Consider the following 72,089-nt stretch of genomic DNA (forward strand, 5'->3'; position numbering starts at 1 on the left):
ACCGAAGGCTGAGGAGCACAAGAAGGAACCGAAGGTGGATGGCGATTCCGGAGTAAGCTGTTTCTACTGTGGTGGGAAAAACCACTATGCTAAGGACTGCGTCCTTAAGAAGATGGCTGAAAAAGATGATGGGAATGATGAGGAAGCTGTGTTGCAGAAAAGACTGGACGAGTTGAGAAAGAAAAAGTCTACCGCTAACCCTTCTATTAATGCTCTTATTGTGCAGGGCTCGGTTAAAGGTGATGAGTTCGGTAGCACGGAAGTTTGGTCTACCGACTCAGAAGACGAGGAAGTGAGGAAGCCTACCCATGGAAAAGCTTATGTGGCTAAGGAGGAAAGAAGTGGTGGAAGATGCTTCATGGTAACTGACGTATCTCAAATGAGGGGATACAACACCGATGGAGGAAGTGATGGACCGAAGGTACAGGAGGATATGTGTTTTGCGGCCAAACCACTTAGCCAACAGTTCAGTGAGCTCGATGAACTGATAAAGAAGGTACAATCTGTTTTTATTTCATGCAAAGTACCCTCATCCTCATATGAGAAAGAACTAAAAAACGTTAATACAAGAATTTCTCATCTAGATAGTAGCTTAACTCAAACTCGAGTCACCAATTCTAACCTAACTGATCAATTGAGCAGGGCGGCGTCGAAGAGTGAGGAGCGGAGAATGTGGATTGAGTTAAAAGAGTTGGAATTAGTTAAAGTTAAAGATGAAAACATTTATTTGCAAAGAGACAATTTAAAATTGTTAAAACAGCGAAAGGTTTTTTGTTTAATTGCTAAACGTCTGTATTCTAATATTACTCAGCTTCACTTGGATTGTGAAATAGGCCAAAAGATCCACCGCATGATTTTGCCCTTCCTAGAGTTTAAGGAAGATGAAATCGATGCCGAAGCCTACAATTGTGAGAGTGTGATATCGTCTGATGATGTCAATCTGACCTACATGTATGGACTGGACAAAATTGAGTCCTTCATTAAATCCAAAGACCACAAGGACATGCTTAAAAATCTTTTGGATGAAAATGACAGACTTAAACTGAGAACCGAAACCATGCAAAAATTTGACTCTTTAAACGCCAACGTAAGCTCAGAAAACAAAATTAATGTTGAAAATGCATCTGAGCTTAACGAGGACGAAAACATGAGCGAAATTTATGTAGAGGACACGGTTGACTGCTCAGATTTTATTAAAACCGAACCTGAAAACCACAAGAATCTTATTTCTGAAAATTCAGTGGAGTTCGCTCGGTTGTCCCATCAAAAGTCCCCAAAATTAGTTGAGAAAGCTGTTGTGTATCAAAAGGTCAGGACCACTCCGAATCAAGTATACAAGGTAACAGGAGTTACCGAACATCAAACAGCTGAACTTGTAGCCATTGTAAACGAAGACAATGCTGATGGCTGTGATGAGTACTTCTGGGAAGCTCCAATTGATAATGCAGACGAAACCATTGGTTTATCTGAAAGAACTTCCTGGAAGAGCAAAGGAAGATACATACCTGAACCCTTGAATAAGCCGAACAACTTCGATGAGCCAAGCACCAGTGGTACAAAAGATATTCCTCAGAAGAATGATCACTCGGCAAAAGAAGACATTCCCTCGGCTCCTTCGGCTCAAAGTAAAACTCCTGTAGTTCAAAAGGAACCGGCCAAGGAGACACCGAAAACGAAAGCAAATGTTCATCATCAACCTGCACAGATGAGGAATAGGAAGAGAGAAAGGAACAATAAATACAGAAAGAACCTTTCTGAAAGGAAACAATTCTGGCATTCCCAGAATGCATATTTCTCTCATCAAGACAAGAATCTGAAGTATGATAACAATCCTGTAGGAAAGCTTGAAAGTCACAAAAACCGAAAGCCAAGGTTCGGTTCACAAGAAGATATCAACCGAAAGCCAAGGTTCGGTTCACAAGGAGATATCAACCGAAAGCCAAGGTTCGGTTCTGAAAAAGATATCAACCGAAAGCCAAGGTTCGGTTCTGAAAAAGACTTCAACCGAAACCAAAGGTTTGGTTCCAAAAACAGCTCCAACCGAACGCAAAGGTTCGGTTCCGAAGTCAAAAGAGAACAAAACTCTAAGGCCAGTCCCTTCAACGATCAAAAGCAAAAGGGTCACCTAGAGTCTCCAGCCACAAAATCCTCTCAATCCAAACCCTGTCGTTCAAATTCTTCTCGTTCTTCTAATTCTTCTTCTCGTTCTTCTAATTCTTCTACTCCCACTGATTCGTCTCCGTCTTACTCTGAAGCTGATTCCTCTTGCTTTCAAAAATCTCATTCGTCAGTTGAGCAAAAGGGGAAGCAGAAGGTCAATGAATCCAAACCAGAGTCCAAACCTAACTCACCCAATCCTAACAAAATAAAAGTTTTTACCATTAAAAGGAAAGATGAAACAACTCTTATAAAACGAACTTATCTTGTTGATGTCTCTCTTATTGTTCCCGTTCCTATGCAAAGCTCACGTGGACCCAAGAAACTTTGGGTTCCTAAATCTGTCTAATATTTGCAGGTTATAAGTGACGAGCAGTTCGACGAAGAATGGTACATCGATAGTGGCTGCTCACGTCACATGACAGGGAGGAAAGCTTAGGGAATATAGATCTCTTGCAAATGGTGGCAACGTCAAGTTTGGAAATAATTCTTTCGGCACCATAAAGGGATACGGAATGATAACAAATGGGGACTTTACTATAAGGAAGGTGGCTTATGTGGAAGGACTCCAACACAACCTAATTAGTGTATCTCAGCTTGTTGGAGGTACAGGTCTCAAAGTCTCGTTCGATGATGAAGGTTCTGAAATCATAGAGAAAAAGTCAAAGAAAGTGATTCTCAAGTCAGAGCGAAAGGGTGAAATGTTTCCCTTAAACCTTAAACCCATCAAAGGAAACCCAGCTATATGCTTGTTGTCAAAAGCTCAATCCGACGAAAGCTGGTTGTGGCACCGAAGATTATCTCATCTCAATTTTAAAGATATCAACCGACTTGTCACTGGAGGTCATGTTAAGGGTCTTCCATTGCTCAAGTTCGACAGAGATCATTTGTGTGCTGCATGCGAAATGGGGAAGCAGAGTCGTCAAAGTCACCCATCTATAATCAACACAAAAGTTGTTGAACCACTCGAATTACTTCATATTGATTTGTGTGGTCCTTCATCTATCGAAAGCATCGGTGGTAGCAAGTATATTCTTGTTATCGTTGATGACTTTTCACGATTTACATGGGTGTTCTTTCTAAAGCTCAAATCTGAAGCGACTCAAAAGCTGAAAGTGTTTATCAAGCAAATTGAAGTACAGCTCAAGAAGGTTGTTCGCAACATCAGAAGCGACAATGGTCTCAAATTCAAGAACAGGGAGTTTGAAGAATTTCTTGCAGAAAAGGGAATTAGACACAATTTCTCAGCTCCCTACACACCGCAACAGAACGGAATAGTCGAAAGACGAAACCGATCTTTGTGTGAAGCTGCCCGAACTATGCTAAGTTTCGCTTCCTTACCTCTTTATTTTTGGGCTGATGCTATTTCGGCTGCTTGTTTTACACAGAACAGGTCCTATCTCAACAAGAGGTTCACACTCACTCCATATGAGATACTGAACAACAGAAAGCCAAATGTGAAATTTTTCCATGTGTTCGGCTCAAGGTGTTTCATCTTTAATTTTAAAGAACACCGCAACAAGTTTGATGTCAAAGCCGACGAGGTAATATTTCTGGGTTACTCGCTCACATCCAAGGCATACAGGGTCCTAAACAAGCGTTCGAGAAAGATTGAAGAGACATACTATGTGACCTTTGACGACAACTATGTCAAGAAGCTACAGGCTAAAGAAGACACCGCTGGGGAAATCTTTCCTCTAACTGGCCAGGTCACAGTCTCGGTCGCCAACTTATATGACACATTTCTGGAGCTCTTTGACGAACCGGAGAACACTTCACTCTCCGACAACAAAGTTGATCACATGAAGGTGCAACAGACAACAAAGTTGATCACATGAAGCAGATTGTCGAAGATGCTACAAGAAGTATGCATGAAGGAGATTCAACCACTAACAATTCTATATCCAACAACGCACAAGTCGAGGGGGAGCCAAGCGCACAAGTCGAGGGGGAGCCAAGCTCACAAGTTGAGGGGGAGCCAAGAGCACAAGTCGAGGGGGAGCCAAGCTCACAAGTTGAGGGGGAGCCAAGCTCACAGGTCCAGGGGGAGCCAAATTCTACAACTTCAACCGAAGGTCCTTCATCAACCGAAGAGGCCTCAACACCAGGAAGCTCAGAACCACAAGAAACACCTGAACCTCATGTCTTTCAAAGCTCATCAACTGAGGGGGAACATAATGACATGACACTCGGTTACGATAGCCAATATGAGCCAGACGAAATAATTAATGCTGAACTAGACCCAACCTTTGATCCGAATTACCCTCCTCTTGTCAAATGGACCAGAAATCATCCTGTCTCTCAAGTAGTTGGCGATGTTTCTGAAAAGGTTCTGACCCGATCACAACTGAAGGCAAAACAGACTTCCTTATTTTCAAAGGTTGAGTTTTGCATGTTTAACTCATTCGTATCAAAAGTTGAACCAAAGACAGTTAATACTGCCCTAGATCACTCTGATTGGGTTCAAGCAATGCAAGACGAGCTAAACGAATTTGAAAGGAACAAGGTTTGGCGCCTCATTCCAACTCCTCCAGATGCTTCGGTTGTTGGTCTCAAATGGGTTTTTAGGAAAAAAATGGACAAGGAAGGTAATGTTATACGGAACAAGGCTCGTCTGGTGGTAAAGGGATACTGTCAGGAGGAAGGGATAGACTATGAAGAGACTTTCGCTCCAGTAGCTAGGATAGAATCTGTTAGAATATTTCTGGCTTATGCTGCTCACAAGAACTTTGAGGTTTTCCAAATGGACGTCAAGTGTGCATTTCTCAATGGAGAACTCGAAGAAACTGTGTACGTGGAGCAACCTCCTGGGTTCGTGAACGAAAAGCATCCAAATCATTGCTATATTCTGGATAAAGCTGTGTACGGCCTTAAGCAAGCTCCGAGAGCCTGGTATGAAACGCTTACAAAATTTTTAAAGATGTCTAAATTCAAACAAGGTTCGGTTGACCCAACCTTCTTTCGCAAAAAGGAAGGTAACCACCTTATGATAGTTCAAATTTATGTCGATAACATCATCTTTGGCTCCACGAATCCCAGCTTAACAGCTGAATTCAGAAAGCTGATGGAGACTAAGTTTGAAATGAGCTCAATGGGTCCTATTAACTTTTTCCTTGGTTTAAACATAAGACAGGGACCCGAAGGCATCTTTATTAATCAGGAAGCTTACACGAAGACTCTCCTAGCAAAGTTTGGTATGATGGGAGACACAAAAGTCAAAATCCCAATGGCATTCGGCACCAAGCTTACCCCATCCCTAGACAAACCGGCTGTCGATATCACACTCTATCGTCAAATGATTGGATCACTGATGTATCTAACTGCTAGCAGACCTGATATCATGTTTTCTGTGTGTTATTGTGCTCGATTTCAGGCAAACCCACGCGAACCTCACATGCTTGCAGTGAAGAACATCTTACAATATCTTAAGCGAACCACCTCCTTAGGTCTATGGTATCCATCCAACTCAGGCTTCTTTGTTCAAGCCTATTCTGATGCTGACCTTGGAGGATGTGGACTCGACCGTAAAAGCACAACTGGTGGTTGTCAATTTCTTGACGGGAAGTTAGTCAGCTGGCAATCCAAGAAACAAACGTGCGTGTCGCTATCTACTGCCGAAGCGGAATACATTGCAGCTGCATCCTGCACATCACTAGTGATTTGGATCCAAAGTCAACTTCGAGACTATGGACTCAATATGAAGAAGATCCCACTATATTGTGACTCTGAAAGTGCAATTAGGATCTGTAATAACCCAGTGCAACACTGCAAAACCAAACACATAGCACTGCGGTATCACTTCATCAAAGATCACGTGGAAGATGGAAACGTCGAAGTTCACTTCGTAAGAACCACTGATCAATTGGCTGACGTCTTTACAAAAGCTCTTCCTGAAGCATCATTCAATAAAATATTGCAAGGACTAGGTATGATGGAATCAGAGTCAGTACCTCACACTATCTCTCAAACTCAAACGTAAGAACCGAAACCAACCGAACGTTCGGGTTCGGTTCAACTATCTGCCTCACTCATTACTTCAAAGGTAGTTTTTCAATGTTGTATATTTCTTGTACAATTCGGTTTTTCCTCGTGTTCAAAAAAAATAAAAAAATAAAAAAATAAAAAAAAATTCTTTTCCTTGTTTGCTTAAATTTCCAGGTTCCTCAAAATTTTATTGAACCGAAACCAACCGAAGGTTCGGGTTCGGTTTTTCAAAATTTTCTAGAACCTTCCTCAAAATTTTATTGAACCGAAACCAACCGAAGGTTCAGGTTCGGTTTTTCATAATTTTCTAGAACCGAAACCAACCAAAGGTTCGGGTTCGGTTTTTCAAAATTTTCAACAACCGAAACCAACTGAATGTTCGGGTTCGGTTTTTCATTTGTCAAATTTTCAAGTTGTTTAAAGTTTTTTTTTAATTTTTTTTTTATGTCTTATTTTTTTTCAAATCTCAAAATCTCCAAAAAAAATTTTTTTTTCATTTCTTGTGTGTTCGTGTTCGTTTATGGGGATAAATTTGATGAAATACCTAAGTGTCCCTAGAAGCATGCTGCTGTATGTGTCTCAAGCCTCATAAGATTTTGAATAATGGCCCTCATGACCTGGTATACACAAACCTTGTCTTCCCAATAAGGCCAACTCATTTATTCTAATCGTGAGCTACCTCACTCTTTTCTCACATGAGTTAAGAGTTTCCTGCTTGGTCCTTCTTTTCGCAGCAGAGGTACTTCGCTCTCTTACACCATCTCCACATTACTTCACCACTACACTCATTCCATCATAGTAACCCTTGAGACTCTCAGAAATTACCAATGAGGTTTATGGTTACACAACATCTGTGTTTATGATCTTAGTATTGTGTCACTACGAACTAAGTGAAACCCAAAATTCAACACCTAATGAATTGACGGTGAACAATTAAATTGCTCAAGTTTTTCACTACAGAATTGACGAAAGTACCCTATTAAAATCTCCAATTTTATGTGATTCCTATGAAATTGTTTAAACCCAAAACATTTATTCCCTTGGGATCGTGTTCTTATTTTTCTTTCTGAGATTTTATTTCTTTTCAAGCTACTCTTATTTAGCCTAATTAAAAGAAGCCTTTCAACATTTCTTAATAAAAGGTTGATCGTAATTTAACGGGAATCCTCCTTTAAACCTTAAGTTCTCTCTTGTCCTGTGGCATTAAATGCGCGTGTGGAAACAGTAACGGCTTGTCCCTATGAAACGGCGTTTGTTGGACGGCATGATCCTAGGAACCTGACACTCTCTCTCCTACGTGATCATCGCACGCCCCAACTGTCATCCATAAGAGATTTGAAACGATTTTTCTCTCTCCTATCACCCACTATAAATAGCCCACTACACCACCTTTTACCTCTTTACAACCTTCAAAATTTCCAGAACGCAAACACTCTCAAACAGTTTCCTGTTCATCATCTTCTTCATACCTGCATCAATGGCTGATTCCTCTTCAGTTCATGCTACCTCACAGATCCTTCCCATTTGCCCACAACAATGTCTGGTCATTGATCTTAACCCACTGGCGTACGACTCCTATATGTCACCGGTCATAGAGTGCTTGAAGTATTCCCAACTTGTTCCGGCTCTTACCAGAATCGAATCGGTGCCGATGGTGACCCTATCGCAGGTCTACGCGACTGCATATTACGACAAGGCTGTCGACCGGGTATTTTTCGAGATTGGAGAACACAAAACCTCCGTCTCTCGTCCACGTTTCTGCACCTTGCTAGGGTTTGCTGCTGACCCTTCAAGAGGTCATTCGGAGTCGATACAGATTGGTCATCTGTATAACATGTTTTACAACATGGGATACACATAAGTTCTCACCTCTGTCGCAAGATTCAAAAAGTCATGCTTGCCGCCACAATGGAACGGTCTATTTACAGTCCTTTTCAAGGGCTTGTCGGAGAGAAGTTCAGGATCAGATGGTGCAAGTCGTCTCTTCCTCACCATCATGTACGGGGTTTACAATGGGATTAACCTGGACTATGGGTTTGTCCTATGGCAACAACTTATTCAAAGCCTCTCCTCTTCATCCCGACACTCTGAGGTCTCGTTGGCCCGATTCTGGATCCTGATCACAAAATGGGCCATGGACAGATTTGATGTTCCCACTACTGAAGGTGCATCGATGTCTTCTGTTGGTACTTTCCATACCAAGAAGATCATCGTCTCAGATGCATCAAAATTCTCCTTTATTGGCTCTATCCCGGAGTCAATGTATGGTGATGTGCCTTCTGATAGCAGGTTGATTCGGAAGCTCAAGGAGCTAAGGCCATCTGGTCCAAGGGATCTGACCCCGGAAATGCTCAGGTCAATTCACGATGCAGACAAACCAGTGAGCAGGGGCAAAAAGGCAGAAAAAGGGAAGCAAACGTCCAAAGCTCCAAAGGGGCCTTCTCCTAAAAAGAGGAAACAACCGAAAGCTGCACAATCCCCACCACCGAAGAAGAGGAAGACTTAACCGAAGCGAAAGCTTGTAATACCCTCTTCTTCGAGTGACTCTGAGGGTGAGAGTTCGGGTTCTGACGACTCTCAAGGGGACGCATCTCCTCAACGAGGCAACACACCACCTCGGTCCCCTACCCCAGAGATGGAACTACCAATTTCCCCAATTCCTTCCCCTCCACCAATCTTTACAACTACAACCGAATCACCACATGTAACCGAACCTCCTCAACCCAAAACCCAAACAACCGAAACTACCCATACTCAACCTCCAACCAAAATTATACCATCACCCACTCAACCTGATCCTACCAAACCCGCAACACCCCCAACCTCTCTACCGCCTTCATCTCCTGAAAATGCATCTGAGGGCGAAAACCCTTATCTTGGGGGAGAAAACATGATCTTTGATTCGGTCTACTATAGTCCGTTTCAAGTTCAAAGTGACGAGGAGGATGATGCTCCAGTAACCAAGAAGCATCTCAAAGAGCTCAACGAGAAGATTGACCTACTTCTCGCCTCCTCTTCCAACCAACAGTCCTCTCTGTCTGAAGCTGCCCTTCAGAAGATTGTTGATGCCTTCTCCAGGGCTCAACATGATTCAGCAGCCTCAGCAACTGCTGCAATTGAAGCATCTACCAGGGCATATGAGGCAGCGACCGAAAAAGTCGATAAACTATTTTCTGATGCCTCTACCCTGCTGCAGTCCCTGCAGGAAAGTGCAGATGCCACAAAGACATCTTTGGAACCCATTGTCCAACAATTGGCCAACTTTGTCTCATTGGAGTTGCCTTCGTTCGCTACTCTACGCCAAACCATAAGCGACGGCAACTCGGCCTTTCGTGCCTCCATTGATGCTCGCCTCAACAAACTACAAGAGGATCTTGCAACCGAGCGTTCGTTAATGGACGATCTGGCAACCAAAACAACCGCACTTGAGGTCAAGACAACTCAACTCTCTCAATCCCAACAACAACTGGAAGATCTTCGATCTGAACGGGAGGTGGTCAAGACGTGTGTTTCGGATGTTCACGCTGTTATATCCAACATTCTGGAAGCACACGACCCCATCTTAAACTTTTCGGTGAGGCGTTCCCTTGCTGAAAAGCTCTCTCCAGCCATCGATCTTCTTAACAAAGTAGAAGGGCTTCCAAGTTTCGTGTCCATTCCGAAACAAGGGGGAGATGAGAAGACAGGATCAAAACCACCTCCTTCCTCCAAAGCTACTCACACGACCGAACCATCTCCGACTGGTCATGCTTTAGGCTCGGGTGTGAAGGACAAAGGCAAAAACATAGCTGAGGACGAAGATGAAGAAGGCGACAAGGATACCATTGCTGACATTTTAAAACGAAAGAACAGTCGCAAGGTTGATGAAGATGCCAGTCGTGTGGCGCGAGAGGCTGCTGAAGCCGAACGCAAACAAAAAGAAGCCCACGATCTCCTTGAGAGCCGAAAGACTCTCTTCCCTGCCTGGACCAGGGAACGTTTAATCAAAGAGGCCATTGAAACTCCCAGCATCTTATGGCTCGAGCCGGTTATATCGTTCGACTGCAACAACACTGTCGATTCGCAGTTCGATATGCCGCTGACTCGAAAGGCTTTCATCTTCCACGTCTTCTCTAACATCTTTGAAGTCCCTCACCCGAACGCTGAGCTTGACAGGGAGCTCATTGACTTCTTTCTGGCGGCTGCTCGTCCACAATTCCTTACTTGGAGCGCCCAGAAAATTGTAAACGTTCGGGTGCTGAAACCTTATACTGAGGGACGTTTTATAAATGTTCGGTTCAAGTTGATTCGGGGATCTGCAAGAACTGCTCATCTTATCTCCCTGGCAGATCTACCGAATCTAAATCCTCATGATTGGATTGTCCTGTATAATATCCTTTTGACTAATGAAGCTGAATATGGTCCTATTCTAGACCATGTCAAAAGGATGTTAGTCTTCTACATCATGGAGGTTACCCTAATGGATCAGGAGGTCGCCACAGTCTTCAAGAAGAAACCCAAAATTGCTCCTGTGGGATCGGCCAGTGATCTCAATCAAATGCTACTGGGCAGGATCGACCCGAGACGCAACACGGTTATGTTCACTAGAGCGGAAGGACAGAAATGTCTCTTCGCTTTAGCTGACAACCATCTTTACACCACAACCTGTTTGGAGCATGTGCTGTTCATTATCAAACGGTGTAAAGAGAACTCGGTTGATGACGTCAAGTACTTTGAAGATATGATTAACTGGTACATCTGGTTTAGACAGACCATTCTTTCCATCACCAAATGTCTGTTTAGTACCGTGAAGAAGAAGGTACCCGCTTCAGCTGCTGGCCCAAGTAACTAGTGAAGGTCCCGCTCCAAATTGACGCAAAGGGGGAGATTGTTGAGCTAGAGATTTCTTTTTGAAGATTGCGTCTTTTGGGCTCGTTTAGCATAAGGCTTTTTGTATTACGGTCTGGGCCTATCCAACCGTGAACCTTTTATGTTTTGTATATAAGTTTACGCTTGCATGCATATTAGGTTAAGGTTTTCAGAGATTCGAGTATAGCGGTACATCTAGACGATATCAGGTTTCTTTGATCGTTCTTGTAACCTTCCAATCCTCTACAGTTGATGCTCTTAATCGAGCTCTTCTGAGGATTTTGTTTAATCATTCGACTCGTTTGATTCCATCTTGTCTTATTCTTTTTATTGCGTTCTTATAGTTTACATTTATATACTTGTTCAAGATCTAATCAATCTTTATAGATTAAAGGTTAGTTTAATCTTAGCATAAAGCTTTAAGTGTTTTAGAACTTTTTGAATTGTGAAGAAAATAAGAAAAACAATAAATTATTAAATTGAAATGTTTTTTATCTTTTAAACTTAAGCAAATAATTTAAATAAATAAACAAAAGAAACTAATAAACTTTATTTTGGAGATTTTGAAATAAAATGGTAAGTTTCATAAGTAAATTACTGAAATAGTCTCTATGATTTCGTGAAAATTTCACGTTTGGTCCTCAACTTTTCTTTTGCACTCTAATCATCCCTGTGGTTTGATTTTGTTGTGTTTTGAGTCGCTTACATACATAAAATTAGGGATCAAACGTGCAATTTTTACCAAACCATAGGGACGAAAAACGCAACGAAATCAAACCATAGTGATGTTCCTAGTGCAAAAAAAAAAGTTAGGGACCAAACGTAAAATTTTCACCACACCATAGGCACGATTTCAGTAATTTACTCTAAGTTCATTAATGAAATTGATATCCATTTATTGCTACATTTATTGCAGTTATTATACTAAAATATTATGTGATTTTAATAAAATAGAATTAACTCATAAAATGACATGTGGAAAAAAAAGTATTTCAAATAACCATAAAATGACATTTCATAAATTTATTAAGAGTCTGGCATGTGGTGAAAAATGTTTCATTTATTAGAGTTGAAGTGATATACTAGTATTTTTAGTCGACCTTTCAGATGCATAAATGTGTATAGTTGTTTTAGAATAGTAAAATAACAAAAAGTTAAAAACAAAATCTAACAGGTTAAAGGTAGGTTGTAAAACATATATACAAATAGGAGGACCATAAATGAAAATTGCATTGAATGTGAACGTATGCAAATATATGCATGGCATAGGAAATCCATTAGTACAATAATTAGGTGATGTATTTGGAAATTCTCTACTTGAACATTTGTTGTAATTTTCGTTTCTAACAATTGTAGTATATGCAAATATTAGTTAGAATACTAACAATATTTAAAAAAAAAGTCCAAATTTTGTAAAATAAATGAAAATAAAGAATATATAAGTTTGAACTATAAAATTTATATAGTTAGAAAAAAATAAAATAATTTATCATATATACTTGGACCCAAATCCCACTAGGTGTCTGTTAGGGTGCAAAGTCATGCTTGGATGTAGTGTTTTAGGCTTTCCTCTTTGTATGTGTAAATGGGTTGAGTGTTTCCTATAAATAGGAAGTGAGTGACTCCCATTATGTAAGAGAATCCATTTTGGAGTGTTAGACTAGAGAAAGAAACTTTGTACAAACCCATTTGTATAATCTTTCTAGATCTAATAAGAGCTTACAAAGATTTATTTACTCCAGGTGTTCTTGATTTTGTATGATGAATCACTAGATCTTTTCTAATTCCGCACATGCCATCATAATCAACACTACTACAATTGGTATCAAAGCAGGTGTTCTTGATTTTGTATGATGAATCACTAGATCTTTTCTAATTCTGCACATGCCATCATAATCAACACTACTACAATTGGTATCAGAGCGGGTGTTCTTGATTCCATCAAGAATTGATCCTTGATGGCTATCTTGATTTCGTGATTCATTTTTTGATCATGGATCTTTGTGTTTAGAGAGTGTTTTGTGTTCTAGAAGTCGAATTTTTCCTTGATTTGATCCATAATTCAACTTTCTCTCTCTAGAATACTTGTTTGTGTTACTTTCTCTCTCTAGAAAACTCATTAATAATCACTTTCTATTTCTAGAAATTTTCAAGTTCTTGTAATCATGGTGGAAATGGTGTACTTGGAGTATGATTCTTGGATTGTGATCATTAAAGATGTCAAATACAAGGTCAACTTACAACAATTCATTGGATTAATATTGAAAGGTGGGATGATTTCATGGGATACTTTGATTTCTTATGGAGGTTTGAAGAATGATCATGGTGGATTGATTTTTCGACCACTTTCAAAGATTGAATGCTTGACTAAAGCTTACAATAACTTGATGATTGAGAGAGATATGAAGACAGTAAAGGAAAAAGATTTGTTTGATAAGTATTTCATTTCTCTTATTGAAAATCCGAGTGATCTTCTTGCTCTTAAGTTTGTTGAAGTTCTTGACAATGGAGTTCAATGTGATGTTCTTGATGTTCAAGAAAAAGGAGTTCAAGTTGATGTTCAAGATGAAAAAGTTTTTTGCTCGATCTGATGATATTTTGTGTTCTTGTGATTTGTTTGAAGGAATGATTCCTTATCGGAAGCTGGTGGTTTAAGAAATTCACAAATATCAAACTCTAAAAGATTTGATCAAAACTCAAAATGTTCATGTTGTTGAAAGTGGATTTGTTTATGAAGTCAAGTCTTAAAGAAGCAAAAATATGAGAAAGAAAAAGAATAAGAAGATGAATCGGAAGAACAAGCGTGTTTACTAACAAAAATCGTCAAATGTTGTGAAGCCGAAATCCGTGAAACAAATTTGGGTTCCAAAGCAACAATCTCCAAAGGTTGCATTGAATTTGAAGTCAAAACCCAAATGTGTTGGTGGTTCTTTTGAAGATGTTCTTGGATCGTTGAAGAACACAAAGAACACGAAGAACGAGTTGTACATCTCGCATGGTGGGTGGTACAGTGTTCGATTTGGAGATTTTCTCATTCCGACAAAAGAACCAAGATCTTCCAAATTTGATTCGTTCGTTGAAAATGGATCTCGATTCGTCAAAAAGGTATCACAAATTCTCAAATGGATTCCAAAACGTCCATGATTTCGATTCATGCTTTGCGTTTTTCAATTTTTGATCGATTTGCCTCATTGGATCTAATTCATTTCAACCCCATAGTTGATCCAATTATTTTTCTTAGATCAAAAGTTCAAAAATAAAAATCAAATTCAATTTTTTTTAGTACTGTTCATCAATTAATTTTTAGCCCATTATTTCGAAAATCTAATGTTTGTTGAGTCCAACTTATTCGATCGCTATTCATTTCTTGACTCCAATAACTGATCAATATTGAGTCGATAAACCTTTTAACTTACTTACAGTTGTTAGTTCAGCATCATACGCATAAAGGTGTTGTACATTCATGGACTTCTTTGAAATCAGAGTTCTTGTGTCTCGTATTTCAGTTCTCACTGTGAATTGAACCTATGATCTTGTTCAATAGGTCGATTATTGAATAATGTTTGAAGTCGATTGATGATTTCACTTTTCGATTTCACTCTTTGACAGATTTTGATTAGGTTACAAGTCCTTGGAATCGATTTTGAATATTTGAAATCTAGTTTGATTTTTATTCAACGGTTGATTTGGAAATTGAGTGTTAGAGTTAACACTCGATGTCACTTGATATCGAATCGAAAGTTTGAAGTTCGTCAATGAGATCGATTTTGGTGATTTGATTGACTTTTTGAAGTCAAAATCAACGTTCTTGATAAATTGAACATATGAAGGATGATTGTCGATAGTCGATGTGTTTTTTTTGTGGAGTCAATCGTTGTTAGTATATTGAGGATCAATCGGGAGTCGATGGAAGAAAAGAAGTTTGAACGAAGGGCGGTTGGATTTCAATTTTGGAGTCGTGTTCATCGATTAAAAATGAACTGGAAAGATTTTGGAGTTGTGAATTGAAGGACAGGAACGAACTTGGCAAGGCTGATGAAATCGATTGCGAAAGTACGAATCCGGGTCTTGATTTTGGATTCGCATTTGGTTTGTTGGTTTGAAATCGAGATCTGATTGTTCGTATGGGAAGATGATTTCGATTGTTGATGAACGGGCTCTCGTATGGTTTAATGGATATGTGATAATAAAGTGGTTGATCTGGAAATGCGAATTTGATTTTGAAAATCGATTAATTGGTTTGATGATTAGGTTCGCATATGAAATCAGTTGAGTTCGCATCTGGATATTCATTGAGTTTGCATATGGGTGAAATCAATTTGTGTTCACATTTGAGTGTATAAAAATCAGTTTCACATTTGGGTCTCAATCAATTTCACATATTTGGTTATATTGGATGAAAGATGCGAAAAATTTATTAGTTCGCATCAGTGACGTGCGAAGAAATTGAATGAAAATGCGAAATCTTTTACAGTTTAACGTGAGTTGGGGAAGAAGAAAGTAAATAGTTTTGCATTTGGTCCCTGATCTTTTCACGAAATGACAGTTTATACCCAACTTCGCAAAAGGGTAATAAAAGCTGAGAAATTGCAGAATTTTCAGTTTTGGTCCTTGCAGTTTGTGCGAAGTTATGCTTTATGCCCGGTTTCGAAAATGGGCTAGAGTTTCACATATTAAGTTGTTTTTGGTGCAACGGGTCCCTGCAAGTTTCAGAAAATAACAATTTCTACCCGGATTTGAAAAATCTTGCAATTTTCATGCAAAAAGTCAACAATTCTCATAAATTGGAAATTTTTTTGTGGCTTTTTTGTGATTGTTTTTCCGTGCAAGATTTTTGGTGATTCATTTTTGGTACACATCAAGGGGGAGTATTGTATTGTCTATTCCTCGGGCGCTTCTCATCCTTAGTGGGTTTTATAATCATTTTTTGATTATAAAAAGGGGAGAATGATGGGTATTCGAAGCTTCTCGGGTTTGTCGAATATTCATTTGCGGATTTGAAGATCGGTGTTACTTCGAGGGGGAGTTTGGTCTTGATCGCGCTAGCTCGTTGGAGATTAAAGTCAGGCATCCAATCCTAAATTTGAGGGGGAGAATGTTAGGGTGCAAAGTCATGCTTGGATGTAGTGTTTTAGGCTTTCCTCTTTGTATGTGTAAATGGGTTGAGTCTTTCCTATAAATAGGAAGTAAGTGACTCCCATTATGTAAGAGAATCCATTTTGGAGTGTTAGACTAGAGAGAGAAACTTTGTACAAACCCATTTGTATAATCTTTCTAGATCTAATAAGAGCTTACAAAGATTTATTTACTCCAGGTGTTCTTGATTTTGTATGATGAATCACTAGATCTTTTCTAATTCCACACATGCCATCAAAATCAACACTACTACAGTGTCCATCTCATATATGTTTAATCACATCTTGGCCGTCAACGATTTTTAAAACCATGGGTTTACCTAATTTTTAATCGGGATTACATATAACACTGGTTGTGAGACCCATGTATTAAAAGGCTTAATTTATATATATATATATATATATATATATATATATATATATATATATATATATATATATATATATAAAGTGTCAAATATTTAAGATTTTTGAATTTTGAAGAAAATAAGAAAAATAAAGAATTATTATAATTGAAATGTTTTTTATCTTTTAAATTTAAACAACTAATTTAAATAAATAAACAGAAAAACAAATGAACTTTAATTTGGAAATTTTGAAATTAAAATGTAAGTTACTTAATGAAATTGATATCCATTTATTACTACATTTACTAAGAACAGAGGATTATATCTAAAAACAGAGACTATGTTCCATGTGTTTGTCCGGCTGATATCTAAGAATAGAGGATTATATGATCCCTTATCTAAAATGGCGTACCGTCATCTTCTCAGTTCTGAGAAACCTTGAAAAGAGCTGCGATTGTCGATCGGTTCCTGAAGTCATACTTGCAGTTATAGTTATTAGACTTATCCAAGTGGGAGACTGTTGGATAAGGTGTCTAAGTCCATAACTATTTTTGGTATGTACTTGACCCGACCTGACATGGTCCATTTGGGTTGGATGGCACCATGCAATTGGATAGACTAAATGAGAGAAATAACACTTGTGGTTATTAATATATTATAAGTTCTAATATATTAATAATATTATTTAATTAGTTTGATCATGAATTAATTTAGAATTAATTAAGTGATCAAAAGATAACTAATTAAATATATGGGTTTATTATGTAAATCATCCATATCTTGTATAGTGGGCTAAGAGGCTCCATGGATAATCAAGTTGGATCAAACCCATTGGATACTCCATGGAGGCTCCATGGGAGTTACAAACCCATGGGTCATGGAAATGAAGAGTCATGACACATTAGGGTTTACATGGTATAACCCTAGATGTGTCAACACTATATAAAGCTCATGTTTCTCCCAAAATCGGCTACACATGCATGCTTGAGGGCTAGAGCCGATTTTTAGAGTGTTATACTTTCTCTCCAAGTTTACTCCATAGCATTTGGTGTTGTGTGAAGCATTTGAGGCATCACACATGGGGTGCTAGGCTTACAAGGTTTCAAGGATCAAAATCAACAACACGGTATGTAGTTCTATCTATTATTCAAGTTAAATTTGTTCCCCATGTATGCTAGATTGGATTATAGTCTTGGAAATAAACTTTGCATGATAATTAAACAAACATAGATTCAAGGTTATTAGGGTTACATGTACACTTAGGAAGTGTTAGAATGCTTAAAAACCCATCAGTGGTATCAGAGCCTAGGCTTGTTTGTTTGTTATTTGTGCTAAATAGTTGAAAAAAGTCGATATTGTGTAATCTGCCTGATGAACTCCCCGAGTCCATGGGGGGACTCGCCGAGTTCATGTGTATCTTCATCCTACTCGCCGAGTAGGTTCCTGCATTCGGAGAGTAGGAGCCTCAAAATGCAGATTTTTGACTTTAGTTGCTGGAAATGGACTAGAAACATTACCCTAAATTGTTTTGGTACTTGAAAACTTGTTTTAGATGGTGTAATGTTCATGCTAATCCATTTACAATGACAATTATCAAAAAATACAAAGTTTTAAGTGTAATTTTTGATTCATGAAAGTGTTCATATTCATGTTCTTGATCTTATGATGTTTAGATGATCATAGGAATTATTTGTAACCTATGTGTAACATCCCAAAAATCACAACTAAAATTTTCTTTTAAAACATTACTAAAACCATATTCATAAAAACCGTATCATAAATCATAACATAATTTCGTAGCATTAATTCGAAATACAAACTTATTATTAGAGTAAAACATCCGAGGCTAGCTGATTATGGTGTGTGCACTGCAATCTTCCCGAGCTCCTCCTTTGAAAACTGAGTACCTGAAACCAAAAACTGAAACTGTAAGCACGAAGCTTAGTGAGCTCCCCCAAACTACCACATACCATACAATAACATATAAAGCACATACTGGGCCTTGCCCATTGCATCGGACCGGGGTCCGGACTAACTAGGGCCTTGCCCCCTGCATCAGATCGAAGTCCGAAAACTGACTGGGACCTTGTCCCCTGCATCGGACCGAAGTCCGGACTAGCTGGGGCCTTGCCCCCTGCATCGGACCAAAGTCCGGAAACTGACTGGGACCTTGTCCCCTGCATTGGACCGAAGTCCGGACTAACTAAGGCCTTGCCCCCTGCATCGGACCGAAGTCCGGAAACTAACTTGGACCTTGTCCCCTGCATCGGACTGAAGTCCGGACTAACTGAACATAACATGGCATAACATATCAACTAGCATAAACACATATACTGCATACTGCATCGGGCCGTAGCCCGGAAGACATAACACATAACACATAGCGCATAAATCTTGTCTGAGCCACGAAGGCATCAAACATACAAACTACTGCATCGGTTCGAAGCCCGGAAACTATTGCTAACTGAACGAGCCGACATTGTGGCCTTAGACCCGTTCCTACTGGAAGGAAACTCACCTCGTGAACTGGCTACTGAGTGTATGGCTCTGGAAGCTATCTGCTGCTGCTCCAGTATCTCCCCGGCTACAATTCCACAAATACAATCAATCAAATACTATAACTACATTGGGGTAAAATGACTCTTTTACCCCTGGATAAACTCAACTCTCCCGGTCAAAGTCAACTTATAGTTGACCTGACTCGCCGAGTTGGGCCGCCAACTCGCCGAGTCCCTACTCTCACTTCTCAACCCTGCTCGCTGCTACTCATCGAGTATGGTATCACCTCGACGAGTTCCCTTTCGATTCTAAAACTCAAGCTATCTGTGTCCGACTCACCAAGTTGTATGAACAACTCGCCGAGTTGCTCTTGAATCTATGAAGATTTCCTCAGACTCACCGAGTTGTATGAACAACTCGTCGAGTCCCTCCATTACTGAGTCTAACCTCCGGCTCACTGAGTCCATTCTACTACTCACTGGTCCCCACTCGGAATCACTCAAAGGGGAAAAATTGGGGACTCGTGGCTCGACTTGCCGAGTCCGAAGAACGACTCGCCGAGTCGCATGCATGCAGTTACTAAAAACTCGATTCCGCTTGAATCCAGTGCATATAACTTGTAGATATGGGCTTCTTATGCTCGATTAACACGTAAAGATTCTATCTTTACGTGTCCATAAACATCCATGGAGATTAAAAGGCTCAAAAGACATAATAAAGGCTAGATCTAAGGTTCTCATGCAAGGCAACTTCGAAAAGGAGATAGACCAGGGCTCTACAACTCTTAAATGAACATATCTAGGGATATCTCAACCCAATAAGGCATCCATACAACTATAAAGCTTGGAAAATACATTAAACTAGCCTTAGAGGTGTTCTAATGGAGGTTTTAAGCACAAAACAGGATAATTCCGGGACATACCTCAATGAACTCTGACTTTGGCCTTGGATCTTTGCTCTACACTTCCTCTTTTAGGTCCTTTCTTGTTCATCTTCTTCAATCCTTCAAAAATCCACACCAAAACACTTTAATCATACAAGGAATGGTTTAGGGTTTCTTACAAGCTCTCTGAGGGCGAAGGAGGCGAGTTGGTGAACATATCATTGCTTAAATAGTGAGCAAACCCGGGGATTTATGGTTTTCTTTGCTCAGACCAGACTCGCCGTGTAACCTTGGCCGACTCGCCGAGCCGGTCGCTTACACCTCGACCTGGATCCCGCTCGGACTCGCCGAGTCCCTCCTTGGACTCGCCAAGCCTCCCCTTAAAATTTGGGTTTTCTATCTTTTCTTAACTTTCCAAACTTTGGTTGTTACAACTCTACCCCACTTAAACTAAACTTCATCCTCGAAGTTTGCTACGATCCACCGACTGCGTTCTGCCTCCAATACCCCACCGCTCATTCTAACACCAGCTGCCTACCTTCGTTGGCCTTCCGCTCAGTCATTCAGACCAATGTCAATCCTTACAGATAATAATCTCGAGTCCATCCTGACCATGAACATTCTGGAAACGCAACACACTCAACCGACAATCTTTTTGATACTCTCCAAATACTGCACTGACCCCGTAGGGTTTCACCCCTTCTTTCCTTGCACGATTTCCTTGCCTTCCCAAGGCGATGCTCCTAACTACCTACCTCTTCCGACACTATGAAGACCCTGTCTCCACCAAATCTATTACTCCCGCTACTCCCAGTGCGGGTCATCGTCGCCAGTATCCACTGGCATTCTTTCTACTACTATTTGGTGTCGCGCACCCCACAAACAACAGACTGAAACCTACCATACGCTGCATACTCGCACTGCTACTGACTGAAAATTCTGCTATTCCAAATTTGGCTTCCGGATGAACTGAGACCACCCAGGTCCAACTAATAAGGCTAAACTTGCAGTCCGACACAAAATTAATACCGCCCAAAAATACTATAACTATCTGAAACACTGAACTACATGAAACATTGAACTGCCTGAAACACTGGACCGCCTGCAACACTGAACTGCCTGAAACACTGAACTGCCTGAAACACTGGACTGCCTAAATGAAACCTTTCTTTGGAACTAATTTCCACTAGTCATCCTGGTACTATGGTCCTGACGACCTCCCGATCCAACCGACCGGGTCTGATCGTCAACAAATCCAAGACTATAATGATGGCTCCCAGGATAATGGTAGCCCTTAACATACATGAATCCCAATGGTTCATTCCTTCCCTGATCTCATGACTGTGTTGACGATCCATCTGTCGCATTGCTGGCTCAACCATGACTAAATTCTAGAAAATTTGAAATCCAACCCGTGGATTTCTATATACTCGCTGCTGCACACGAACTGGTGGGTACTACTGCTTCTCCCCCCCCCCCCCTTTGCATCCACATAACGCGCTCATGTTGTCTACTAACCTGGCGAATGCCACGGCTACACCCGTAGACCTACAACTCCCTAATATTGACTGGCTGCTAGTGAACGCTACGTCTACCCCCGCAGGCTTACATCACTCTACTACTATCTGACTGCTAGTGAATGCTACGACTACCTCCGCAAACTTACAACACTACTACTACTATCTGACTGCTAGTGAATGCTACGGTTACCCCCGCAGACTTACAACACTATTACTACTATCTGATTGCTAGTGAACGCTACGACTACCTCCGCAGACTTACAACACTACTACTACTATCTGACTACTAGTGAACGCTACGGCTACCTCCGCAGACTTACAACACTACTACTACTATCTAACTGCTAGTGAACGCTACGGCTACCCCCGCAGACTTACAACACTATTACTACTATCTGACTGCTAGTGAACGCTACAGCTACCTCAGCAGACTCACAACACTACTACTACTATCTGACTGCTAGTGAACGCTACAGCTACCTCCGCAGACTTACAACACTACTACTACTACTATTTGACCGCTAGTGAACGCTATGGCTACCTCCGCAGACTTACAACACTACTACTACTATCTTACTGCTTACCAATCACTATTCCGGGGACTTCCTGACTATCCCTAGTCCTGCTAGCAATTCCTCATCCTAACTTCTCAACATCAGTCCTCAATCATCGGATGCTACATTTACCTTGACATCTTATATCCTTGATGAAATTAACGTTCCGTCGAGGAATTCTTCGACTTGGCCCCCAAACCAACTGTTTACTAATCCAGAACATCAAACTAATATTGGGAAGTTTCCAAATTTCCAACTCCTGAATCCACACAACCCTACATGCTGTCTCTATCACTGACTCCTAACACGGGAACATCTCTTGCTACCCTTTCTCAAGATCCTTCTTCTGACTCAATAGAGTCCTATCGGCGGTCCTCCAACCTGGATTCCCAATCAGCTACTAACCATATCAATTGCATGAACTAACTGCTGGGAAGTTCCCCAAACTCCCAATTCTGAACTCCTTGATCCACCCATTTCTATGCTACTATCCTTTCTTTTCAAGGATTGCATACTCATTCCGGGTCAGCGTGCCCTTGCCCTCGTATACTCGGAGGATTCTCCCCCACTTCGATCTTGCTCACATCTCGCTGCTCAATAAATAGAAATCCCAACCCTTGCTACCATTCCATAATTAATCTGCTGATGAATCCCACGCTTACCATAACTAGGGATTTAACCATTCCATTTCTAAAACTCATACGGCTCCGAACTAGTGAGACATACCGAGTCCCTCCAAGGCATGCTACAGTTACTGCACCCTAAGTAACCTTCTCCAATAGAACTCATCCCTTAGCCATTATCCAAAATCCAAGGTATGCAGATGGTATATAACTCGATCACAATCAACCCGCTCAAAAATAAAATACTCATACAAATATTTATGCAGAACCATACAATATAACATCATGCACAAACAGAAGAACTGAAAACGGAAATCGCATACCTGCAACGTCCGACTCTGCTCGCGTCTCCAAGGTAACCATCTGAAAAGCCCTGACTCCAACTGCAGGCGCCTCCCCACGGCCCTGACGACCATCTGTGATCCTCAAGTTTGCAGGGGCAGGTGCCCTCACCCGTCCTGCTGAAAACAACTGGGGCATTGAGCCTTCTTGTGGCCCTGCTAATGGTAGTGAAAACATATCAATTCTGATCCCTGAGTGGTGGTAACAGTACAATCCCTACTAAAATGACCAGTCCGACCGCACCTGAAGCAGCTCAACTCACTACCACTACCACTCCTGCACGCGCCCCCGTGCGCCCTGCTACACTTTCCGCATCGACTGCGGTCCTGATAATCCCTCGATATCGAATCCGATCCCTTGGGCATTTTGCCCGAACTCGCGGCTACCTGAACCTCATCCGGCTTCCTCTTCCGGATCTGCTCTAAATTAATTTCCCTTTTCCTGGCCCGAGAAATCATATCTTCCATCATCTTACAGCCGCACCTGCTCACGAACTCCCTGATGTCATCCTTCAGCACCTCGTGATATCGGGCCTTCTACATTTCCTCACCGGCTGCATACTGAGGAACGAGAAGAGCTCTCTCCCTGACTTTGGCGGTGATCTTCTCCACAACCTCAGTGGTCTGCATCAAATCCTAAAACTCCCGACCAACTGCTGCACCTCAATAATCAGCAAAAACTCCGCCCTGAACCTAGCTGAGAAATCACTCCAAGTCATCGCGTCCAACACGGCATTATCACCTAAGGCATGACCAATCTCTTCCCACCAATCCCTCGCTCTGTCCTTCAGAAGACAGGAAGCGAGTCTGACGTTGTCCTCCTCAGGACACCGGCTCGTACGGAACGCGTTGGTACCATCAGCCAACCATCTGCTGCTAGCGATGGGGTCCCTGGCCCCATGATCATCTGGTGCCCCGCGAGCCCTGAACTTCCAAAATGTCAAGGTACGTGCTCCCAACAAAGCCATCATCTCAGTAATGAAGGCTTCCAGCCTCTCATCTAAAATCTTCAATATACCCCTCCCCTGACCATGCCAAAATCACAGGAGTCTGAGCTACAGTACTGCGCGTAACCTCAGCTGATATCAACTCTCTAATCCACTCCTCGAGCTGCTCGGCCCCTGATCCCGAGCCTGATCCCCCTCCGGTGCCTGATCCGCCTGCTGGTCCCTCTTGCAATATCACCATACTGGAACATATGACACACTACTGATCAATATACACACCGCTGCTAAGGGATCTCTCACACACTCTACTAGTTCCCTGGTTTTGTCTCGCCCCCTCTTAAATCGAGTATGGATCCTCTGCTTTTAGTAGTACGGGCCCATACTACCTTCCACATCTATCTGTACTTTCCTCAAGAGTTACCTCAACTCCACCAAGTCACTCTACTGCTACTGATCTCTGTTACTCTTATCCTAGGCTTGCCCTAGGGAAATCTCTAACTCCACTCAAACCAGTCCTCAGCTGCTGAAGGCCTCCTTGTAATACTAATTAGCCGTCACCTGAATACCATCACATGTGATGAGGCTTAGATAATCCTTCGAGTGAAAGACTCGTCCCTACAACGGTTAGACTCAAACAAGAGTTGCGCAATAAGGCCAAATCCAACACTCTGGGATTATTCAACCCTGATCACATGTGATGTGATGTATTCACCTAATGGCTAACTCCCATTACTCAGAGTCCCACAAAGCACAAAGCAAGCAGCATTCGGATAAGGAAACATACTCAAGCAATTCTAGCCCCATAATGGGAAACTGTACTAGCATACAATGCTAAGCTCATACTATCAGGCATAACCTAAATAGGCTATCCTACTATTGTCTACTCAATACTAGCATGCAAATCTTGTAAAGCTGAAACACATATAGCAGGCACATAAGGTATCCTCCTAGATCCTTAGTCCTATACTAGCATGCTTTTGTACTGAAACTGGAACTGAAACTGGAACTGAAACTAATAATCATCACATAAACTTGCATGGGTAATTTGGGAGTACTTACTTGAGCTCGGCTGATTGCATGCACCACACCCTTTTCTCTTTTTAAAGTTCTTTTCTTTCCAAAATTTCTTTTCGTTTTTTCAAAAACTCTTTCTTTCCTCAAAATTTTCTTTCGAAAATGTTTTTCTTTTGAAAACCTTTTACCATTTCCTTAGTTTGAGTTCAGACGCACTTGAAGTGTATCTGAATCCCTCAAACCAAGGCTCTGATACTAACTTGTAATATCCCAAAAATCACGACAAAAATTTTCTTTTAAAACATTACTAAAACCATATTCATAAAAACCGTATCATAAATCATAACATAATTTGGTAGCATTAATTCAAAATAAAAACTTATTATCAGAGTAAAACATCTGAGGCTAGCTGACTATGGTGTGTGCACTGCAATCTTCCCGAGCTCCTCCTTTGAAAACTGAGTACCTGAAACCAAAAACTGAAACTGTAAGCACGAAGCTTAGTGAGCTCCCCCAAACTACCACATACCATACAATAACATATAAAGCACATACTCAGCCTTGCCCACCGCATCGGACCGAGGTCCGGACTAACTGGGGCCTTGCCCCCTGCATCGGACCGAAGTCCGGAAACTGACTGGGACCTTGTCCCCTGCATCGGACCGAAGTCCGAACTAACTGGGGCCTTGCCCCCTTCATCGGACCGAAGTCCAGAAACTGACTGGGACCTTGTCCCCTGCATCGGACCGAAGTCCGGACTAACTGGGGCCTTGCCCCCTGCATCGGACCGAAGTCCGGAAACTGACTTGGACCTTGTCCCCTGCATCGGACTGAAGTCCGGACTAACTGAACATAACATGGCATAACATATCAACTAGCATAAACACATATACTGCATACTGCATCGGGCCGTAGCCCGGAAGACATAACACATAACACATAGCGCATAAATCTTGTCTGAGCCATGAAGGCATCAAACATACAAACTACTGCATCGGTTCGAAGCCCGGAAACTATTGCTAACTGAACGAGCTGACATTGTGGCCTTAGACCCGTTCCTACTGGAAGGAAACTCACCTCGTGAACTGGCTACTGAGTGTATGGCTCTGGAAGCTATCTGCTGCTGCTCCAGTATCTCCCCGGCTACAATTCCACAAATACAATCAATCAAATACTAATAACTGCATTAAGGTAAAATGACTCTTTTACCCCTGGCTAAAGTCAACTCTCCCGATCAAAGTCAACTTATAGTTGACCTGACTCGCCGAGTTGGGCCGCCAACTCACCGAGTCCCTACTCTCACTTCTCAACCCTGCTCGCTGCTACTCGTCGAGTATGGGATCAAATCGACGAGTTCCCTTTCGATTCTAAAATATAGGCTATCTGCATCCGACTCACCGAGTTGTATGAACAACTCGACGAGTTGCTCTTGAATCTATGAAGATTGCCTTTGACTCGCCGAGTTGTATGAACAACTCGTCGAGTCCCTCCATTACTGAGTCTAACCTCTGACTCACTGAGTCCATTCTACTACTCACTGGTTCCCACTCGGAATCACTCAAAGGGGAAAAATCAGGGACTCGCGGCTCGACTCACCGAATCCGAAGAACGACTCGCCGATTCGCATGCATGCAGTTACTAAAAACTCGATTCTGCTTGAATCCAGTGCATATAACTTGTAGATCTGGGCTTCTTATGCTCGATTAACCTGTAAAGATTCTATCTTTACGTGTCCATAAACATCCATGGAGATTAAAAGGCTCAAAAGACATAATAAAGGCTAGATCTAAGGTTCTCATGCAAGGCAACTTCGAAAAGGAGATAGATCAGGGCTCTACAACTCTTAAATGAACAGATCTAGGGATATCTCGACCCAATAAGGCATCCATACAACTATAAAGCTTGGAAAATACATTAAACTAGCCTTAGAGGTGTTCTAATGGAGGTTTTAAGCACAAAACAGGATAATTCTGGGACATACCTCAATGAACTCTGACTTTGGCCTTGGATCTTTGCTCTACACTTCCTCTTTTAGGTCCTTTCTTCTTCTTCTTCAATCCTTCAAAAATCCACACCAAAACACTTTAATCATACAAGTAATGGTTTAGGGTTTCTCACAAGCTCTCTGAGGGTGAAGGAGGCGAGTTGGGGCACATATCATTGCTTAAATAGTGAGCAAACCTGGGGATTTAGGGTTTTCTTTTCTCAGACCAGACTCGCCGAATCACCTTGGCCGACTCGCTGAGTCGGTCGCTTACACCTCGACCCGGATCCCGCTCGGACTCGTCGAGTCCCTCCTTGGACTCGCCGAGTCTCCCCTTCAAATTAGGGTTTTCTTTCTCTTCTTGACTTTCCAAACTTTGGCTGTTACACTATGTGGTAGATTAATTCATGATCATTATGTGTTTTAATGGAGTCCATAACTTGTCGTTAAGTTTTGGAAAACCAAAAGTCACTTTGTTTTAAAAACCATTAAAAGAACGCATGGGTTATAAAATGAAGAGTCTTCATTTTTAATACTCTAATTAACTCATAAGTTACAAGAAATGAAAAGTTTTGAAAATTTACAAAACTTGCCCTCAAGTTTTGGAACAAGTAAAGTCTTGATTAAAACTTTAGTTCCAACCCTTAGAATTTTAAAAGTTAAAATTCAACCCTTATACTTATAATATTATAAGTTAATAATAATATATATATGTATAAGATCAAAGTCGTCTTACCGCTAGTACGCCTCATTCACGAAGCCAGTCTATAAGGTGGGTATAAGGTTGTTGCCTATAAAATGGCAACTTAATGGGTGTCCACTCTCACCCACCGCTTGCTTGACTGATGGAGGGTCGTTAGCCGAACGGGTAAGACACGGACTTATAAATTCTCATTAAAAGTATAATGATTATTATAAAGTAACTAAATGTTTTATTAAATTCCCAATATTAGTTACTTTAGGAAAAATGTGAATAAGGTGCTAATCCATGAAATTACACTTTGTACCTTGTTTAAGTCGTTGGTGGACCGTGTGTGGATTACCGGCACACTAACTTGGACTTAACAAGGAAGGCAAAGGGTGACTTAAGGTTTTTCATGAGGTCAGAAGGAGCACGTGTGGTTTACCGGCACAACGATTAATTGAAAAACATTAAGGGTACCAAGTAATTTGCATGGTTACTTCACACCTTGTTTTGTGATCCTTGGTATCCCAGTCACAAAACATGAAGGGCACACTTGAGATTGAAACATGCCATTGAAAAAGTTCAATGAATCTCAAAGAATCTAGGAATTTCTAAAAACCAAATAAAACCTAATAATTTATATTTCGTTTTAATGGTGGAAATTGGTGAATCCTCATTCACTTACCTTTCAAATATGTTATAACTTCGATTACGGCATCTCTCTTCTAGGTTATAATATATTGTGATTAGATCCTAGCCTTAATATTACATTTGGGTGTTTTATTAAGGACTATCCCTATATCGAAATTAAACTTACTTTCTTCTTTTCAGATGTCTTCCAATAATGCTACTCCTGGCTCAAACCCTACAGGCTCCTTTTCTCTCATGAACCTTTGTGGGAGAGTCATCTTTGATGGATCCAACTTTTCTGATTGGATCAGAAACATCAGGATGGTCACTCGTTATGAGAACAAGGAATATGTTCTTGATAAGGAGCTCAAGGTGCCTAAGCCAACTGCTACTCCTGAGGAGTTTGTTGAATATGAGGCACATGAAAGAGATGCTACCAAAGTGGCATGCATCATGATGGCCACCATGACAGTCGAGCTCCAAAAGTCCTATGAGGACTACTATCCTTTTGAGATGCACCAGGATTTGATGGACCACTACCATCAGAGTGCTCGTCAAGAGCGATATGAAATCATCTCCTCTATGATCACAACCCGAATGAAAGATGGCGAACCCATCACAAGCCACATGCATAAAATGCAAAGGTATGTGGATCGATTGATGAAGTTGAATGTGAACTTCCCTAAGGAGTTAGCAATAGATATTATTTTGCACTCCTTACCTTCGTGTTATGATCAATTCCGCATGACATACCACATGAATAAGGAGGAAGTTACACTTAGCAAACTTCAGGGACTCCTAAAGACCATAGAATCAGGTCTTAAAGGTTAGTCGGTTGTGACCACTCCTACTACTATTCCAAACTCAACACCTATCCTGGCAATTGGGAAAGGTAGAGGGAAGAAGAGAAAGAACCCTTCGAAGGGTACCAAGGGTAAGACCCTTGATGGCTCCTCTTCTAGCGGAACCAAGAAAGGTTTCATTACACCTTCTTCTTATCCCAAAGAGGTCGAATACTTCTACGGCCACGAAAAGGCGCACTGGAAGCGTAATTATCCAAAGTACCAGCAAGATTTGAAGGATGGGAAGGTTAAACCCAACCATGCAGGTATTTACACTATCTTATCTAATAATTCACTCTATTCTAACTCTTGGTTCCTTGATACCGGTTGTGGTATTCATATTTGTTCTGAATTGCAGGGACTAAGAAGAAGTGAGAATGTGGAGCATGGATAGATAAACTTGATCATGAGGAATAGGAAAGTTTCACCTGTCACCAAGATTGGAGTTTATACTTTGTTGCTTAGTAGTGGATTTACTTTAGATTTGAATAAATGTTGTTATTCACCAGAAATGGCAAGAAATGTTATTTCCTTTCATGTTTTGTATAAACAAGGTTTTACCTTTTCTTTTGATAATGAAATTGATGGAATAAAGGCTTTCTTTAATAATGTGTTTTATTTTAAAGCATTACCTTGTGATGGAGTGTATGAAGTTGTATCTGTTGTAGATAACCTAGGAAATAATGTATTGTGTATTGATTCTACTAATGATAATAACTTGGATAAAGCATCATTATGGCATTGTCGTCTTGGACATATAAGCAAGTAATGCATAGTCCAACTCCAAAAGGATGGAGTCTTGGAGTCATTTGACCTAAAGTCAGATGATAGTTGCGAATCATGCTTACTTGGAAAAATGACAAAGTCACCCTTCACAGGTTCTTGTGACAGGGGTGAAGGTTTGTTGGATCTTATACACACGGATGTGTGTGGACCCTTCAAACATGCCACAAGGGATGCTAATCGTTATTATGTGACTTTTACAGATGATTACAGTAGATATGGATATGTCTACTTAATCAAGCATAAGTCAGAGACTTTTGAAAGGTTTAAAGAGTTTAAACAAGAAGTTGAGAATCAATTGGGCAGGAACATTAAGATGCTTCGATCCGCTTGTGGTGGTGAGTATCTAAGGGAATGTGGGATTGTCTCACAATTGACACCTCCCAAGACACCACAGTTGAATGGTGTAGCTGAGACGCGTAATCGAACCTTGTTGGACATGGTTCGTTCCATGATGAGTCGAGCTATGCTACCAATCTCATTTTGGGGGTATGCCTTAGAGACTGCCACCCATATCCTTAATATGGTCCCTACAAAGAAGGTTGCCAATACACCTCACGATATGTGGACTGGAAAAGTTCCTAGTCTAGCCCACATCAAGGTTTGGGGTTGCGAGGCTTTCATGAGACGCGAGACTCATGACAAGCTCGAACCTCGAAGCGAGAAGTGTATTTTCATCGGGTACCCACAAAAATCCTTTGGTTACCTCTTCTACAGACCTAGTGAGAATGTGGTCTTTGTAGCAAGGAGGGTTGTCTTTTGAGAGAGAGAGAGAGAGAGAGAGAGAGAGAGAGTTTATAAGCCAAGGAGACAGTGGGAGGCTAATTGACCTTGAAGAACTTCAAGAGTCAAGTGGTGAAGGAACCTGAAACCCTAGCAGACAACTTGAGGAGGAACCTCCTGTTGGTCCAATTATACCTCCAGTTGTACTTCTGAGGCGTTCCACAAGGGTTAGGAATGTACCTGAGCATTACTATGGTTTCCATATTATTGCGGAAGGTGAGACACTTATTAGTGATGAGACACTAGTAGGTCTGGATGAACCTAACAGTTATGCGGAAGCCATGAAAGGCCCTGAGTCTGCTAAATGGAAAGACGCAATAGATAGCAAGATACAATCCATGTATGAAAATCAGGTCTGGGACTTGGTTGACAATGTGCCAGGTCGTAAAACAGTTGGGTGCAAATGGATCTTCAAGAAGAAGACCGACATGGATGGTAATGTACAAACTTATAAGGCACGACTGGTTGCCAAGTTCTTTTCTCAAACTCCAGGATTTGATTATGATGAGACCTTTTCACCAGTAGCCAAGATTAAGTCTATTAGGGTATTGTTAGCCATAGCTGCATTTCATGACTATGAAATATGGAAAACGGATGTTAAAACTGCTTTCCTGAATGGAAAGTTGGCTGAGGATGTTTACATGAATCAGCCAGAGGGTTTTGTTAGAACAGAGTACCCTAATAGAGTGTGTAAGCTTGAGAAATCCATCTATGGATTAAAGCAAACACCTCGCAGATGGAATCTTTGCTTTGATGTAAAAGTCAAAGAGTTTGGCTTTTCTAGGAGTGAAGATGAATCTTGTGCATATGTCAAGGCTAGTAGGATTATAGTTAGCTTTTTGGTATTGTATGTGGATGACATACTACTCATAGGAAATGACATCCCAACTCTGCAGGAAGTTAAGTCCTGGCTTGGGAAGTGTTTTGCTATGAAGGATTTAGGAGAAGCTGCCTATATTCTAGGGATAAGGATTTTGAGAAACCGGAGTAAAAGACTAATTGGACTTAGTCAGAGTACATACTTGGTTAAAGTGGTGAAGAGATTCAGCATGCAAGATTCCAAGAAAGGAGAGTTACCCATCCAGAGTAACACTAGACTGAGTAAGACTCAGAGCCCGAGTACTAAGGATGAGATAGCAGAAATGAGTCGGGTACCTTATGCTTCGGTAGTAGGCTCGATCATGTATGCTATGACCTGTACTCGTCCTGATGTAGCCTTTGCTTTAACCATGGTTAGCAGGTATCAGGGGAATCCTGGTAAGGCGCACTGGACAGCGGTAAAGAATATTCTCAAGTACATGCGGAGGACTAAGGACTGGGTCCTTACCCTTGGGGGGAGTGATGACTTGAGAGTTGTAGGGTATAGTGATGCTAGCTTCCAAACTGATAGGGATAATTTCTGCTCTCAGTCGGGGTGGGTCTTTACCTTAAACGGAGGAGCAATCTCTTGAAAAAGTTCCAAGCAAGAGACAGTGGCTGATTCAACTTGCAAATCAGAGTATATAGCGGCAAGCGAGGTGGCAAAAGAGGCTATGTTTCTAAAGAACTTCATTGGAGACCTTGGAGATCTACCAGCTACATTGAAGCCTATAGAGATTTTCTGAGTATTGAATTCAACCCACGCTCGCTGGTATCACTTCATGGAATTTATCTCGAGTGATCGCGAGACGGTAATATCATATACGTCTTCAAACCTAGATATATGACTTGTCAACTATGAGTTAGTTATGCATTGAATGTGCGAAACCGCATTGGTAACTCGATGTTATAAAACGTGTGTTTGTGTGTAATTTAACAAGTAGTAGAACAAGCATATGATTCGAAGTTTATCTGTTCCTTCTTGGATTAGAAGCTGATATCTGGGCCCCTCGATGATTTTGCTTTGACCTATGTATCGGGCCCGGTCAGAACTAAGTTGATGTGTTCAATTAAGTTCTATGTCAAACAAATCGGAAATCGGGAAACAAACTACTGCACAATAAGCAAGACTATGTTCGATGTGTTTGTCCGACTGATATCTCATAATAGAGGATTATATGATCCCTTATCTGAAATGGCGTACCATTATCTTCTCAGTTCCGAGAAACCTTGAAAAGAGCTACGATTTCCGATCGGTTCTTGAAGTCATACTTGCAGTTGTAGTTATTAGACTTATCCAAGTGGGAGATTGTTGGATAAGGTGTCTAAGTCCATAACTATTTCTGGTATGTACTTGACCCGACCTGACATGGTCCATTTGGGTTGCATGGCACCATGCAATTGGATAGACTAAATGAGAGAAATAACACTTGTGGTTATTAATATATTATAAGTTCTAATATATTAATAATATTATTTAGTTAGTTTGATCATGAATTAATTTAGAATTAATTAAGTGATCAAAAGATAACTAATTAAATATATGGGTTAATTATGTAATCATGCATATCTTGTATAATGGGATAAGAGGCTCCATGGATAATCAAGTTGGGTCAAACCCATTGGATGCTCCATGGAGGCTCCATGTGAGTTACAAACCCATGGGTCATGGAAATGAAGAGTCATGACACATTAAGGTTTACATGGTATAACCCTATATGTGTCAACCCTATATAAAGCTCATGTTTCTCCCAAAATCGGCTACACATGCATGCTTGAGGGCTAGAGCCGATTTTTAGAGTGCTATACTTTCTCTCCAAGTTTACTCCATAACATTTGGTGGTGTGTGAAGCATTTGAGGCATCACACTTGGGGTGTTACGCTCACAAGGTTTCAATGATCAAAATCAACAACAAGGTATGTAATTCTATCTATTATTCAAGTTAAATTTTTCCCCATGTATGCTAGATAGGATCATAGCCTTGGAAATCAACATTGCATGATAATTAGACAAACATAGATCCAAGGTTATTAGGGTTACATGTACACTTAGGAAGTGTTAGAATGCTCAAAAACCCATCAAAAATTAGGGATCAAACGTGCAATTTTGACCAAACCATAGGGACAAAAAACGCAACGAAATCAAACCGTAGGGACGTTCTTAATGAGAAACAAAAGTTAGGGACCAAACGTAAAATTTTGACCGAACCATAGGGACAGTTTCAGTAATTTACTCTAAGTTCATTTATGAAATTGATATCCATTTATTGTTACATTTATTGCAATTATTATACTAAAATATTATGTGAATTTAATAAAATAGAATTAACTCATAAAATTACATGTGGAAAAAAAATTTATTTCAAATAACCATAAAATGACATTTCATAAATTTATTGAGAGTGCATCTTTCGTAAACCTATAGAAAATTGTAATCCCATCTTTTTGTATTAAGTTGGGAAGAAAATAGCAAATCTAAGCTTCTCAAATTCATAAACCAGTTAAAACGGAAACAAAACAATGGACATACCTGATTAGAGAGGTAGAGCTCTCATCCAGAGCCATCACATAGATTTAGCATTTAATATGCTCATGAAGGGTATCAAACTTCATATAGATAATTACTTTCATCTGCTTTGAGAGACACAAAGAGATGGGGAGAAGAGTGAGAAAAACGATTTGGGAAATAAACTCATAGATATGAGAAAGAAGATTGGTTATAGATGTATTAGAGAAATTCAATTCACTGCCTCGTGATTTGTTGGGATAAACAATCGATTATATTGTGGATTCCTGATTTTTGGAAGAGTGGTGGTGCCATCACTGTTGTCAAAACCACCTTATACCATCAACCACAACCCATTACAACCTGCTTACACCACCGAGACGACCTCTGTGAACATCCCCTTGCAATTCTCTGACCAATAAAAAGTGAGTAATCAGAGAGAGAGAGAGAGAGAGAGAGAGAGAGAGAGAGAGATGCTTGATGTATATGTGTGTTCCTGATTCGATAGTTTAGGGAGATGAGCACACAGTCCCACACCCACACAGAGATAAGCAATTAGGGTGGTGTGAGATTGATGGGTGACAAAATTGAAAATTGTTATCATTAAACCTTAGCATCATCAGAAGCCTTAACTTTCAAAACCGAGATTGTGAACATAGATAACATACAAAACAAAATAAAATCAGAAAAAATAAATAAGCATCCCCCCTTAGAGTTTATGGGAATCCAAAGGAACTAAATAAGAATGGACATACAGTGGTTTGAATCAATGAGGGTTTCTTATGATGAGAGAGATAGATCAAACTTGAAGAGATGGACTGCGGATGAACATGGAATTTTCTGTTCCTGAATATACACAACAATCAAACATAAAAATGCCAAATTTGTAAATAAGAGAACGAAGCAACGTACAACCCAATCAGGCCTCCTGGTTCTTTTATTGCGGTGGATATATGCTTTATAAAGTATTTCACTTGACCGGTTCAATTGGCGGAACTTGAGGAATATTGATTCATCTTTGATCTATTGACCAATTGAATTTGAAGATAAGAGCGGAGACTTATTCAAAACGTGTGTAATTCAGTAATTGATCGAATAAGATTAAGAGTTTTCTTAATGTATAAATTCATTGTACAAATAGCATTATGGTTTGTACCTCTTAAAATTCAGCAAAATGTGGTAAATGCTTTTTAAGGTGTGTGTATATATATATATATATATATATATATATATATATATATATATATATATATATATATATATATATATATATAATGGTTCAAATATTTAAGATTTTTGAATTTTGAGGAAAATAAGAAAAATAATGAATTATTTTAATTTAAATGTTTTTTATCTTTTAAATTTAAACAACTAATTTAAATAAATAAACAGAAAACTAATGAACTTTAATTTTGAAAATTTTAAATTAAAATGTAAGTTAATTAATGAAATCTATATCCATTTATAACTACATTTAGTGCAATTATTATATTAAAATATTATGTGAATTTAATAAAATAGAAAAACTCATCAAATGACATGTAGAAAAAAAATTAATTCAAAATAATCATAACTAGGTACTGCAAGAAGGCCGGTGATCTGCCCGATTTCAAGAAAGACATGTATCACGAAAAGGCGTTGTGTGGCCACACCCGGTGGCACCCACAGGAGGAGAGACTAGCGGAGAGTAGGGATATTGCTACAACGCTTTCTGCCAACTTTGCTTCTGGGCAACGCACTGATGGAGAACAAGGGCCGTCTAAGCAGTTCAAACTCCCGAATCTTAACCAACCACCACCGCTGGTGGACGACGACAGTGCCTAATCTGATCTTGATTTACTTTTCGGGGGGCGTGCATGCATATAAAATTTTAAGTATTTGAGATCTTTTTGAATTTTCAAGAAAATAAGAAAAAAAAATTATTATAATTGAAATGTTTTTTTATCATTTAAACTTAAGCAAATAATTTAAATAAAGATAAAATTACAAAAATGGTCCCTATGGTTTGCCAAAAGTAACAAAGTTAGTCCCTGCTAATTTTTTTTGATGCAATTAGCCCTTGCGGTTTGCAAAACTTGCATAGATGACCCTTTTTACTAACGTCGTTACTATTCTGTCGTTAGGGACTGAATCTGTAAGGACATTTTTGTCTTTTCAAGTATAAACGGACTGAATTCGTGATGTTTACTAAACCACAGGTACCATTTTTGAAATTTCTTTAAAAAAACAATTAAATTGCTAGGGGGAGGGCTTGAACTCATGACATCCGCCCATTAAATTGCAAAAGCCTTAACCAGTTGAGCTGAATACTCTCTTGGTTTATTCTTTCCTAAAACTAATTTATATATTAGCAAAACCTGTTAAAACATAAACAATAAATATATTATAAAAAACCTTTTTTTACATAATTTTTTTTAAATAATACAAAATGTATTTTAGTCGTACTATAAAAAAAATAGTTTTTTACAAACAAATTGTATGTATTTTTATGTATTTATTTTACGTAAAATATATATTTTTTGTCTTTAAAAAATACGTTTTCGTATAAAAAATACGTTTTTGTAAAAAATGTTTTTTTTATGTCTTTGAAATAGTAATAATTAACACTACTCATGACATAAAAAATGTATAAATTTTTTTGGGTCGTTAGTTCTAACCGTTTTTTCGGTTATATGTATTAAAAATAAATTAACAATGATTTTGTTATGTATCTCAACAATTTATACGGTTTTTTATTTATGTCAAGAGTAGTGTTGATAATTGTTACTTCAAAAAGATATATCACTATGTCTTTCCATCTTCATTTTAACTATACGATTTAGAACTTGTGATTAAGATGAAATACGTATTTTAAATATGATATATAACAAATCTGTTTTTTTAAATACATATTAAAAACCATACGTGTCTTAAATAAGATATATACATATTCGGTTATATGTATTTTAACCGAATAGGTTTGTTATGTATCTAAACAACTTATACGGTTTTTTATGTTTTCTTTAATACGTTTTAGAAGCATACATATTTTAAATAAGATATATACGTATTCGGTTATATGTGTCTAAACAATGTATACGGTTTTTTATATTTTTAAATACGATTTAGAACCATATGTATTTTAAATAAGATATATATGTATTCGCTTATATGTATCTAAACAATTCATACGGTTTTTTATGCTTTTTTAAATACGATTTAGAACAATACGTATTTTAGATAAGATGTATACGTATCCGGTTATATGTATCTAAACAATTTATAGGGTTTTTTATGTTTTTTTAAATACGTATTTCATCTTAATCGCAAGTTCTAAATCATATGGTTAAAATGAAGATGCAAAGACATAGTGATATATCTTTTTGAAGTAACAACTATTAACACTACTCTTGATGTAAAAAAAAAAAAAACCGTATAAATTGTTTAGATACATAAAAAAAATCGTTGTTAATTTGTTTTTAAACGGATAGAACTAACGACCCAAAAGAATTTATACATTTTTTATATCATGAGTAGTGTTAATTATTACTATTTCAAAGACATAACAAAAAACATTTTTTACAAAAGCGTATTTTTTATACGAAAACGTATTCTTTAAAGATAAAAAATATATATTTTACGTAAAATAAATACATATAAATACATACAATTTTCTTGTAAAAAACTGATTTTTTATAGTACGACTAAAATAAATTTTGTTTTATTTAAAAAAAATATGTAAAAAAATGGTTTTTATAATATATTTATTGTTTATGTTTTAACGATTTAGTTAATACATAAATTAGTTTTAGGAAAGAATAAACCAAGAGAGCATTTAGTTCAATTGGTTAAGGTTTTAGCAATTTAAGGGGTAGGGGTCATGAGTTTGAGCCCTCCCCTAGCAATTTAATTGTTTTTTTTAAAAGAAATTTCAAAAATGGTCCTTGTGGTTTAGTAAATGTCACGAATTCAGTCCTTTTATACTTGAAAAGATGAAAATGCCCTTACAGATTCAGTCCCTAATGGCAGAATGGTAACGGCGTTAGTAAAAAGGGTCATCTATGCAAGTTTTGCAAACCACAGGTGGCATTTGCATAAAAAAAATTAGCAAGGACTGACTTTGTTACTTTTGGCAAACCACAGGGACCATTTTTGTAATTTTGTCTTAAATAAATAAACAAAAGAAACTAATGAGCTTTACTTTGGTGAAAGGTTCACGTTTGGTCCTCAACTTTTCTTTTGCACTCTAATTGTCCCTATGGTTTGATTTTGTGGTGTTTTTGTGTCCCTTACATACATAAAATTAAGAATAAAACGTGCAATTCTGACCAAACCATAGAGACGAAAAACGCAACGAAATCAAACCATAAGGACGATCCGAGTGCAAAAAAAAGTTAGCGACAAAACATAAAATTTTCACCGCACCATAGGGATGATTTTAGTAATTTACTCTAAGTTCATTAATGAAATTGATATCCATTTATTGCAATTATTGTACTAAAATATTATGTGAATTTAATAAAAGAGAATACCTCATAAAATGACATCTGGAAAAACAATTTATTTCAAAATAACCATAAAATGATATTTCATAAATTTATTGAGAGTTTGGCATGTGGCAAAAAGAGTTTCATTTATTAGAGTAGAAGTGATATACTACTATTTTAATTCGATCTTTCACATGCAGAAATGTGTATAGTTGTTTTAGAATATTAAAATAAAAAAAGTTAAAAACAAAATCGAAAAGGTTAAAGGTAAGTTATAAAACATATATACAAATGAGGACCATAAATGAAAATTGCATTTAATGTGAACGTATGCAAATATATGCATGGCGCATGAAATCCATCAATGCAATAATTAGGTGATGTATTTGGAAATTCTCTACTTGAACATTTCTTGTCATTTTCTTTTCTAACAATTGTAGTTTATGAAAATATTAGATAGAATACTAACAATATTTTTAAAAAAAAGTCCAAATTTTGTAAAATAAATGAAAATAAAAAATATTAAAGTTTTAAATATAAAATTTATACAGTTAGAAAAAATTAAAATAATTTATTATATATACTTGGACCCAAATCCCCCTAGGTGTCCATCTCATATAAGTTTAATCACATCCTGGCCTTCAACGATTTTTAAAACCATGGCTTAACCTAATTTTTAATCTGGATTACATATAACACTGGTTGTGAGTCCCATGTATTACAATGGTTAAGTTATATATATATATATATATATATATATATATATATATATATATATATATATATATATATATATAAAGGTTCAAATATTTATGATTTTTGAATTTTGAAGAAAATAAGAAAAGTAATGAATTATTTTAATTTAAATGTCTTTTATCTTTTAAATTTAAACAGTTGATTTAAGTAAATAAACAGAAAAACTAAGGAACTTTAATTTTGAAAGTTTGAAATTAAAATGAAAGTTACTTAATGAAATCGATATCCATTTATAACTACATTTACTGCAATTATTATATTAAAATATTATGTGAATTTAATAAAATAGAAAAACTCATAAAATGACATGTAGAAAAAAAAATTAATTCAAATTAATCAAAACTAGGTACTGTAAGAAGGCCGGTGATCTGCTTGATTTGCAAGAAAGACTTGTATCACGAAAAGGCATTGTGTGGCCACATCCCATGGCACCCACAGGAGGAGAGACTAGCAGAGAGTAGAAATATTGAGAGGGCGCTTTCTCACAACTTTGCTTCTGGGTAACGCAGTGATGGCGAACAAGGGCCGTCTAAGCGGTTCAAACTCCCGGATCTTAACTAACCACCACCGCCGGAGGACGACAACGGTGCCTGATTTGATCATGATTTACTTTTCAGGGGGCGTGTATGTATATAAAGGTTTAAGTATTTGAGAACTTTTTGAATTTTGAAAAAAATAAGAAAAACAATAAATTATTATAATTGAAATGTTTTTTTATCTTTTAAACTTAAGCAAATAATTTCAATAAATAAACAAAAGAAACTAATGAATATTACTTTGGAAATTTTGAAATAAAAAAGGTAAGTTTCATAAGTAAATTACTGAAATAGTCTCTATGGTTTGGTAAAAATTTCACGTTTGGTCCTCAACTTTTCTTTTGCACTCTAATCGTCCCTGTGGTTTGATTTTGTTGGGTTTTGTGTCCCTTACATACATAGAATTAGGGATCAAACGTGCAATTTTGACCAAACCATAGGGACGAAAAACGCAACGAAATCAAACCATAAGGACGTTCCGAGCGCAAAAAAAAAGAGTTAAGGACCAAACTTAAAATTTTGACCGAACCATAGGGACGATTTCAGTAATTTACTTTATGTTCATTTATCAAATTGATATCCATTTATTGCTACATTTATTGCAATTATTATACTAAAATATTATGTGAATTTAATAAAATAGAATTAACTCATAAAATGACATGTGGAAAAAAATTATTTCAAATAACCATAAAATAACATTTCATAAATTTATCGAGAGTCTCGCATGTGGAAAAAAAGAGTTTCATTTATTAGAGTAGGAGTGATATACTATTATTTTAATTCGACCTTTGACTTGCATGATTGTGTATAGTTGTTTTAGAATATTAAAATAACAAAAAGTTAAAAACAAAATCTAAAAGGTTAAAGGTAAGTTATAAAACATATATACAAATAAGAGGACCATAAATGAAAATTGCATTGAATGTGAACGTACGCATATGTAGGGCTAACATAGGAAATCCTTCAGTGCAATAATTAGGTGATGTATTTGGAAATTCCCTACATGAACATTTCTTGTAATTTTCGTTTCTAACAATTGTAGTTTATGCAAATATTAGTTAGAATACTAACAATATTTTTTTTAAAATGTCCAAATTTTGTAAAATAAAGAATATAAAAGTTTGAACAATAAAATTTATACTGTTAGAAAAAAAATTTTAAAAAAATATTATATATATTTGAACCAAAATCCCCCTAGGTTTACATCTCATATATGTTTAATCACATCCTGGCCTTGAAAGATTTTTAAAACCATGGCTTTATCTAATTTTTAATCGGGATTGCATATAAATAAATAAAAATAAAAACTAATGAACTTTAATTTTGAAATTTTGAAATTAAAATGTAAGTTACTTAATGAAATTGATATCCATTTATTACTATATTTGATGCAATTATTATATTAAAATATTATGTAAATTTAATAAAACAAAAAAAACTCGTAAAATGACATGTAGAAAAAATATTAATTCAAAATAATCATAACTAGGTACTGCAAGAAGGCCTGTGATCTGCCCGATTTGCAGGAAAGACATGTATAACGAAAAGTCGTTGTGTGGCCACATTCGGTGACACACACAGGAGGAGAGACTTGCGGCGAGTAGCGATATTGTTACGACGCTTTTTATTAACTTTGTTTCTGGGCAACGCGGTGATAGAGAACAAGGGCCATCGAAGCGGTTCAAACTCCCGGATCTTAACCAACCACCACCGCCGGAGGACGACGACGGTGCCAGATATGATCATGATTTACTTTTCGGGGGGCGTGCATGTATATAAAGGTTTAAGTGTTTGAGAACTTTTTGAATTTTGAAGAAAATAAAAAAAACAATAAATTATTATAATTGAAATGTTTTTTATCTTTTAAACTTAAGGAAATAATTTAAATAAATAAAAGAAAGAAACTAATGAACATTACTTTGGAAATTTTGAAATAAAAAGATAAGTTTCATAAGTAAATTACTGAAATAGTCTCTATGGTTTGGTGAAAATTTCACGTTTGGTTCTCAACTTTTCTTTATCACTCTGATCATCCCTGTGGTTCTATTTTGTTAGGTTTTGTATCCCTTACATACATAAAATTAGGGATCAAACGTGGAAATTTGACGAAACCATAGGGACGAAAAACACAACGAAATAAAACCATAGGGACGTTCCGAGCGCAAAAAAAAAGTTAAGGACCAAAGATAAAATTTTGACCGAACCATAGGGACGATTTTAGTAATTTACTCTAAGTTCCTTTATGAAATTGATATCCATTTATTGCTACATTTATTGCAATTATTATACTAAAATATTATGTGACTTTAATAAAATAGAATTAACTCAAAAAATGACATGTGGAAAAAAATTATTTCAAATAACCATAAAATGACATTTCATAAATTTATTGAGAGTCTGGCATGTGGCAAAAAGAGTTTCATTTATTAGAGTAGAAGTGATATACTACTATTTCAATTCGACCTTTCACTTGCATGATTGTGTATAGTTGTTTTAGAATATTAAAATAACAAAAAGTTAAAAACAAAATCTAAAAGGTTAAAGGTAAGTTATAAAACATATATACAAATAGGAGGACCATAAATGAAAATTGCATTGAATGTGAAGGTATGAAAATATAGGCATGGCAAAGGAAATCCATCTGTGCAATAATTAGGTGATGTATTTGGAGTTCTCTACTTGAACATTTCTTGTAATTTTCGTTTCTAACAATTGTAGTTTATGCAAATATTAGTTAGAATACTAACAATATTTTTTAAAAAAAAGTCCAAATTTTGTAAAATAAATGAAAATAAACAATATAAAAGTTTGAGCTATAAAATTCATACAGTTAGAAAAAATTAAAAAAATTTACTATATATCCTTGGATCCAAATCCTCCTAGGTGTCCATCTCATATATGTTTAATCACATCCTGGCCTTGAACGATTTTCAAAAACCATGACTTTACCTAATTTTTAATCAGGATTACATATAACATTGGTTGTGAGACCCATGTATTAAAAGGGTTAATTTATATATATATATATATATATATATATATATATATATATATATATATATATATATATATATATATATATATATATATATATATATATATAAAGTCTCAAATATTTAAGATTTTCGAATTTTGAAGAAAATAAGAAAAATAATGAATTATTATAATTGAAATGTTTTTTATCTTTTAAATTTAAATAACTAATTTAAATAAATAAACAGAAAAACTAATGAACTTTAATTTGGAAATTTTGAAATTAAAATGTGAGTTACCTAATGAAATTGATATCCATTTATTACTGCATTTACTATAATTATTATATTAAAATATTATGTGAATTTAATAAAACAGAAAAACTCATAAAATGACATGTAGAAAAAATATTAATTCAAAATAATCATAAGTAGGTATTGCAAGAAGGCCGGTGAGCTGCCCGATTTGCAAGAAAGTCATGTATCACGAAAAGTCATTGTGTAACCACATCCGGTGGCACACAAAGGAGGAGAGACTCGCGGCGAGTAACGATATTGCTAGGGTGCTTTCTGTTAACTTTGTTTTTGGGCAACACGGTGATAAAAAACAAGGGTCGTCTAAGCGGGTCAAACTCCCGGATCTTAATTTGTAAATTTTCAAATAAAAAGGTAACTTTAATGAGTAAATTACTGACATAGTCCCTATGGTTTGGTGAAAATTTCACGTTTGGTCTTCAACTTTTCTTATACACTCGGATCGTCCCTGGGGTTTGTTTTCTTGTGTTTTGTGTCCCTTACATACATAAAATCAAGGATCAAACGTGCAATTTTGACCAAACCATAGGGACAAAAACGTAACGAAATCAAACCATAGGGATGTTCCGATTGCAAAAAAAAAAAGTTAGGGACCAAACGTAAAATTTTGACCGAACCATAGGGATGATTTCAGTAATTTACTCTAAGTTCATTTATGAAATGGATATCCATTTAGTGCAATTATTATACCAGTATTTTGATTCTACCTTTCACTTTCATAAATGTGTATAGTTGGTTAAGAATATTAAAAAAACAAAAACTTGAAAACAAAATCTAAAAGGTTAAAGGTAAGTTATAAACATATATACAAATAGGGGGACCAAAAATCAAAATTGCATTGAATGTGAACGTATGAAAATATAGGCATGGCACAAAAAATCCATAGTGCAATAATTAGGTGATGTATTTGAAATTCCCTACTTGAACATTTCCTATAATTTTCGTTTCTAATAATTGTAGTTTTTGTAACAGCTTGAAATATTTCTTAGAATACTAACAATATTTTTTGAAAAAAGTCCAAATTTTGTAAAATAAATAAAAATAAAGAATATAAAAGTTTGAAGTATAAAATTTATATAGTTGGAAAAAATTTAAATAATTTATTATATATACTTGGACCCAAATCCTCCAAGGTGTCCAGCTCATATAACACTTGTTGTGAGACCCATGTATTACAAGAGTTAATATATATATATATATATATATATATATATATATATATATATATATATATATATATATATATATATATATATATATATATGAATTTTGAAGAAAATAAGAAAAATAATGAATTATTATAATTAAAATGTTTTTTATATTTTAAATTTAAACAACTAATTTAAATAAATAAACAAAAAATACTAATGATCTTTAATTTGGAAATTTTGAAATAAAAATGTTAGTTAGTTAATGAAATCTATATCAATTTATAACTACATTTAGTGCAATTATTATATTAAAATATTATATGAATTTAATAAAACAAACAAACTCGTAAAATGACATGTAGAAAAAAAAAATTCAAAATAATCATAACTAGGTACTGCAAGAAGGCCGGTGATCTGCCCGATTTCCAAGAAAGACATGTATCACGAAAAGGCGTTGTGTGGACACATCCGGTGGCACACACAAGAGGAGCGACTAGCGTCGAGTAGGGATATTGCCAGGGCGCTTTATGCCAACTTTGCTTCTGGGCAACGCGATGATGGAGAGCAAGGGCCGTCTAAGCGGTTCAAACTCCCGGATCTTAACCAACCACCACCATCGGAGGACGATGACGGTGCCTGATCTGATCATGATTTACTTTTCGGCGGGCGTGCATGCATATAAAGGTTTAAGTATTTGAGAACTTTTTGAATTTAGAAGAAAATAAGTAAAGTAATAAATTATAATAATTGAAATGTTTTTTATCTTTTAAACTTAAGCAAATAATTTAAATAAATAAACAAAAGAAACTAATGAACTTTACTTTGGAAAATTTGAAATAAAAAGGTAAGTTTCATTAGTAAATTACTGAAATAGTCCCTATGGTTTGGTGAAAATTTCATGTTTTATCCTCAACTTTTCTTTTGCACTCGGATCGGCCCCGTGGTTTGATTTTGTAGTGTTTCGTGTCCCTTATATACATAAAATTAGCGATCAAACGTGCAATTTTGACCGAACCATAGCGACGATTTCAGTAATTTACTCTAAGTTCATTAATAAAATTGATATCCATTTTTGCAACATTTATTGCAATTATTATACTAAAATATTATGTGAATTTAATAAAATAGAATAACTCATAAAATGACATGTGGAAACGAAATTATTTCAAAATAACCATAAAATGACATTTCATAAATTTATTGAGAGTCTGGCATGTGGCACAAAGAGTTTCAATTATTAGAGTAGAAGTGATATACTAGTATTTAAATTCGATCTTTCAAATGCATAAGTGTGTATAGTTGTTTTAGAATATTAAAATAACAAAAAGTTGAAAACAAAATCTAAAAGGTTAAAGGTAAGTTATAAAACATATATACAAAAAGGAAGATCATAAAGGAAAATTGCATTGAATTTAGAAATTTCCTATTTAAACATTTCTTGTAATTTTCTTTTCTAATAATTGTAGTTTATGTAACAGCTTGAAAATATTAGTTAGAATCCTAACAATAATTAAAAAAAAACCTCCAAATTTTGTTAAATAAATGAAAATAAAGAATATAATAGTCTGAACGATAAAATTTATAAAGTTGCAAAATATTAGAATAATTTATTATATATACTTGGACCCAAATCCCCCTAGGTGTCCATCTCATATATCTTTAATGACTCCTTGAATGATTTTTAAAACCATGGCTTTACCTAATTTTTAATCGGGATTACATATAACACTGGTTGTGAGACCCATGTATTACAAGGGTTAATTATATATATATATATATATATATATATATATATATATATATATATATATATATATATATATATATACAGGTTCAAATATTTAAGATTTTTGAATTTTGAAAAAAATAAGAAAAATAATGAACTATTATAATCAAAATATTTTTTTATCTTTTAAATTTAAACAACTAATTTAAATAAATAAACAGAATAACTAATGAACTTTAATTTGGAAATTTTGAAATTATAATGTAAGTTACTTAATGAAATTGACATCCGTTTATTACTACATTTACTACAATTATTATATTAAAATATTATGTGAATCTAATAAAACAGAAAAACTCAAAAAATGACATGTAGAAAAAAAATTAATTTAAAATAATCATAACTAGTACTGCAAGAAGGCCGGTGATCTGCCTGATTTGCAAGAGAGACATGTATCATGAAAAGGCCTTGTGTGGCCACATCCGGTGGCACACACAGGAGTAGAGACTAGCGGCGAGTAGGATTATTGCCGGGGCTGTTTCTGCCAACTTTGTTTCTGGTCAACTTGTTAATGGAGAACAAGGGTCGTCTAAGCGGTACAAACTCTCGGATCTTAACCAACCACTACCGCCGGAGGACAATAACGGTGCCTCATCTGATCATGATTTACTTTTCAGGGGGCGTGCATGCATATAAAGGTTTAAGTATTTGAGAACTTTTTGAATTTTGAAGAAAACAAGAAAGACAATAAATTATAATAATTGAAATGTTTTTTATGTTTCAACTTAAGCAAATAATTTAACTAAATAAACAAAAGAAACTAATGAGCTTTACTTTGTAAATTTTGAAATAAAAAGGTAGGTTTCATAAGTAAATTACTAAAATAGTCTCCATGGTTTGATGAAAATTTCACGTTTGGTCATCAACTTTTCTTTTGCACTCGGATCGTCCCTGTGGTTTGATTTTGTTGTGTTTTGTGTCCCTTACATACATAAAATTAGGGATCAAACGAGCAATTTTGACCAAACCATAGGGACAAAAAACGCAACGAAATCAAACCATAGGGACGTTCCGAGTGCAAAAAAAAGTTAGGGACCAAACGTAAAATTTTCACCTCACCATGGGACGATTTCAGTAGTTTACTCTAAGTTTATTAATGAAATTGATATCCATTTATTGCTAAATTTATTGCAATTATTATACTAAAATATTATGTGAATTTAATAAAAGAGAATAACTCATAAAATGACATGTGGAAAAAATTTATTTCAAAATAACTATAAAATTACATTTCATAAATTTATTCAGAGTCTGGCATGGGGCAAAAAGAGTTTCATTTATTAGAGTAGAAGTGATATACCAGTATTTTAATTCGACCTTTCACATGCGTAAATGTGTATAGTTGTTTTAGAATATTAAAATAACATAAAGTTAAAAACAAAATGTAAAGGTTAAAGGTAAGTTATAAAACATATATACAAATAGGAGGACCATAAATGAAAATTGCATTGAACGTGAATCGTATGCAAATATAGGCATGGCACAAGAAATCCATTAGTGCAATAATTAGGTGATGTATTTGGAAATTCTCTACTTGAACATTTCTTGTAACTTTCGTTTGAGTAAATTACTAAAAGCGTCTCTGTGGATGGTCAAAATTGCACATTTGGTCCCTAACTTTTGTTTTGCACTCGGATCGTCCCTGTGGTTTGATTTTGTCGCGTTTGTTGTCCCTATGGTTTGGTAAAAATTGCATGTTTTGTCCCTAACTTTATGTATGTAAGGGACAAAAAATGAAACAAAATCGAACCATATGGACAAAAAACGTAACAAAATCAAACCACAGGGACGACCCGAGTGCAAAAAAAAAAAGTTAGGGACCAAACGTACAATTTTGACCAAACCACAAGGATGATTTCAGTAATTTACTCTTTTCGTTTCTAACAGTTGTAATTTATGTAACAGCTTACAAATATTAGTTAGAATACTAACAATATTTTAAAAAAAAGTCCCAATTTTGTAAAATAAATGAATATAAAGAATATAAAAGTTTGAACTATAAAATTTATACAATTGGAAAAAATTAAAATAAATTATTATATACACATGGACCCAAATGCCCCTAGGTGTCAATCTCATATATGTTTAATCACTTCCTGGCCCTCAACGATTTTTAAAACCATGGCTTTCCCTAATTTTTAATCTGCATTACATATAACACTTACTGTGAGACCCATGTATTACAAGGGTTAATTTTATATATATATATATATATATATATATATGTATGTATATATATATATATATATATATATGTATATATATATATATATATTATTACTACACATACTTCAATTATTATATTAAAAGAATATGTGAATTTAATAAAATAGAAAAACTCATAAAATGACATGTGGAAAAAATTATTTCAAAATAATCATAACTAGGTAGTACAAGAAGGCCGGTGATCTGCCCGATTTGCAAGAAAGACATGTATTACGAAAAGGCGATGTGTGGCTAAATCTAGTGGCACGCACAGGAGAAGAGACTAGCGGCGAGTAGGGATATTGCTAGGGGCTTTCTGCCAACTTTGTTTCTGGGCAACGCGGTGTTGGAGAACAAGGGCCGTCTAAGCGGTTCTCAGATCTTAACCAACCACCACCGTCGGAGGATGACGACGGTGCCTGATCTGATCATGATTTACTTTTCGGGGGGCGCGCATGCATATAAAGGTTTAAGTATTCAAGAAAAATTTGAATGTTGAAGAAAAATAAGAAAAATAATAAATTATGATAATTGAAATGATTTTTATCTTTTAAACTTAAGCAAATAATTTAAATAAATAAACAAGAGAAACTAATGAACTTTACTTTGGAAATTTTGAAATAAAAAGTTAAGTTTAATGAGTAAATTACTAAAATAGTCTCTATGGTTTCGTGAAAATTTCACGTTTGGTCCTCAACTTTTCTTTTGCACTCTGATCCTCCCTATGGTTTGATTTTTTTGTGTTTTGTGTCCCTTACATATATAAAATTAGGGATCGAACGTGCAATTTTTTCCAAACCATAGGGACGAAAAACACATCGAAATCAAACCATACGGACGTTCGGAGTGCAAAAATTTTTTTTGTGACCAAACATAAAATTTTCACCGAACCATAAAGACGATTTCAGTAATTTACTCTAAGTTCATTAATGAAATTGATATCAATTTACTGCTACATTTATTGCAATTATTATACTAAAATATTGTATGAATTTAATAAAATAAAATTAACACATAAAATGACATGTGGAAAAAAAATTTATTTCAAATAACCATAAAATGACATTTGATAAATTTATTGAGAGTCTGGCATGTGGCAAAAAGAGTTTCATTTATTAGAGTAGAAGTCATATACTAGTATTTTAATTCAACCTTTCACATGTATAAATGGGTATAGTTGTTTAAGAATATTAAAATAACAAAAAGTTGAAAAGAAAATCTAAAATGTTAAAGATAAGTTATAAAACATATATACAAATAGGAGGGCCATAAATAAAAATTGCATTGAATGTGAACGTATGAAAATATAGGCATTGCATAGGAAATCCTGCAGTGCAATAATTAGGTGATATATTTGGAAGTTCCCTAGTTGAACATTCCTTGTAATTTTCATTTCTAATAATTATAGATTATGTAACAGCTTGCAAATATGAGTTATAATACTGACAATATTTTTTGAAAAAAGTCTAAATTTTGTAAAATAAATAAAAATAAAGAATATAAAATTTTGAAGTATAAAATTTATACAGTTGAAAAAAATTAAAATAATTTATTATATATACTTGAACCTAAATCCCCCTATTTATCCATCTCATATATGTTTAATCACTTCCTAGCCTTGAACAATTTTTAAAACCATGGCTTTACCTAATTTTTAATCGGGATTACATATAACACTGGTTTTGAGACCCATGTATTACATCTAACACTGGTTGTGAGACACATGTAATACAAGGGTTAATTTATATATATATATATATATATATATATATATATATATATATATATATCTAAAGGTTCAAATATTTAAGATTTTTGAATTTTGAAGAAAATAAGAAAAAATAATAAACTATTTTAATTTAAATATTTTTTATCTTTTAAATTTAAACAACTAATTTAAATAAATAAATAGAAAAACTAATGAACTTTAATTTTCAAAATTTGAAATTAAAATGTATGTTACTTAATGATATTGATATCCATTTATAACTACATTTACTGCAATTATTATATTAAGATATTATGTGAATTTAATAAAATAGAAAAACTCATAAAATGAGATGTAGAAAAAAAAAATTCAAAATAATCATAACTAGGTACTGCAAGAAGGCCGGTGATCTGCATGATTTGCAAGGAAGACTAGTATCACGAAAAGGCGTTGTGTGGCTACATCCGGTGGCACCCACATGAGGAGAGACTAGCGGAGAGTAGGGATATTGCTAGGGCGCTTTCTGCCAACTTTGCTTTTGGGCAACGTGGTGATGGAGAAGAAGGGTCGTCTAAGCGGTTCAAACTTCCGGATCTTAACAAACCACCACCGCCGGAGGACGACGACGGTGCTCTGATCATGATTTACTTTTCGGGGCACTTGCATGCATATAAAGGTTTAATTATTTGAAAACTTTTTGAATTGTGTAGAAAAAATAAGAAAAACAATAAATTATTATAACTGAAATGTTTTTTATCTTTTAAACTTAAGCAAATAATTTAAATAAATAAACAAAAGAAACTAATGAACTTTACTTTCGAAATTTTGAAATAAAAAGGTAAGTTTCATAAGTAAATTCATGAAATACTCTATGGTTTGGTGAAAATTTCACGTTTTGTCCTCAACTTTTCTTTTGAACTCTGATCCTCCCTATGGTTTGATTTTGTTGTGTTTTCTGTCCGTTACATACATAAAATTAGGGATCAAACGTGCAATTTTGACCAAACCATAGGGACGAAAAACGCAACGAAATCAATCTATAGGGACGTTCCGAGTGCAAAAAAAAAGTTAGCGACCAAACGTAAAATTTTCACCGCACCATAGGCACGATTTCAGTAATTTACTCTAAGTTCATTAATAAAATTGATATCCATTTTTGCTACATTTATTGCAATTATTGAACTAATATGTTATGTGAATTTAATAAAAGAGAATAACTCGTAAAATGACATATGGAAAAAAATATTTCAACATAACCATAAAATTACATTTCATAAATTTATTGAGAGTTTGACATATGACAAACAGAGTTTCATTTATTGAAATACAGGGTTATACTAGTATTTTAATTCGACCTTTCACATGCATAAATTTGTATAGTTGTTTTAGAATATTAAAATAACAAAAAGTTAAAAACAAAATGTAAATGTTTAAAGGTAAGTTATAAAACATATATACAAATAGGAGGACCATCAATGAAAATTGCATTGAATATGAATGTATGCAAATATATGGATGGCACAGGAAATCCATCACTGCAATAATTAGGTGATGTAATTGGAAATTCTCTAGTTGAACATTTCTTGTAATTTTCGTTTCTAATAATTGTAGTTTATGTAACAACTTGCAAATATTAGTTAGAATACTAACAATTTTTTTTTAAAAAAGTCCAAATTTTGTAAAATAAATAAAAATAAAGAGTATAAAAGTTTGAACTATAAAATTTATACAGTTGGAAAAAATTAAAATAATTTATTATATATACTTGGACCCAAATCCCCCTATGTGTCTATCTCATATATGTTTAATCACTTCCTGTCCTTGAACGATTTTTAAGAACATGATTTTACCAAATATTTAATCGGGATTACATATAACACTGGTTGTGAGACTCATGTATTAAGGGCTAATTTATATATATATATATATATATATATATATATATATATATATATATATATATATATATATATAATGGTTCAAATACTTAAGATTTTTGAATTTTGAAGAAAATAAGAAATATAATGAATTATTATAATTAAAATGTTTTTTATCTTTTAAATTTAAACAGCTAATATAAATAAATAAACAGAAAAACTTACAATCTTTAATTTGGAAATTTTGAAATTAAAATGTAAGTTACTAATGAAATTGATATCCATTTATTACTATATTCACTACAATTATTATATTAAAATATTATGTGAATTTAATAAAACAGAAAAACTCATAAAATGATATGTAGAAAAAAATTTAAATCAAAATAATTATAACTAGGTACTGCAAGAAGGCCAGTGATCTGCCCGATTTACAAGAAAGATATGTATCACGAAAAGGCATTGTGTGGCCACATCCGGTGGCACACATAGGAGGAGAGACTAGCGGCGAGTAGAGATATTGCCAGGGCGCTTTCTGCGAACTTTGCTTCTGGGCAACGCGGTGATGGAGAGCAAGGGACGTCTAAGCGGTTCAAACTCCCAGATCTTAACCAACTACCACTATTGGAGGACGACGGCGGTGCCTGATCTGATCATGAATTACTTTTCACGTGGAGTGCATGCATATGAATGTTTAAGTATTTGAGAAGTTTTTGAATTTTGAAGAAAATAAGAAAAATAATAAATTATAATAATTGAAATGTTTTTTATCTTTGAAACTTACGCAAATAATTTAAATAAATAAACAAAAGAAACTAATGAACTTTACTTTGGAAATTTTTAAATAAAAAGGTAAGTTTCATTAGTAAATTACTGAAATAGTCCCTATGGTTTAGTGAAAATTTCACGTTTTGTCCTCAACTTTTCTTTTGCACTCGGATCGTGTCTGTGGTTTGATTTTGTAGTGTTTTGTGTCCCTTACATACATAAAATTAGGGATCAAACGTGCAATTTTGACCGAACCATAGCGACAACTTCAGTAATATACTCTAAGTTCATTAATAAAATAGAATAACTCATAAAATGACATGTGGAAAAAAATGACATGTGGAAAAAAATTATATCAAAATAACTCATAAAATGACATGTGGAAAAAAATTATATCAAAATAACCATAAAATGACATTTCATAAATTTATTGAGAGTCTGACATGTGGCAAAAAGAGTTTCATTTAGTAGAGTAGAAGTGATATACTATTATTTTAATTCGATCTTTCACATGCATAAATGTGTATAGTTCTTTTAGAGTATTAAAATAATAAAAAGTTGAAAACAAAATGTAAAAGGTTAAAGGTAAGTTATAAAACATATATACAAATAAGAGGACCATAAATGAAAATTGCATTGAATGTGAACATATGCAAATATAGGGCCGATACAGGAAATCCATCAGTGCAATAATTAGGTGATGTATTTGGAAATTCCGTACTTGAACATTTCTTATAATTTTAGTTTCTAACAATTGTTGTTTATGCAAATATTAGTTAGAATACTAACAATATTTTTAAAAAAGTCCAAATTTTATAAAATAAATGAAAATAAATAATATAAAACTTTGAACTATAAAAGTTATACAGTTGGAAAAAATTAAAATAATTTATTATATATACTTGGACCCAAATTCTCCTAGGTGACCAAACGTAAAATTTTGCCCGAACCATAGGGACGATTTCAGTAATTTACTGTAAGTTCATTAATGAAATTGATATCCATTTATTGCAATTATTATACTAAAATATTATATGAATTTAATAAAATAAAATTAACTCATAAAATGACATGTGTAAAAAAATTATTTTAAATAACCATAAAATGACATTTCATAAATCTATTGAGAGTTTGACATGTGGCAAAAAGAGTTTCATTTATTAGAGTAGAAGTCATATGCTAGTATTTTAATTCGACCTTTCACATGCATAAATGTGTATAGTTGTTTAAGAATATTAAAATAACAAAAAGTTGAAAACAAAATCTAAAAGGTTTAAGGAAAGTTATAAACATACATACAAATAGGAGGACCAAAAATGAAAATTGCATTGAATGTGAACGTATGAAAATATAGGCATGACACAGGAAATCCATCAGTGCAATAATTAGGTGATGTATTTGTAATTCCCTACTTGAACATTTCTTATAATTTTCGTTTCTAATAATTGTAGTTTATGTAAGAGCTTGCAAATATTAGTTAGAATACTGACAATATTTTTTGAAAAAAGTCCAAATTTTGTAAAATAAATAAAATAAAGAATATAAAAGTTTGAACGGTAAAATTTATACAATTGGAAAAAATTAAAATAATTTATTATATATACTTGGACCCAAATCCCACAAGGTGTCCATCTAATATATGTTTAATCACTTCCTTGCCTTGAATGATTTTTAAAACCATGGCTCTACCTAAATTTTAATCGGGATTACAAATAACACTGGTTGTGAGACTCATGTATTACGAGGGTTACTTTATATATATATATATATATATATATATATATATATATATATATATATATATATATATATATAGACACACACACACACACACACACATATATATATATATATATATATATATATATATATAAAGGTTAAAATACTTAAGATTTTTGAATTTTGAAGAAAATAAGAAAAATAATGTATTATTCTAATTGAAATGTATTTTATCTTTTAAATTTAAACAACTAATTTAAATAAATAAACAAAAAACTAATGATCTTTAATTTGGAAATTTTGAAATAAAAATGTAAGTTACTTAATAAATTTGATATCCATTTATTACTACATTCACTGCAATTATTATATTAAAATATTAAGTGAATTTAATACAACAGAAAAACTCATAAAATGACATGTAGAAAAAAATTAATTCAAAATAATCATAACTAGGTACTGCAAGAAGGCCGGTGATCTGCCCGATTTGCAAGAAAGACATGTATCACGAAATGGCGTTGTGTGGCCACATCCGGTGGCACACACAGGAGGAGAGACTAGCGGCGAGTAGAGATATTGCCAGGGCGCTTTCTGCGAACTTTGCTTCTGGGCGACGCGGTGATGGAGATCAAGGGCCGTCTAAGCGGTTCAAACTCCCGGATCCTCACCAACCACCACCATCGGAGGACTTCGACGGTGCCTGATCTGATCATGAATTACTTTTCGGGGGGGGGGGGGGGGGGGGCGTGAATGCATATAAAGGTTTAAGTATTTGAGAACTTTTTGAATTTTGAAGAAAATAAGAAAAATAATAAATTATAAAAATTGAAATGTTTTTTATCTTTTAAACTTAAGCAAATAATTTAAATAAATAAACAAAAGAAACTAATGAACTTTACTTTGGAAATCTTGAAATTAAAAAGTAAGTTTCATTAGTAAATTACTGAAATAGTGCCTGTGGTTTGGTGAAAATTTCACGTTTTGTCCTCAACTTTTGTTTTACACTCGGATCGTCCCTGTTGATTGATTTTGTAGTGTTTTGTGTCGCTTATATACATAAAATTAGGGATCAAACATGCAATTTTGACCGAACCATAGCGACGATTTCAGTAATTTACTCTAAGTTCATTAATAAAATTGATATCAATTTATTGCTACATTTATTGCAATTATTATACTAAAATATTATGTGAATTTAATAAAATATAACTCATAAAATGACATGTGGAAAAGTAATTATTTCAAAATAACCATAAAATAACATTTCATAAATTTATTGAGGGTCTGGCACGTGGCAAAAACAGTTTCATTTATCAGAGTAGAAGTGATATACTAGTATTTTAATTCGGTCTTTTACATTCGTAAATGTGTATAGTTCTTTTAGAATATTAAAATAACAAAAAGTTGAAAACAAAATATAAATGGTTAAAGGTAAGTTCTAAAACATATATACAAATAAGAGGACAATAAATGAAAATTGCATTGAATGTGAACGTATGCAAATATAGGGCTGACACAGGAAATCAATCAGTGCAATAATTAGGTGATGTATTTGGAAATTCCCTACTTGAACATTTCTTGAAATTTTCATTTCTAACAATTGTAGGTTATGCAAATATTAGTTAGAATAATAACAATATTTTTTAAAAAAAGTCCAAATTTTGTAAAATAAATGAAAATAAAGAATATAAAAGTTTGAACTATAAAATTTATACAGTTGGAAAAAATTAAAATAATTTATTATACATACTTCGACCCAAATCCTCTTAGGTGTCCATCTCATATATGTTTAATCACTTCCTAGCCGTAAACGATTTTTAAAACCATAGCTTTACATAATTTTTAATCGGGATTACATATAATACTGGTTGTGAGACCCATGTATTACAAGGGCTAAATTATATATATATATATATATATATATATATATATATATATATATATATATATATATATATATATAAAGGTTCAAATGTTTATGATTTTTAAATTTTGAAGAAAGTAAGAAAAATAATGAATAATTATCATCGAAATGTTTTTTATCTTTTAAATTTAAACGACTAATTTAAATAAATATACGGAAGAAACTAATCGACTTTAATTTGGAAATTTTGATATTAAAATGTAAGTTACTTTATGAAATTGATATCCATTTATTACAACATTTACTGCAACTATTATATTAAAATATTATGTGAATTTAATAAAACAAAAAAACTCATAAAATGACATGTGGAAAAAAATTTAATTCAAAATAATCATAACTAGGTACTGCAAGAAGGCCGGTGATCTGTCCGATTTGCAAGAAAGACATGTATCACGAAAAGGCGTTGTGTGGCCACATCCGGTGGCACACACAGGAGAGAGATTAGTGGGGAGTAGGGATATTGCCAGGGCGCTTTCTGCCAACTTTGTTTCTGGGTAACGTGGTGATGGAGAACAAGGGTCGTCTAAGCGGTTCAAACTGCCAGATCTTAACCAACCACGACCAACGGAGGACGACGACGGTGCCTGATCTGATCATGATTTACTTTTCGGCGGGCGTGCATGCATATAAAGGTTTAAGTATTTAAAAACTTTTTGAATTTTCAAGAAAATAAGAAAAATAATAAATTATTATAACTAAAATATTTGTTATCTTTTAAGCATAAGCAAATAATTTAAATAAATAAACAAAAGAAACTAATGAACTTAATTTCAAAATAAAAAGGTAAGTTTCATGAGTAAATTACAGACATAGTCCCTATGGTTTGGTGAAAATTTAACGTTTGGTATTCAACTTTTCTAATACACTCGGATCATCGCTGTGGTTTGATTTTGTTGTGTTTTGTATCCCTTACATACATAAAATTAGGGATCAAACGTGCAATTTTGACCAAACCATGGGGAAAAAAACGAAACCAAACCAAACCGTAGGGACGTTCTGAATGGAAAAAAAAAAAGTTAGGGACCAAACGTAAAATTTTGACCGAACAATAAGGACAATTTCAGTAATTTAATCTAAGTTCATTTATGAAATTGATATCCATTTATTGCTACATTTATTTCAATTATTATACTAAAATATTATGTGAATTTAATAAAACAGAATTAACTCATAAAATGACATGTGGAAAAAAATTATTTCAATAACCTTAAAATAACATTTCATAAATTTATTGAGAGTCTGGCATGTGGCAAAAAGAGTTTCATTTATTAGAGTAGAAGTCATATACTAGTATTTTAATTCGACCATTCACATGCATAAATGTGTATAGTTGTTTAAGAATACTAAAATAACAAAAAGTTGAAAACAAAATCTAAAAGGTTAAAAGGAAGTTCTAAACCTATATACAAATATGAGGACCAAAAATGAAAACTGCATTGAATTTGAACGTATGAAAATATAGGCATGGCACAGGAAATCCATCAGTGCAATAATTAAGTGATGTATTTTAAATTCTGTACTTGAACATTTCCTGTAATTTTCGTTTCTAATAATTGTAGTTTATGTAACAGCTTGGAAATATTAGCTAGAATACTGACAATATTTTTTGAAACAAGTCCAAATCTTGTAAAGTAAATAAAAATAGAGAATATAGAAGTTTGAACTATAAAACTTATCCAGTTGAAAAATATTAAAATAATTTATTATATATAGTTGGACCCAAATCCCCCAAGGTGTCCATCTCATATAACACTGGTTGTGAGACCCATGAATTACAAGGGTTAATATATATATATATATATATATATATATATATATATATATATATATATATGAATTTTGATGAAAATAAGAAAAATAATGAATTATTATAATTGAAATGTTTTTTATCTTTTAAATTTAAATAAATAAACAGAAAAACTAATGATCTTAAATTTGGAAATTTTGAAATTAAAATGTAAGTTACTTAATGAAATCTATAACCATTTATAACTACATTTAGTGCAATTATTATATTAAAATATTATGTGAATTTAATAAAACAGAAAATCTCATAAAATGACATGTAGAAAAAAAATTAATTCAAAATAATCATAACTAGGTACTGCAAGAAGGCCGGTGATCTGCCCGATTTGTAAGAAAGACATGTATCACAAAAAGGTGTTGTGTGGCCATATCCGGTGGCACACATAGGAGGAGAGTCTAGCGGCGAGTAGGGATATTATGAGGGCGCTTTCTGCCAACTTTGCTTCTGGGCAACGCGGTAATGGAGAGCAAGGGACGTCTAAGCGGTTCAAACTCCCAGATCTTAACCAACCACCACTGTCGGAGGACGACGACGGTGCCTGATCTGATCATGATTACTTTTCCGCGAGCGTGTATGCATATAAAGGTTTAAGTATTTAAGAACTTTTTGAATTTTTAAGAAAATAAGAAAAATAATAAATTATAATAATTGAATTGGTTTTTTAGCTTTTAAACTTAAGCAAATAATTTAAATAAATAAACAAAAGAAACTAATGAACTTTACTTTGGAAATTTTGAAATAAAAAGGTAAATTTCATTAGTAAATTACTGAAAGAGTCCCTATGGTTTGGTGAAAATTTTACGTTTTGTCCTCAACTTTTCTTTTGCACTCGGATCGTCTCTGTGGTTTGATTTTGTAGTGTTTTGTGTCCCTTACATACATAAAATTAGCGATCAAACGTGCAATTTTGACCGAACCATAGCGACGATTTTTGTAATTTACAGTAAGTTCATTAATAAAATTGGTATCCATTTATTGCTACATTTATTGCAATTATTATACTAAAATATTATGTGAATTTAATAAAATAGAATAACTCATAAAATGACATGTGGAAAAGAAATTATTTCAAAATAACCATAAAATGATATTTCATAGATTTATTGAGAGTCTGGCATGTGGTAAAAAGAGTTTCATTTATTAGAGTAAAAGTGATATATTAGTATTTTAATTTGATCTTTCACATGCGTAAATGTGTATATTTCTTTTAGAATATTAAAATAATAAAAAGTTGAAAACAAAATCTATAAGGTTAAAGGTAAGTTAATATATATATATATATATATATATATATATATATATATATATATATATATATATAAATGTTAGGGTTTAAATGTTGTAATATGTCGAAGTGTTAGTTGTTATGAAGGGTCTTTAGTCTTCATATAAAGATTGTTCAGAAGAATATTGTTTTTACTAAGGCATTATAATGAATAGTCTTAATGTCTAGTCCTTAGTATTTTTGTTATGCTTTTGTACTCCTATAAATAGGGGTCTGTACTAAGTGAGTAGGAACTTTTTGACTAAGACTTTACAGAATATTCTTTATACTCTGTAAAAACAAGAGCATAATATGAGCTGAACCAAGATTATATTTACTCTCGTGTTCATCGTTTTTCTGCTTTCTGAATTCTTACATGAATTGATTTTTAAACTCGATTACAAATCTTATCAATTGGTATCAGAGCAGGAATCCTTTCTATGATCTGATTTTCGTATGATCAAAAAGGTTTTTGAATCTACTGTTTGATTCAAAAAGTTTCCGTCCTTTTTGAATTGAAAAATTCTTTCTGATCTCAATCTAGGATTTGATTCTGCAAAAATATTTGTAAATCGAGTGTTCGTTGTGTGATTCTGTATTGAATTATACAATTTGATTTCAATTTTCTCACAAGTTTTTGTATCATCTTAAAGTTTTTGTCCGTACAACAATGGCGTCATTCAATTTGAATTCGATGACATGATTTTCTCATCTGCTTGGATCATCCACAAAAATTCCAATGCTTATTCCAGAATATTATGATCAGTGGGCAGATAGGATGGAAGATTACTTGAATGGATTGGATGAAGAATTATGGAAATGCATCACAGGAGAAGTCAATCAACCTGCACAAGTTCAGTCAATCGGAATGTCTTCAAGTAGTTCAGATGTTGATAGTCAAACCGATCGTCTAAAATGACTGGAGAAGAAATGCATGAGGGAATTAAGAGGTGTGTTGCCTCCTGTTGTGTACAATTATGTCAGATCATGCAAAACAACTAAAGAAATCTGGAACTATCTCAAAGACAAATTTCAAGGAAGTGAAAAGATGAAGATCACATCTGTGAAACAATGCCTGGTGGAACTCAAAGATTTCAGGCAAAAAGAAAATGAGTCTATTGAAACATACTATGATAGGTTCAACGAGCTAATCTATTGTTGTAAACGTTATAGTATACTCAGGTCACCAATGGAGTACAATTTGATATTTGTAATGGGACTTCGAAAGGAGTGGAGGAGTGTGAGTATGATGGTGAAAAATCAACAGAGCTTTTATACTTCGACTTTGAATGACTTGTACAATCAATTAAAATCTCATGAAAATGAAGTTAATGAAATAGCTGAGGAAGCAAAAGCAAGTCTTGGTGGATCGTTGGCACTAGTTTCGAAGGTCTCGGAAAGAGAGAATGAAAAATCGAAGTCTGATGAAGAAGAAGGTTTTCTAATGAATTCTAATGATGAGGCTATTGCATTTTACTCAAACAACAGAGTAAGGAAATTTTTTAAGAAACCTTTTAATCCAAAGAAGTCATCAGATTCGAAGAGTAGTTTTGAGAACAAAAACAAACTGGATGAAAAGAAGAAAGAAATGAAGACAGATTCGAAGAATGAAATGGAGCAAATGAAGATGATGTTGAAAGGTGATACAGAGATTATTTGCCATTATTGCTATGGAGCAAATCATTTGGCAGCAGATGGCTTGTTGAGGAAGAAGGAAGAAAAGAAAAATAAAACAAAAAATGAAGCATACTACACTGAGAAACTGGAGGAAGTAAAGAAGAAAACAAAGAATTTGTCATTGGTGGCTTATGGAGAAACTGAATCAGATGGCACATATCAAATATGGTCTTCGGGTTCAGATGATGAAGAGATGAAAAATCCAACTCATGGAGCTATGTATGCAAAGATGGAAGAGGATTCAGATGATAAACAGACTGATGAAGTGTGTGGGCAATGCTTCATTTCGAAGTCTACTGACAGGTAGCCCATGACTACCAAGGTACGTAACATTCTTGAATCTTTTAACATTCCAGTTTCTGCATATAATTCTGAGTTAGTATCTTTTGATGAAACTGTTACTTACTTTGATTCAATCATTGTGTCTGCTAGCAATGAAGCGAAAAAGTTAAGTGATCAGTTACTAGAGACAAGAAAAATGTTGGATTCAAAAGTCACTAGAATTGATTACTTAGAATTGCATGTTTCAAATATTATGGAGGATAGAGAAAAATTAGCAAAAGAAGTAAATTTGTTGTTAGCACAAAGAAATATTTTCTGTAATTCAGCAAAAAGATTGTATGGAAAATTAACTGAGTTACATCATTCGTGTGAGATAAGTAAGGAACAACATAGAAAATTACTACCATTTTTAGCTTATGATAGAGCTAAGGTTGATAGTATTTCATATGATTGTGAAAAAGAAATTTTTGATTTCAACAAATTTCCAGATGATAGGTTTAGATATGGTATTGCTAAAGTCGAAGACTATCTTGATGCTAATGATTTAGTAAAAATTGTAAATGAAACCTTATCTAAATCAGAACAACTTCGAATTTTAAAAAAGACTGAGAATTCTACATCTAATTGTGAAACTAATATTGCTGATATTGAAGATAATTCTGATAATATTAGTGAAATTAGTGATTTAGAAGATGTAGATTGTTCTCAATTGTCTGTCATAAATGTAGCAAATTCATTTAAAGGGAAAGACAAATGTGAAGATTTATTAATAAAAAATGAAACTGATAAACCCTCAACTTCGAAAGTTTGTGATATGGAGTTTGTGGAAATACATGAAAGTCAAACTGGTGATAGTGACAATGAGGAAGAAAATACAAATTCGAAGCCTATTCAAAGGTCGAAAGAAATTGAAATTCCTCGAGTGGTTATTGATCAAGTCTATTTGAATACACAAGAATTTGAGAAAATTCTTAATGAAAAAGGTGCTCATTATCTTGAATCGAATACTGTTGTTTATCCAATTTTCAAATGCACTGATGATGTTGTCTTCCCAAATCAAGTCTTCGTAACAACAAGTAATGTTGAAAACATAAAGCCTGAATTCAAAAAGATGATTGAGGAAGATAATATGCAAACATCAAATGAAAGATTCTTTTCAAATCAAAGTACAGTTGAAAACAATCTTACAAAGAATTCATATAAATTTCAACATCAAAAATCAAAAAGAGTATGGGTTGAAAAATCAAAAGTTGAAAATATGTTTACAAAACACGAAGGTGTTAAAACAGAAGTTAAAGCAATCAACAAAGTAATAAAATTGAATTCAAAGGAATTTAAAGCTCAAGTTGAAATTTTTTCAAAAGAAAATAATATTTCGAAACGTCAAGCGAGAAAAACAATTTTTTGGCAAACTGTTGAGCCATCAAAAATGAGATCAACAAATTTTTTAAAAGGAAGAAAAGTTTTTACAGAAAAATCAAAGTCTCAAATTTTTGAAAAGATAAATGCTTCGTTTTCAAATAATGAATCAAAAATATCAAATGAAACAAAAACTACAATACCAAGAATTTTTTTCAGAAAAAGGTTTACACAGAATTCAAAGTCACAAATTAAAACATCTTATCATGAATCATATATTTCAAAACCAAAAGTTGATTATGTTCCAAATTCAGCAAACTGTTATAATCCTTTGAAGAAACAAGCTGACAAAGTCTCATATGCAAAGGGAATAACAACAAAGAGAAATATTGATCATTGGTTGGAAGGAAGAGGAAAAATATACCAATCAAGTAAGTTTTCGAAAGAACAAATACATGAAGCATATAACAAATATGCCAATCCTTCAACGAATGGTAGTTCATCATCCAAAGAGTCAAATATATCAATTCAAGCTTGGCAGCCGGTCATAAAAGCAAAAAGTGAAAAATCACAAACTCAAGAAGAGAAGGGTGTAATTAGTGAAAATTTGAAAATAATAAAAACTCATATATCTGACCCTTCGAATGAAAATGTTAACTTTATTGATATTTTCAAAACCAAAGTTTGTGATTGGGTTAATGGTTGTACTTTACAATTGAAACACAAACCTAATATGAATGGACCCAATAAAGATTGGGTACCCAAATTTTTCCAATGATCGCAGGTACTTTGTGACGAGCAATATGATAACAAATGGTATATTGATAGCGGTTGCTCATGTCACATGACTGGGAAGAAGGAAAACTTGCGTGATTTTCAAAACCTAGAAAATGGAGGAGTGGTTAAGTTTGGTAATAATCACAAATGCAAAGTCAAGGGTTATGGAAAGATAACAAATGGAAATTTCACTATCAACAGAGTTGCATTTGTTGAAGGCATACAACACAATTTGATAAGTGTTTCACAACTTGTTGTGGGCACTGGAAATCAAGTTCTTTTTAATGAAGAAGGAAGTGTCATTTCGAATGTTAAGACAAAGGAAGTTTTACTTAAGTAAAAAAGAAAAGGTGATATGTTTACATTGGATATTGTTCCTATTGTAGGCAAACCTGCTGTGTGTTTACTTTCGAAGGCTACTGCTGATGTTAGCTGGTTATGGCATAGGAGATTATCACATCTCAATTTTCGAAACATCAACAAACTTGTCATACAAGATCTGGTAAGAGGTTTACCCATACTTAAATATGATAATGACAGTTTGTGTGCAGCTTGTGAAGTAGGAAAACAACACAAACAAGGTCATCCTATCACAATAGATTCGAAGATTATTGAACCCCTCGAACTTTTGCATATTGATTTATGTGGTCCTTCGACAGTTGCTACTCTTAACAAGAAAAGGTACATTTTGGTAATTGTAGATGATTTTTCAAGATTTACGTGCGTTTATTTTCTCAGGTTAAAATCCGAAGTTCCACAAATAATGAATGATTTTATCAAGAAAATGGAAGTTTTACTGAAAAAGACAGTTCAAAAAATTAAAAGTGATCATGGAACTGAATTCAAAAATCATGTCTTTGATTCATTTCTGGTGGAAAAAGGAATTTCGCATAATTTTTCATCTCCTTATACACCACAACAAAATGGTGTAGTTGAAAGAAGAAATCGATCATTATGTGAAGCTGCAAGAACAATGTTGGCTTATTCGAATTTACCTCAATATCTTTGGGCTGAAGCTGTTTCAACTGCTTGTTTTACTCAAAATCGATCATTCATTCATAGACGGTTTGATGTTACTCCTTATGAAATCATCAATAATCGAAAACCTAATGTCGAATTTTTCCATGTTTTTGGATGCAGGTGTTTTATAATGAATCTTAAGGATAATATTTCGAAGTTTCAAACAAAAGCAGATGAAGGAATTTTCTTGGGATATTCACACAATTCAGTTGGTTATAGAGTGTTAAATAAGCGAACTCGCAAAGTGGAAGAAACTTTTAATTTGACATTTGATGATCATTACATTAAAAAATCTAATCATAAATTTGCGAATATCCTATTTTGCAAAATTCTTCAAATAAAGATGATTTAATTGAAATGGATGATGTTGATTATGATTCGATTTTTGGTATTTCAGATCACGTAGTTGATGCAGAAAGAAATGCAACTGATAATCAAACATCAGAAAATTCGAAGCATAACAATGATTCAATTTCGAATTTGAATCTAAACCCAAATGAACAAGCTGATGATCCAGTGGAGGGGGAGCACTTGGATTGAAATAGTTTTGTTGAGGGGGAGCATTATAGTGAAAGAGATAACATGTCAACAAATGTTAATGTCAAAGAGGAGCAAATTCTTGAAGAAGAGCCGATCATTGAACCAGAGAAAAATATCGAAAAGGAGTCAATCATTGAGGGGGAGCCTATACTTGAGAATGATCAAAATCGTGAAGAAGAAAATTTTGATGATGCTGAAGATTCAATTTCCATAATTGGATCAGAAACAGATGAAATGTTCGAAGATGCACTTTTGGATTTTGATCCTAATTATCCACCAATGGATAAATGGACAAGAAATCATCCAAAAGATCAAATTCTTGGTGATCCACAAGCAGGTATAATGACAAGGGCACAACTTCATGCACGAAATCAGGTACTGAATAATCATCAAGAGTTATGCATGTTTAACGCTTTTATTTCAAAAATCGAACCAAAGACAGTTAAGGTTGCAATGGAACACTCTGATTGGGTTGTTGCTAAGCAAGCTGAATTGTCTGAATTCGAAAGAAACAAGGTTTGGAGATTAATTCCAAAACCTGTTGATGTGTCAATTGTTGTACTCAAATGGATTTATAAAAACAAAACTGAAAAAGATGGAAACATTATTCGAAATAAGGCTAGACTAGTTGTTAAAGGATATTCTCAACAAGAAGGAATTGATTACGAAGAAACATTTTCCCCTGTTGCAAGACTCGAGGTTGTTCGTATTTTTCTGGCTTTTGCAGCTCATAAAGATGTTGAAGTCTATCAAATGGATGTAAAATGTGCATTCTTAAATGGAGAACTCAAAGAAACTGTTTATGTTGAAAAACCTCCAGGTTTTATAAACACAAAACATCCTGATCACGTTTATATTTTAGATAAAGCTGTATATGGATTAAAACAAGCACCAAGAGCATGGTATGAAACTTTAACATCCTTTTTGAAACAATCTAAATTTAAACAAGGATCAGTTGATCCCACTTTATTTCGAAGGAAAATTGGGGATCATCTGATGCTTGTTCAAATTTATGTTGATGATATAATTTTTGGCTCAACTGACCCTGCTTTGTCTAAAGAATTCGAAGATCTGATGAAAAGAAAATTTGAAATGAGTATGATGGGCAAAATTAATAACTTTTTGGGTTTGAATATTCATCAAAACAAGGAAGGCATCTTCATTAATCAGGAGAAATATACGAAGAATTTGTTAGAAAAGTTTGGAATGACGAATAGCACAAGATTACGAATACCAATGGCAACGGGCATAAAGCTAACTCCTTCGTTAGATAAATCAGCTGTTGATATTACTTTGTATCGAAGCATGATTGGGTCTTTATTGTATTTAACTGCAAGTAGACCTGATATTATGTATTCTGTTTGTAATTGTGCAAGGTATCAATCAAATCCACGTGAACCACATCTAACTGCAGTAAAGAATATTTTCCGATATTTGAAAGGCACTACTTCGTTAGGATTGTGGTATCCTTTGAAAACAGGGTTCTTTGTACAAGCCTATTCGGATGCGGATCTTGGAGGATGCAGTCTTGATCGTACAAGCACAACTGGTGGATGTCAATTGCTAGATGGAAAGTTGGTCAGTTGGCAATCGAAGAAACAAACATGTGTTTCAATCTCAACTGCTGAAGCGGAATATGTTGCTGCAGCTGCGTGCACATCACAAATAATATGGATTCAAAGTTAATTAAGAGATTATGCAATTAATATGAAAAAGATTCCTTTATATTGTGATTCACAAAGTGCAATAAGAATTTGTCATAATCCTGTGCAGCATTCGAAGACCAAGCACAATGCTCTTCGATATCATTTCATCAAAGATCATGTTGAAGAAGGAAATATTGAAGTTCATTTTGTAAAAACAACGGAACAATTGGCAGATATTTTTACAAAAGCTTTGGATGAAAAATCGTTTCTTCGTATCTTAGATGGATTGGGAATGATTGATGGAAATTCACTTCAATCTAATAAAAGCGAAGAGTGATGGGTCTGAATCATTTGGTGTATGGATGGAGAAGGGGATTAAGTGTTCAGAGGTTACTGTTCATGGTCAACGCTTCGAACGCTTCGCATTCGGAAGTTTTTTTGAAATAAATAATCAGGGGTTATTGTTCAAGTCAATGGGTTGCATGCTTCGTATTTGTACACATTTCAACTAAGGTTAGATTTGTAGTTTGTTTGTTTTTTTTTTTTGGGTTTTTTTTTTGTTTTTCTTTGTTTTTTTTTGAAAAACCTGAAAAATCAAAAATATTTTCTTTTATTGAAAAAAATTAAAAATCCAAAAAGATTTTGTTTCAGTTTGTCCTTAATTTTTTGAAAAATTACAAAAATACCAAAAATATTTTTCATTTTTTAGTTTTAACATGTGTATTGTGAGTTTTGTCAAGTTTCAAATACGAAGGATTCATGCATCTGGTTTTGAAGGAAAGGTATGATCTCGATACATTTTGGATTAGTTAGAATGTCCCTAGAAGCATGCTGCTGCATGTTGTCTCAAGGCTCGAATGATTCTATGTATGAGAGATGAAAGCCTTGATGAAATTATCTCATGAAAATTTCTACCCAACAAGGCTTGTATTTGCATAAATCAACAAGAGCTACCTTACTCTTCTCAAATGAGTTAAGAGTTTTCTGTTTTGTCCAATATAACAGAGGTATCCTTCAATTCTTAACTAATCTTTTTAAACCAAACAATTCTTACATTCCAAATATTCGAAGATTTGTCCTTGAGGTCTTTGATCAAATCAATCAAAACCTAGACAAATCACAAATCTGTGTTTATGATCTAATATCATGAGTCCGTGATAGAAGTGAAACCCAAAATATCATAAACCTTAAGGAATTGACGGGGAACCATGTTCCAGATCTTACGAAACATTTGTTTCAGTACCTTTTATACTCCAAATCATATTCATTTCTTTTGAGTGATCTTAATCAAACATTCGAAAACTACGATGTTTGTTCCCAACAAGATCCAGCATAAATTTTTTTTATGAATATGATTTCCGTGTGAGTATATTTTCAAACTACTAGTTACTTTGAATATCATTCGCAACCAAGTTGTCACTGACTACACTGGTTATACAATTAATTTTGTTTACAATTTCTCACCTTATTTTAAGGTTGATATGTAACGAAATTTTTAAAGCCACCAGTTTGACCTATAAAAGAAACCCTTCGAAACTTCTTTACAAGTTATCGATTGTAATTCACGGGAAACCAAACAAGCTGTTAATTATCTCTCTTGATAATTTTCGAAGATATCTTTCCCTGGGATAAAATTGTTTTTGTGTCAAAAAGAAATTGTTGACATCACAAGTTTTCAAAAGTTTTTTTTTTCTTGTTTCTCATCTAATTTCTTTTGGAACACAGCACACACGAAATCCTTGAGGTTTGAGTAACACCAACTTAAACTAACGATTTCGAAATTCTGGCAAATGACTTCGCTTTTTTAAAACCTCAAAGTGAAAGAGCCTGACCTCTACTCCGAAGGCATCCGACGGTTACAATTCTTTTGGGGAATACCAAACATTCCTATCTCTTGATGACGCATGGTGTATGCTAAGCGTGAACAGCGTGTTGATAGTTACGATTGTTACTTTTTGATGAGTACGTTCCGTTTCTCAAGGTGCCATGTCAGCAAGCATTTAATGCATCCCGCTTCAAATTTAAAATTCTAGGTTTACATATAAAAGGGCAAATCAGAACTTATTCACACTTCATACGATCAAACTCTCTGAAATACAAAACTCTCTGTGCAATTCATCTTCTTCATCAGTTCTTTACTCAAATCTTCATCAATGGTGACTACTTCATCACCAACTACAGACGAAATAATCAGTGTTCCGATTCTAAAGATCCAGGGTTCCAACTATCAAGTTGAATCGAATTTGTCAAAGTATCCGGAGGAACTTCACATGCTTGTGGTTGCTTTACAGAATTCAGTTATGTCTAAAGCAATGTTTGATTCATTTGCTGCTTCGATGTCCTGGTTGTCAAAAGCAGGTTCTACTGCCTCATACAACAAGGAGACAGACTGTGTGGAATTCACAATGGTTACTGATACGAGAATTAGGGTCTCCAAGCGGTTATTTTGCAAGATTTTGGGAATTCCGAATTCTGGTCCTTATGATGAACTTTCTTCTTCACAAGTGGTGTTCATGTTCAACGAGATGGGTCATCAACCTCCATTGAAGCGAATAAGTGATTTCAAGAAGTCAGGGTTACCAACAATCTGGAATTTTTTATTTGGCATCTTTCTTCGATGTCTTACTGGAAGAACTGTGGGACTTGATAAAGGACGCATGGAGGTGTATGCAATGATAGTTGGGTTGTACTATGATTTGCAAGTCGATTACTCTGAACAATTATGGACAGAGTTCTTAACAAGCATTTCGAAGACGAGTGCTAAGTAGGGGATTTCTTGTGCAATATATTGGAGTCTGATAGTCCAATATGTCTATCAGAAAGAAAAAATCAAAGTTTCGGAATACGAAGACAAAGCAGTTTTCCACATGTATGGTAGTCCGAAGGAGGTGCATGATGATCCAGCTATCTTTACAACAGTTGCTCGCATTCCGGATGCGATGCTCAAGAAGGTGGATCCCACGAATAATGTGTTGGTGTTATATTTGCAATCTATTGACACAACCGTTGGTACTGGGATGTTACAACAAGAAAAGAAGAAGAAGTCGAAGAAATCAAAGAAGACAGAGGGTGAGTCTTCGGAAAAAGGGGTGAAAGCAGAACAAAAGAAGCAAGAGCTAATAGTTACATCTCGAACTGTTGAAGAGGCATCTCCTGTTTTAACTTCAGTGGCGGATACACCGCTTATCAAAGCCTCTCCATCAAAAGACACGATTCCTTCGAAGACGGGGGTTTTTTGAAGACTAAAAATCAAAAGCAAATCTCAGTTGGTGAAGAAAACACAGGTTACTCATCAAGGGGTTACTGTTCGAGAAATTCCAGCTCCGGTGTCTCCATCTTCTAAGAAACGAAGGGCTGCAGATATGGCAAAATTTTTGAAGAAAACCCAACGTATAGAAGAAGTGGAACAAGTTCCTGAGACTCCTGAAGAGGACATTCCTAAAGAAGTAGAGCTTCTTCAGTCTACTGAAATTTTGAAGCGTGATGATATAAAGCTCATTGAACCAACATCTTTACCTCAGGTTACTTCCACAACTGATTCTCCAACATTCCAATCTATTATGGATCAACCTTTCACCACTATATTCTCAACACAATCAACCGATCCACCAAATTCATCATCACCTATTGCTGAAACCATGGTTGTGGATGAGGAAACTGATAACGAAGGATTTGGAGGAACATTCGAAGCTCTTTCTTTTGATAAAGCTGAAGAAGATTTCCCTGACCATATGCTGATGACGATGAAGCAGTTCAAGATATTGAATTCAAAATTAAATTCTATCTTGCAATCTCAAGCGGATATAGGAAGTGCTGGAATCACTATCATGGAAGTTGATTCCATAATGAAGGAAATGGAAACCAGGATGATTTCGAAGGCATCAGGGTTAATACGTGATTCTGAAAGCCGCATTCTTGAGAAAACTGATCAGAATGATAGTTCTACAGAAAATAGAATCAATTCTTTGAGATCTGATTTTCTGAAGGAAGTGAAGGATTTGAAGATTGTTACGAAGTAGCGTCATGTGCTCTTCGTACAGGAAGTTAAGAAGGTTAGAGAAGACGTTAATATGCAAATTCATGAACTTCGTGAAACAATGACGAAGGAGGTTCAGAATATTCAACAAGGGTATGAATCAGCACATCAGAAGATCGATATTATTTGTGATGCAATTGTTCAATGTGTTCAGATGTTCGAACAAGTCATTCCTCAAATGATCTCTTTTTCAGCTACAGAAGAACAACATTTTGGAGAGTTGGTGAAATTGCTGAAAGAACTTCAAGAAATATCTTCGAAAGTTTCCTCACCAATTATTTCTCAAGAATTTCTTTCTCAGAAATCCATTCATTTCGAAGCCATTCTACAAAAACACCTTGCTGCATTGCTTCGAATTTCAAGCCTTTTGCCAAACGTATCAGATGCCCCACCTGCTTTCACAGGGGTGCAAGGGGGAGAAAAGGTTGGTCAAGCAAAGGTTGGGGAACATGAGAAGAAAATTGAAGATATCAAGGTAGTAGGAAAGGTTTATCCTTCGAAAGGTTTGGTTAAGCCAACAATTGTTTCAGCTGCTCCAGTTATTTCAATTGTGACTACAACTGTTCCAATTTCAAGACCTATTGCAAAAGGGATTGTAATTGTGAATCAAAATGATGTCTCTTCATCAAAGAATGTAGCTCCTCTGAATGATAAAGACAAGGGAAAAGGAGTTTTGGTTGAGAAGTCTAATAAAGAGAAGAAAGCTGAGGTGGCAGCTGAAATTGAAAGAATGAGGCAAGTTCAAAGTATAATGCGACAAAGAGCTCTAGAAGGTTCAAATGTTGATAAGGGAGATCCTTCAAAACTGTACAATTACGAAACAATAGAATCCAGGGTGATGTTCGATCACATGTATTCTTTTGAAAAGATTCCAAAGAAGAGCTTTGTGGTAACGAATACTGATTTTGGTCAACTTGATTTTCCAATCAATGAAATGATGTTCATTATGCCACAATTCAAGGCTGAGACAAAGTCTAGGGATACTGAAGAGGGAAAGAAGTTGAAGATACGTTTGCATGCAGTATTAGCAAAGGCTCAAGAAGAAGTTTGGTTCTTGGAGAAAATTAAGAAGGTGATATCTATAAAAATGGATGTCATTTTCGAAGAGAAGTTTCAAAATGTAAAATATGTTGTGGCAAGGTCAAGTGGAAAGATACAAGATTTTACTGTGGCGGACTTTCCATTGATGAACACTTATGATCTTATCAATGTTGCCTTGATACTTAAAGACAAGTCATTCTCTTTTCTTCAAGATACAGAACCAGAAGTTTTCAGTCTTGGGTGTAGGCATATAAAAATATTCTTGGAGAATTATTTTGAGTGCTTAGCTCAAACTGATGTTGAACTTGCTACTGTTAAAGGCTTTGAAATAACTGCACCAATGGCTCCTACGAAGAAGCAGGTTGAGTTGAAAAAGTTTGAAGATGGTGAAATATGTTTAAAGCCATTGGGGATTATCTTTGCAGGAAAGGATAAAGCTGGAAAAGCTAAAATATTTTTGTTTCAAACTTCTGAAGTGGAGAGATATACAAATTCACAATATACAAACTTAATTGTTCGTATGAATCA

At 35.0% G+C, this 72,089-nt stretch overlaps 2 long non-coding RNA genes across 2 annotated transcripts; both read right to left on the minus strand.

The window, feature by feature from the left end:
- Positions 1–18,189: 18,189 nt before the first annotated feature.
- LOC144997628 (uncharacterized) lies at positions 18,190–21,315 on the minus strand. Its single transcript, XR_013659873.1, has 3 exons — positions 19,893–21,315; positions 18,990–19,055; positions 18,190–18,378 (listed from the first exon to the last, which is right to left on the minus strand). It is a non-coding gene; the product is annotated as an uncharacterized LOC144997628 (long non-coding RNA).
- A 989-nt stretch (positions 21,316–22,304) lies between these two features.
- Positions 22,305–34,857, minus strand: LOC145045694 (uncharacterized). The gene is made up of 3 exons (XR_013681870.1): positions 34,679–34,857; positions 33,948–34,334; positions 22,305–25,318 (listed from the first exon to the last, which is right to left on the minus strand). It is a non-coding gene; the product is annotated as an uncharacterized LOC145045694 (long non-coding RNA).
- Positions 34,858–72,089: the final 37,232 nt, after the last annotated feature.

This window comes from Lactuca saligna, chromosome 5, assembly GCF_052625555.1.
Source record: "Lactuca saligna cultivar CGN05327 chromosome 5, ASM5262555v1, whole genome shotgun sequence".
NCBI lineage: Eukaryota > Viridiplantae > Streptophyta > Magnoliopsida > Asterales > Asteraceae > Lactuca > Lactuca saligna.